Raw genomic sequence first — 60,948 nt, 5'->3', positions numbered from 1 at the left:
AATTCCGGGCCCCAGCGCCCCCCGCCCGGCACCTGTCCACGTAGCCCCACCCCTGTCGTCTCCTGATTGGCCGTGTAGGCAGCGCCCCCTAGCGGCACCGGGCTCTGATTGGCGGGAAGTTCGCAGCCCGCGACTGGGGGATTGTGGAGAAAATGAGTCGGCCTCCGGCGGGGGCGGGAGGCGGGGCAGCGCCGAGCCGGACCCGCTGGACAGACCGGCCGCCTGGAGCGCGACTCCACGCCGGACACGATGCGGCTGCCTGGCCCCAGCGGCCGCCGCCCCCTCCTGCTGGTGCTGCTGCTGCCGCTCCTTGCAGCCGCCGCCACCGCCGCCTCCGCCGCCGGCCCCAGCCCCAGCCAGGCCGTCGAGGTCGCGGCGATCCCGGGCCGTCCGGCCGGGTAAGCCCCGCTGCGGCCCCTTCGTCCTTGTGCCCCCTCCACCCAATAAGTCTGGCGGTCCAGGAAGACCAGGACTTTCGGATTTAGGGGAACATGTACCCACTGCTTCGTGATAGGGATGAAGAACCAGAGTTCTTGGATTTGTTAGGGGCCTCTGTTTTGTAGGGGTTAGAATCCGAGGTGTATTGAGGTTCTGAGCGGAGGGACTCCCCTCCGGTGCGGTAGAGACGGATGTGGCTTCAGGGAATTCTAGAGTTTATTTGGAGCAGGGTCCCAGTTTGTATGGGGATGGGGCTTTGGGTTCTCCTAGGATGATAGATGGGTGGGGCAGAGCTGGGATGGGGTCCCCAGGTTTCTGGGATGCTTAAGGAGGAAGAGTATGGGAGGTTATCTTGGCGCTTTAAGCAGGAGTTGAGACGTCCTGGTTTTCTGGGGTTTGGGAATGCTTGAATTAATTAATAGAGACCTTTTCCTATAAGACTTGGAGTTTGGTGTTGATGGCGGAGGGGCTTGTGGGAAATTGTGCGGAGGTGTGGTGGTGGTGGGGTGCTCAGATTTCACGAGGGTTAAGGATGCTTTAGTTGCCTAGAATTAGAGGATTCCGGGCTTGAATGAGGTACTTGATTTCGGGCTTGATTTCGCGGCAAGAGATCCAGAATTTCGTATAGATTTGGAGTTATAGCCACTCTTCCTGTCTACGGGTGACGAGATCGGAGGAAACAGTCTGCCCAGTACCCCCACCCCCCGCCCTGCGGCCCAGCGCTCCGTTACAAAGGCCCCGGGCTCCGCTCCCGCCTCGGTCTCTGCGAATACGTTTAGTAACCCGAGCCGCGCCGGGGGCGGGGCTGGGAAGGGGTTAACCCGGAGAAAAGGCGGGAGGGAATGACGGCAGGATCGGGGGTCAGGGAGGCTCCCACCCGGGCCGCCCCCTTCTCTACCGGGCCCCACCCGTCTAAAAAGAGTCCATACGGCCGACGTCCCCTTCGCAGCATCCCCCGCTCCTCCTCTCTCCTGCCCTGCGCGCGCGCCCATGGCCCTCGTCCCCCTTAGCCTGGGAATAATGGATTTGTCTGGGGGGCCCCTGGGTTGCGACGCACTTGCGCCCAAGCTGAGGACTCCGCCGGCCAGAATCGGAGACTCTCCCGGCGCGGAGATTCCTCCGAAGAACGACTCCTTCCTCGTGGTCAGGCGGGAAACTGAGGCCCAGGGACCAGGAGACTCTGGCTCCAGGACACAGAGCGTTGAAGGGCAGGAACGGGCTAGAACTCAGACCTCGGGATTCTCAGTGCTGGGCTGTGGCTCCTGTATCCCTGTCCACCTCTGCACCCCGCTGGACCCACAGTCAAAAGAGGACTTCCCTCCCCAGCCGTTGAGGCCTGTGGACGTGGCGCCATCTGCCGGCAAACTGCGGGATGACAGCTGAGTCCAGGACAGGGACGTGCGGGGAGGGCGGGGTTCTAGATTCCCAGAGCCGGCTTGGAAGTGCGCTTAGAAATCTTCTCTGAGTCTCTCTCTTTTTTAAAAAAATAATTTTTAAAAAAGACTTTAAAATGTCTTTTCCAATAATTCCTTACCCACAAACACTTCAGAAGAAAAATAAACGTGAGGTTGCTGTGACCTTTATCTAAACCAATTTGCCTCCCATTGTACAGATGGGGAAACTGAGGCATCGAGCGACGTGCCTCAAATTGGTCACATAACAACCCCAAGCACCCTCCAGCCTTATCTTGGCTTCCCCTCCCCTATCCCTCACCACTGTCCTTTGGGGAGTTCTATAGTGCTAGGGGCTGAATGACTTCCATCCCTCTATTTACAGTGTTCTTTCTTGTCGCTGCTGCCCAAGCCGATCGCCCAGAAGGAGCCGCTGCTTTAGAGGTGGGTTCTTGTAGGCAGGGTATAGGTTGGAGGGGAAAGATGGTAGAAGCAGAGGAGCTAGGGGGGGTCCCTTCCTCATCCCTCACCCCAGCTGGAGAGCTGGATGAAAGAAGAACTCGGTTGCCTCCTTTTCCACTTAGTCCCTGGCTGTCTCTGAAGCCTCCTGCAGGATCCGGAGCTGCCGGCCCGAAAAGTGTGCAGGCCCTCAGCGGTGCCTGGCTCCAGGGCCCCCAGAGCTGCCGAGCCCCAGCCCCAGCGTGAGGAAGAGACAGGTGTCCCTTAACTGGCAGCCACTGACGTGAGTGTGTGACCCTCTCCTGCTAGACGCTCCCAACCCCGCCATTTCCAGCACATATCCCTCTGCTCCCTGGGTCTCCTTTTCCTTGCTCTCTCTTTCTACCAACTTACGTCTCTGTTTCTATTTCTCCTTTTCTTGCCTATTGCTGTCTCTAGGCCTTCCGTTTCTCTCTCTCTGTCTCTGTCTCCGTGTCCTTATTGGTTCCTTGCATCTGTCTCTCTCTATTGGTTCTTTGCGTCTGTCTCTTTCTCTCATAGTTACCTGCCTCTTTCTTCTGTCTTCTCTCTCTCTCCCTCCCTCATCCCTGTTTATCCCACTGACTTTGTTCTTCCTAGCCTCTAAAGAATGTTCCAGGCCTGATCCCCAGAAAGAGATGGAAGGGGGATGCAGAGCCTCCAGTGGAAGACCTCCTGATGTAGGAGGTCCCTTCCAGCTGCGGGAGCTGGGGGGAGGGGGTCAGCCTAACCGCGGTGACAACTCCTTCTCTGCCCCCTCCCACCCAGGCTGCAGGAGGCCCGAGCCCTGCTGAGGCGACGGCGGCCCCGCGGGCCGGGGGCCCGGGCATTGCTGAGAAGGAGGCCCCCACAGCGCGCCCCTGCCGGCCAGTCCCGGGGTAAGAACGTCCGCCCTTCCTCCGCCGGGTTGGGGGGGGCGGTGAGGGGGGATGGGGGGGTTCCGGGCCAGATAAAGCCGTCTGGTTCCCACGGTGCAGCCGCCGCCTAGCCGCCCCCCACTGTAGCTCAGCACCCCTCCCCAGGACTCAGCCTCCTCTAGGGACCCCGGCGTCCGGCTTCGAGAGGTGAGTCCGGGACAGGACAAGACGCGGGCCAGAGGCGCTGACCCGCGGGGGTGGGGCCAGGAAGCCAAGCGTCCGGGCTCCCCGCGGCCGAAGAGGGGGGCTCTGTCCCGGCCGAGAGCGCCCGAACTAGCCCAGACAACAAAAGCGATTGTGCGGGTTGGCGCCTGCCAGGTCACCGAATGCCCCAAATTGCGGGGCGGCTAGGGGCCAAAGGCCTCCCACTGCTCTTCCGACCCTCCTCCCGCCCTCCTCCTGCTCCAGCTCTCAGCCCCTGGGCTAGCACACCCCCTAGTCTCCTCTACCCTCAAAAGTCTCCCTCCTGCTGTGGCCTTCAGCCCAGATGTGTCCCCTCCTCCCTAAAGTCTTCCAGATGTGGGCCTTCCGCCAGATGTGAGGACCCCCGCCCACCATCTCCCTCCACCGTTTCCCCTAATCCATTCTGACTTCTCCTCCCAGGTGTGAGGGTCCCGGTCAGATGTGACTGCATCCTCAACTGGGCCCCTCCAGCGTCCTGCCCACCAGGCAGACCCCCAGTCCCTTCGTGTGCCCAGGTGCGCCGACCCTTCTCCTCCCCCCCAAGATGTGCCACCTGGCTGCCCAGATGTGCCATGACAATCGCCTACCCAGATGAAGCCCCTGTCTCTGTGACTGAGGCGGAGACAGCCTTTAGTTTTCTCCCCAAATGCGGCCCCCACTCCTCTTTCCTCCTTAAGGACTCAGCCTGGTCTGGGGTGGGGTGTTGGGGGGACCGGCCCGCCCCCACCTGTTCCCTTCCCCGCCGCTCCCCTGCGGGCCCCATTCACTTGTTGGTGCGGGGCGGGAGCAGAGGGGGCGCCCCCCTCCCCGCTCCGAGTCTAGCGCCCAGCCTGCGCGCCTCTGGCTGCGCGCCCAGCCCCACGCGCCCCCGCGCGGCCGCCGGGGAGGGAGTGGTGGGGAGGGGGGGCCTGAGCGGGGGCGCGGCCGCCCTCCCCCGCGGGCGGGCGGGCGCGGCCGGGCCCCTCGGGCGGGCTGGGGCGGCGGCGCGGCGGAGCGCGGCGCTGCAGCCATGGCGGGCGGCGCGCGGCTGCTCTGGGTGTCGCTATTGGTGCTGCTGGCGCTGCTCCGGCCGCAGCCCGGGCTAGGTCGACCCCGAGAGCGCCTCCGCGTGCGCTTCACCCCGGCCGTGTGCGGCCTGAGCTGCGTCCATGGGCCCACCGGCCCCCGCTGCACCCCGACCTGCGCGCCCCGCAACACCACCAGCGTGGACAGCGGCGCGCCCGGAGGGGCGGCCCCGGGGGGACCCGGCTTCCGCGCCTGTGAGTGCGGGGTGGTGGTCCCGAGGGAGGGGTTCCCGGGGGGGAGGAGGAGGATCCCTGGGGATGAGGGAGACAGTCCCCAGGAAGAGGGATCCCAGATTCCTTGTGCCAGAGTGCTGGGGGATCCCCGGCTTATTTAAGGAAGAGAACCTCAAATTCCTGACTTTTGGGGTTGGATCCTGAGAGTCCTGATTCTGCAAGCAGTGAAGGTTCTCAGGGACCTGCGGTGTCCCATGTGAGGCGACTGGGGCTGACTTTCCTGCCTTTGAGTCAAAGTGGGGAATCTCAGAATTGAGGGGCTCTGGAGCTTGGGGGAAAGGGGTTTGAATCCTGTGACTGTGAGCAGGGGTCCCCAGAGTCCAAGGGAGAGTTCCAGGGCCTTGAGAAGCGGTTTCCCGTTTCTGCTTCTTTGGGTGGGAGGCATTAGGAAAGTCTAGGATGGGAGTGCCTGTGAGGAGGGGGATTGGGGTGTGAAAAGTCGATCCTGAGAGCTGAGAGGAAAGGTGTTCATAGGAGGGTCTCTGCCAGACCCGGAGTTGCAAGGGTCGCACGTGGACGAGCAATCCAATAGGCGGTCTGGGGGGAAAGGCGCCCCCTGGGGGCAGAGGGGACAGGAGGGTCTGCGCACCAGGCTCCTCTAGAGATGGAGAGCCCTGGCGGGGGCGGGGGGAGTCAGGTGAGGTAGGGGTGGTGGGCCACCTGTTGGCTCCAGGGCGTGGTGGTGGGTGGGCTCTCAGGGGCTGGGCCTACCTGCCCCCAGTCCCGGAGGCCCTCTGGAGTGGGGAGTGGGGGCCCCTGGCGCCGAGAACTCGCCCAGCCTGGCCCCCGGCCAACCCAGCCCCGGCCGGCGTGAGCTCATCTCTCGCAGGAGCCCCCGCCCGCTGCCACTCCCTCTCTCCACCCCTTCCTCCCCCTTTCCCTCACTCCCTCCCGGCCCAGCCTCAACGGGCCTGTGCCAGGCGCCGTGCCCAGGCGGGTGCCAAGCCCCTGGAGGCGCAAGGAGGGGACTGCGAGGGGTGGGGGGAGGGCTGACCTCGGGAGGACCTCGATGTCCTCAGCTCCTCACCCCTCCAGGGGTGTGGGACATGGAGTTGCCTGTGCCCATCTAGCGGCCCGCCCTGCCCTCAGGGAGCTGGGCCGGGGGGCCTACATTCAGGACAAGAGAAGACAAAGCAGTGTCTTTGATGGCTCGGAAATGCCCCCTCCCGCGACAGCTGCCCCCCAACAGAGACTCTTCCTATTTTGGAATCTTGATTCCTAGTTAAGCCTCTCCTAAGCCTGCCACTTAGTTAAGGACCCCTCTTAGAGCACCCTAGAGTCCTGGCCTGAGCCCCCTAACTAGGGGAGCTAAGAATCCTCTGCCCTCAGTCCCCATGCCCCTCCGCACTGCTATCAACAGACTCCAGAGACCAGCCCCTTCAGTGAAGTTCCCGCCCACTCTTCTGATGTAATCGCCCCAAACTGCACCCCTCACCAGAGAAATCTAGTTTTGTCCCTCAGCTACTCCTCCCCACTTCCAGGGGAAACCCCAGATTACAAAGGCTGTACAGTGATAACTCTACTCTCTAGCCGAATTCCCTTCCTGAAAAAGTTTCCCATTTTCTTCTATCTCCAGCTGAATCCCGTCAGAGATCCCCGATTGCTGGGTATCCAAATCCTTCTCTCCCAGCTGACACCCTCCCCCAGAAACTTCTGATCCCTCTATTTTCAGAGAAACCCAAAGGTGGTCTTGATCAGCTGATTCTCCCAAGAGGACTCCAGATACGGTGCTCCCCTCCACCAGCCATTAATCTAAAGACGTGGGTACCTTATCCCTTAGCTGAGAGGGAAGGGGGTATTCCACAATATCTTAGAACTTTCCCAGACAGCTGAGGCCGGGGACTCCCAAGAATCCCACTACTCCATCTCCACCTTGCTCTCAGCACCCTCAAATTGGCCGTTCCTTCGAAGTCACTAGAGTTCCGTTAGTAGGTAACTCTCCCCAAAAGGACTAAAGAGGTTCCTTCTGCCTCCGTTTCCTCTGGGATCGGCTCTGTTTCTGTTCCAGAAACCTCCTGAGGTCTTCAAACAGCGGAGGGCTGCCTTCTAACTGATCTCCTCCCAGGAGTCCAGTCTCCGTACCCGTATAAGTTGAGGGGGCTCCCTCTATGTTTTCCTGTCTCCAGTGTGTGGCTCAGAATCCCACACACGCCTTTCTGGACGGCCCCGGCCGCCTGCCCCATCCTCCCCTCCGCACAGCTGTCTCCAGCTGTTCTCGGCAGCCCCAGGGGAGAAAGGGAGGGGGTGCCCTCGCAGGATGTGTCCGGCCTTCTTTGGCTCAGCGGGCCCGGGGCTCCCCCAAGGGTCCAGAACGAGGAGCCGCCGCCCTGCCCCCGCCGCACCCCTCTCTTTGTTTACCCCGCCGCACAGCTGGCAGCGCCCCGCCCCAAGGTGGCCCGAGGCCCAGCGAGGACGCGCACAGGGGAGAGCAGGCGCGTTCCCGCTGGCCCCGCCCCGGGGCTACCGGAGGCGGGAAGTCAGAGCTGGAACCCGGGAGCCGGAGCCAGAGGGGAGGTGGGCGGAGACAAAGCGCGGGGATGTGGGGCTAGGACGCGCAGATAGCGGGGAGGTGGGATGAGAGGAGCGCGGGCGAGCGAGCCAGGGCAAACTAACGTGAGGAAGGGAAGGTGGGTGGGGCTAAACGCAGCAGGTTAGACGCTTCGATGGGAGGGGTTTGCAATCCCCAGGGGAGAAGAACGCGATGTGGGCGGGGCGCATAGAAGCGGGGGGCGGGGATAAACGCACAGCCTGTGGGCGGAGCTTGAACCGGCCTCAAGGGGTGCGAACGTGCCTAGAACGGTAAGAAGACAGAGTTGCGAGCACGGGATGGTGCCAAGGAGTGACTGAAGTGTAGGTTTAGTCAATGGAAGTGACAAGCGCTGGGTCTGACGGGGCTGGACCAGCAAAATATGGGCAGGACTAAACGCGAAGGCACGAGTTAGAGCGGGCGTGACTGAGCCTATAGGCGGGGCCAACGCCATCTGGGCGGGGCTAGTAAGCCTTGGACTCCGCCGGAAAGTGGGACTTGAGAGGGAGGGCGGGGCGATATGAAAGTGAAGGAGGAGCTTGGGGGCGTGGCAAGTGGACTCAGGGGGCGGAGCTACACCTCCAGGGGCTGGACCCAGCCAATGCCAGTGGCCAGGGTTAGTGGGGAGATGACACAAGACGGCTCAAGGCTGAATGACTTAGAACTGAGTGATGCCTTTGAGGCTGTAGTTATAACGTTACGGGTTGAGCTACTGAGGGGTTGTAGTTATAACGTTAGCGGCTGAGCTAAGTGAGGGTGCTCTTGTCCCAAGGGAGGATGCAAGGAGGGTTGCCGACCCTGAGTGTCCTCGCTGTCTCCCCAGTCCTGTGTCCCTTGATCTGTCACAATGGAGGAGTGTGCGTGAAGCCTGATCGCTGCCTCTGTCCCCCGGACTTCGCTGGCAAGTTCTGCCAATTGCATTCATCGGGCGCCCGACCCCCGGCCCCGGCCATGCCAGGCTTCACCCGGTCTGTGTACACCATGCCGCTGGCCAACCACCGCGATGATGAACATGGTGAGGAGCGTGCGGCCGGAGTTCCCTCCGTACCCTCCACCACCTCGTCGTCCCTCTGACTCCCGTGTGTCCTTCCTTCTCCTGAGTACCCTTCTCCACCGCGCCCTTTCCCCGCATTCCTACTCGTGCTTTGCCCCGCGGTGCCTCTCTGCAGGCGTGGCGTCTATGGTGAGCGTCCACGTGGAGCACCCGCAGGAGGCGTCGGTGGTGGTGCACCAGGTGGAGCGTGTGTCCGGCCCTTGGGAGGAGGCGGACGCCGAGGCAGTGGCGCGAGCGGAGGCGGCGGCACGATCGGAGGCGGCAGCGCCCTACACAGTGTTGGCACAGAGCGCGCCGCGCGAGGACGGCTACTCGGACGCTTCGGGCTTCGGTTACTGCTTTCGGGAGCTGCGCGGAGGCGAAGTGAGAAGAGGCGGGTGGGGAGGGGCCCGGAGCGTGCCACCGCGCGGGGGCGCGCTCACCCTACACTTCCCCACAGTGTGCGTCCCCGCTGCCCGGGCTCCGGACGCAGGAGGTGTGCTGCCGAGGGGCCGGCTTGGCCTGGGGCGTTCACGACTGTCAGTCTTGCTCGGAGCTCCTGGGTAAGCCCCAGGATGTCCCCAGGGTGCTCGGAGCTGGGGAGGACTGAGAACCCTGCCGCTCCCTGTACTCTGCCCGTAGATGTACCCTTACACGAATTCTAGCCACGCCTATCCCATTGTGGGGATCGTTTCCAGTCTAGACCCACCCATACCAGCTGGGACCATCCATCCCACTTTCTGACTTTGGCTAGCTACGCTGTTCTTACCCGACCTTCACGCCATTCGCCAACCTAAGGCTGACCTTGCGCTCAAACCACACTCAACACCTTTTAGTTCCTGCCACCCCATTTTCGCCCCCGCCCACTCCATTCTCGCTCCTGCCGCCCCTGGCCCACCCTTCTCCTCTCTCCACAGGTAACACCCGCCAGGGGGGCGCCCCAGATGGGCCGTGTCCAGCTGGTTTTGAAAGGGTTAATGGGTCCTGCGAAGGTGAGCTGGGGCAGGGGTGGGAAGAGCTCGGGTCCAGGGAAGGGGCTGGCGGGGAGCTGGCCCTGATGCCTCTGGAGTCACCCCCTTCCTCGTAGATGTGGATGAGTGCGCGACTGCGGGGCGCTGCCAGCACGGACAGTGTGCGAACACGCATGGCGGGTACACTTGCGTTTGCCCCGACGGCTTTCTGCTTGACTCGTCCCGCAGCAGCTGCATCTGTGAGCCGCCGGGGTCTGAGGCTGGTCCCGTGTCCACCCTATCCTCATGGCTGAGCATCCCTGGGTCTAATTCCCTTAGACCACACCCTCCCAGATCCTCCCAGATTCCCTGGTCCCGCCCCACCCCCCACCCCCCCAGTCACTGGTACCTCCCCTTCCGCACATCTCAGACGACTCTCTGGAGCCTCTTCGGCTCCTCTAAGAACCCCTCAAACCTTTTGAACTCAGATCTCCAGACTTTCATCAGCTCCTCTCAAGCCCCGATATTTCCTCATCTCTCGCGATACTTCAGATGCTGAGATCCTTCCCAGACCCCCTTTCACCCCCTCAGACTCTCCCCAAGCCCAGAACCCTTCTCAGACCTCCAGGCCCCCCGCCCCAGCTCTTCTTCAGACTCTCTCAGAGATTTCCCAGATGCCCTTCACACCCACCGAGCCCTCCTTGGGACCATTCCCCTACCTTCCAGATCCCCTAGTCCACTACACTGCTAACCCTTCCCTGAAGAATTTCCTCCCCGACCTCCCCAGCCCAACACGTGATCTCAGAGGCTAAGGGGCCGTGCTTCCGCGTGCTTCGAGACGGCGGCTGCTCTCTGCCCATTCTACGCAACATCACCAAACAGATCTGCTGCTGCAGCCGTGTAGGCAAAGCCTGGGGCCGGGGTTGCCAGCTCTGCCCACCCTTCGGCTCAGGTAAGTGCCTCCTAACTACCTTTCTCTAGCTTTTTTTTTTTTTTTGCGTGCGTGCTCTCTGTTCGACTCTTTGCATCCCCTTGGATTGTAGCCCTCCAGGCTTCCCTGTCCGTGGAATTTCCCAGGCAAGAATGCTGGAGTGGATTGCCATTTCCTACTCCAGGGGCTCTTCCTGACCCATGGATGAGCCCGCGTCTCTTGCATCTCCTTCATTGGTAAAGTGGATTCTTTACCACTTGGGCCACCTTGGAAGCCCACCTTTCTTTCAGTTCAGTTCAGTTCAGTCGCTCAGTCGTGTCCGACTCTTTGCGACCCCATGGACTGCAGCACACCAGGCCTCCCTGTCCATCACCAACTCTGGAGTTTACTCAAACTCATGTCCATTGAGTCGGTGATGCCATCCAACCATCTCATCCTCTGTCGTCCCCTTCTCCTCCCGCCTTCAATCTTTCCCGCCTTTCTTCAGAGTTGACGCTAACGGGCCTTCTAGGCTCCACCCCCAGACTCTCCAATCAGGTTGGACCCTACTCTTAGCCACACCCCCAGCCTTTGAGACAACCTATCATCAGAGTGGACTCCGTCTGGGACCCCACCCCATCTTGGGCCACACCCACACCTGTGGCCCAGGACCTTTAAGTTAGGCTGTGTCCCAGGAGCGTCACCCCCAGTCTCAACCTCTCATAGCCCTTGAGATATACTGCTTACCCAACCTTGTCTCGAGGCTTGGTCAAGTCCCCAGCTCCTGAGACACTGACTCCTATCGAAGTTCAGTTTTGGGCCCCGCCCAAGACACCCCTCTCCGAGACACCTCCCAGGCAATCTTTTTCTGCATAAAACCAGACCCCACAATGGACCTGATTGTTTCCTGGCCTTCAACCCTGTCCCTGTATACCCCAAACTAGACCCCGCCTTCAACTCCTGTCCCTGCCATCATCCCAAAGAGGGAAAAACATCCTTGGTCCCCCCACCCTTAGCCTCTGAGATGTCCCATTCTTTGGCCAGGGTACCACCCCATCACAGCATCCAAACCAAACCCCTAACACACCCCCAGGCCAAGCCTTCCCCACGATCAAGTCCAGACCCTCAACTCCCTCTTCTCTTTCTCCTTCACCGCCCTTCCGTCTTATTACCCCCACTCTCTTGCCCTTTCTCTGCCCATCTTTCTCCCTTTCCTGTTACCAGAGGGTTTTCGGGAGATCTGCCCAGCCGGCCCTGGCTACCATTACTCGGCCTCCGACCTCCGCTACAACACCAGACCCCTGGGCCAGGAACCACCCCGAGTGTCCCTCAGCCAACCCCGTGCCCCACCCTCCACCTCTCGACCACTCTCAGGTGAGCTGGTTTCTGGAGGAGGGGGTGTTGTCTCCAAGGGGCTGCCTCAGGCTCACCAAGAAAAGGGGGAATGATCAGGGACACCCAAATCCAGGTCTCCACTGCTGACACCGCTTCTTTACCAGGCTTTCTGCCCACTCATCGCCCAGAACCTCGGCCTGAGCCCCGTCCAGGCCCTGAGCTTCCTCTGCCCAGCATCCCTGCCTGGACTGGTCCTGAGATCCCTGAATCAGGTGTGGTAGAGGAAAGTGAGGGCAGTGATGGGGGGTATTACGGGCAAGAGTTCCAGGGAGGGAGGCTCCACTGTGAAGATTCTAGAACAGAAAAAAGAGGAATGTGACAGCCAGAGGAGTTAAGAAATGGGTGGGAAAAGATCAAGGTTTGCTGGGTGGGGTGGTGTTTACATCAGGGGCTGGAGTCAGACAGGCCTGGGTGCAAGTTCTCTGTCATTACTGTGAGGATTAAACAACCTGTCTGTGAAGTATGTAGGAGATAGTAAGTGCTCAGTTAATGTGAGACAGATAAGTGATTTTCGTGGAGGACACTAAGAACATATTTCAGGCAGAGGACTGGAGAGTGAAATATTTAAAAAATGGAGACTTTGGGGGTGGCAGTATGGGAGGATTCAGGGAGAAGATCTGATGAGAACATCGCATCCAGAGAGAAGACTGGTTTGAGGAGGGACACCCAGGAGGGTGTTTTAGGTAGAGGATCTGAGGGAATTGTACTGGGATGAAAGGGACGGGATTCGTACATGGGGGAACGCTGGCTCACTGGACCCCCGCAGGTCCCTCTGCAGGCGAGTGTCAGCGCAATCCCCAGGTCTGCGGCCGCGGACGGTGCATCCCCCGGCCCAGTGGCTACACCTGCGTGTGCGACTCCGGTTTCCGACTCAGTCCGCAGGGCACACACTGCATCGGTGAGCCAGGCTGAGGGGGGAGGATGGAGGCGGGGCGGGAGGCTGTACGCTGTCACCTCCTGACCAGGCCCTTCTGTACCCTCAGACGTGGACGAATGTCGCCGCGTTCCCACGCCTTGTGCTCCCGGGCGCTGCGAAAACACGCCAGGCAGCTTCCGTTGCGTATGCGGGCCGGGCTTCCGAGCCGGCCCGCGGGGTACGGAGTGTTTGGGTGAGAAATCCAGGCCCCACCCCAGCCGGGGTCTCGCTCCAGCTCTCCCTCTGGTGCAGTCCCCGCCCTCGCACGCTTTCCCACGTCCCTTCAGCCCAACTACTGCCTTGGCCTGGCCCCCGGCCCCGTCTCCAATCTCCAGACGGATTCCGGCCCCATCACTGCCTCTTTCGCAACCGGCCCGCCCTTCCGGTCGGGGCGGGTCCCTGCCTTCTATAGCCTGGCCCTCTCTATGGAGCTGGGTCCTGGCCCCGCCCTTTCATTGGCCCCGCCCTCATATAGCCCCGCCCCTTCTATGTTCCAGACTAGTGCCTTCCTTCTCCAAGGCCCCTCCCCTGACCCTCAACTGCTGTAATCCACCTCCTCACCATGACTCCTGATTTCCGCCCTGTCATACCATTGCCCCATCCCCAATTCACCCCTTGCCCCGCTCCTGCCTTCCCTTTTCTGGGTCTGCAAAGCTGCCCTTCCCGCCCTTCCCCAGTCCTTACCCTCCCCCAAATTGTCCCCCTCACGATTCCCCTCTCTGCCTCTGCCCAAGTTGGGTTCCCAACTCAGGTCCTGTCCTCCCCGCTGAAGCTCCGCTGCAGCCTTAAACCGACGCACTCCGAGCCCCTCTACCGCCCCTGGCTCCCGCTTCAGCCTGGCCCCTGCCCCAGCTTGACTCCGCCCCTGCCGTCCCCACATCCCCCCCACACACACCAAGCCGTCTGGGGGAGGGGAGGAGGCTGAGTGTCTGCCCCAGCCCCGGCCACCCTGTTTGTGCCCGCAGACGTGGACGAGTGCCACCGCGTGCCGCCACCGTGTGACCGTGGGCGCTGCGAGAACACGCCTGGCAGCTTCCTGTGCGTGTGCCCCGCGGGGTACCAGGCTGCGCCCCACGGAGCCAGCTGCCAGGGTGAGGGACTGGGCATGTAGGGGGGAAGGGAAGAGCAGCAGCGGTGCAGGATGCTGAGACCGAGCCAGGAGGCTGAATCGAGACAGAGGCCAGGCTCTGAGAACCAGACAGGCAGCTTGGTTGGGGACGAAGAGGCCAAGTGATGGAAAACAGAAAGGCTGAGTCATGGAGGTTGGAGAAACAGAGGGAGGTGGGTGGAGATGAAAGGGTAGAGTTATGAAGGACAGAGTTTAAGGAGGCCGGCTGATATGGACTAGAAAGAGTTCTAGGAAGCAGACAAACAGCTTCATAGGGATTGAAAAAATAGAGGGATAGAAGATGGAGGTAGGATGATGGATAGGATGGCAGAGTGATGAGGATAGAGAGCAGGGGCATTAGGACAGGGTGGCAGGATGGTGCAGGGTGAAAGGTCAGAGCAATGGAGGTCAGGGAGGCAGAATAGAGTATGGGGGGAGGGGCATAAAGGAGGTATGACCTGGGTCCCTTGTTCTGAGCAGATGTAGATGAATGTATCCAGAGCCCGGGCCTGTGTGGCCGAGGGGTCTGTGAGAACCTGCCTGGCTCTTTCCGGTGTGTGTGCCCTGCTGGCTTCCGAGGCTCGGCATGTGAAGAAGACGTGGATGAGTGTGCCCAGGAGCCACCGCCCTGTGGGCCGGGCCGCTGTGACAACACAGTGGGCTCTTTTCACTGTGCCTGCCCTGCTGGCTTCCGCTCCCGAGGGCCTGGGGCCCCCTGCCAAGGTGAGGGGGCCAGGTTTAAAGTCACTCCGTCTCCCCCCTTTGCTGTGGGGGCTGGAGAGAGACAGGTTTGAGAGGGGGTGGCAGAGAGGCAAAGGGATGAGACTCAGTGGAGGAGGACAGGGACAGAGGCCTGGGGAAAATGAGGGGGTGGGGAGGGTCTGGCTCCAGAGTCTTACCCCCTTTCTCCAAATATGAGGGTGCTCTCCACCCCTCCCCCCTTTTCTGGATGATGCTGGCTCAGCAGTAAAGCATCCATCTGCAATGCAGAAGATCATGTACAATGCAGAAAATACGGGTTAGATCCTGGGGTCAGGAAGATCCCCTGGAGAAGGAAATGGCAATCCAGTCCCAAGTATTCTTGCTACCCCATGAAAAGGAGTCCGGCGGGTTACAGCACCACCTTGTGCTTGTGGGAACTCTGAGGAAGGGACAGGGTTGAGGCACAGAAGGCATCATGCAGGAGGTGGTATCCTGGCTACTTCATGGCAGTTGGAGAGACCATTAACGGGGAAGCAATGCAAGGATCGGTCCTTCTGGCAGGAGGGGGCAGCCTGAGCAAGATCCAGGACACTGCCTCCAGAATGGGATGTTGGGGTGGGTGGTGATGGTAGGGGGTCCAGGCCCCTTCTTTAGCCCCACTGGCCTCCTCTGCCCCAGATGTGGACGAGTGTGCCCGTAGTCCCCCGCCCTGCGCCTATGGCCGATGTGAGAACACGGAAGGTGGCTTCCAGTGCGTCTGCCCCACAGGCTTCCAACCCAATGCTGCCGGCTCCGAGTGCGAGGGTGAGGCCGGGGAGGGAGGGAGGAATATGGATGGATGAGGGGGGCATTGGGCCACTCCTTCAAAGCCGCACTCTTGTCTGCTCCCCAGATGTGGACGAGTGTGAGAACCACCTGGCGTGTCCTGGGCAGGAGTGTGTGAACTCACCAGGATCCTTCCAGTGCAGGGCCTGTCCTGCTGGTCACCAACTGCACCATGGCCGATGTACTGGTAAGATCAGGTCCTGGGTGTGACCTTGGACCTGCCTCATGACTCCTGACTGAGACTGTGACCTCTGACCTGACCTGCAGCCTTCTAACCTCGATCTCAGTCCCCTTACCTGGACCACAACACCCAGAGCATGACTGTGATTCTTGACCTAGACTTGACCCCTGATCAGAGTGCAGTTTCTGATCTGGACAATGACCCTTGGCCCTGAATGTGATTTCTGCCTCTGTGATCAATGACCTTCAACTTGACTGTGACATTTGACCTTAGCCATGAACCCTGCTGATAACCCTGGGACCCCAGCCCTGGTAGCAGTTGTGCTGCTCCTGTCCTCTGGCCCTGTTTTCGACCTGTGACCCCTAAACTTGACTGTGACATCCGATCTAACCATAACTACCAACCGTAACCCTGACCATAACCCCTGACTCTGTGTGATGCTTGACCCTGTCTTTTTCACTTCCCCTGCCCTTCCTCAGGGTCCCTTCTCTGGAACCTGATTGGGTTCATGATCCTGGATCCCAACCCCTGACCAGAGACTCGGACCCCTGACTCATCAGAATGGCATCCAATTATCCTGCTTTATAATACCTGACCCCTTACCCTAACTAATGTCTGACCCCTGTCCCAGTCCCTTCACCTGCCCCTGGGATCCTGGCACAGGGAGTTCCCAGAAACCCAGACACAGGATCCCCCGATGATGGTCCCCAGGATTAGGGAGCCCTGGTCTCCCTTACCCAGTTCTGCTGTTGACTCTTCACCTCACATCCAACCAAAGACACTTCCCATCATTTCTTTCTGACCCTCATCCATCTGTCCCTAAGCAGAACCTCTTCTGAAGTCTCCATTCCCGCAGATGTGGACGAATGCAGTTCGGGTGCCTCCTGCGGCCCCCATGGACATTGCACTAACACCGAAGGCTCCTTCCACTGCAGCTGCGAGCCAGGCTACCGGGCGCCAGCTGGTCGGCCCGGGCCCTGCGCAGGTGGGCTGGGTGGGGAAAGGACTGGACAGCCTTGGGGTGGGCCCTGGCTTCCTGGGCAAAGCCTGGTGGGGAGGTGGGAGTTGGACTCAGGGACTGTATAGGTGGAATTTAGAGATTGGCCGTCTGGGGCGTGCCTTGCGAGCAGAGTTGCGGCTTTGTAGGCGGGGCTTGGGTACCGGGGGCGGGTCTGGTGACCCAGTCTGAACTCTGGGTACCCTAGACGTGAACGAGTGCCTGGAGGGCGACTTTTGCTTCCCCCACGGTGAATGCCTCAACACCGACGGCTCCTTCGCTTGTACTTGTGCCCCCGGCTACCGGCCCGGACCCCGCGGAGCCTCTTGCCTCGGTCGGTACCCAGGCTGGGCCTGGACCGGGAAAGGGTGGGGAAAGGGAGGGGCGGAGTTGGAGAGGAAAGGGGGAAAGGGCGGAGTCTGGATAAATTGGGCAGTGAATGGAAAGGCTCGAGCCAAGCTCTTCGGGAAGGTGGGGCTTGCAGGAAAGGGAGGAGCCTAAGGCAGGTGGGGGAAGGCGTTAGAGTCTCGGAGCCATAGGGGCGGGGAAAAGGCGGTGGAGGGGCGTGGTCTGGAATGTCAGGCAGGCAAGGAGAGTGGCTTGCGGTTGCCGACACTGTCCTGCAGACGTGGACGAATGCAGCGAGGAGGACCTCTGCCAGAGCGGCATCTGTACCAACACCGACGGCTCTTTCGAGTGCATCTGTCCTCCGGGACACCGCGCCGGCCCAGACCTCGCCTCCTGTCTCGGTGCGAGACCCCCCCCCCCCACCCCCGGCCAGATCCCTCTCCCCTATTTGTCTCCCTATCTGCCTCCCCTCTGCTGCTTCCTCCTTTCCCCTTTCCTGCGTCTCCCGCCTCCCCCTTCTGACTCTCCTCTGCCCTCCTTGACTCCCCCACCCGCTCTCCTTTCCCTCCTTGCCACCCCTCTTCCCCCGCGCCGCTTCACCCATCTGACTGCCCCCCCTCCTCCCTCAGATATTGACGAATGTCGGGAGCGCGGCCCGGCCTTGTGCGGGTCCCAGCGTTGTGAAAATTCCCCGGGCTCCTACCGCTGTGTCCGAGACTGCGACCCCGGCTACCACGCAGGCCCCGAGGGTACCTGTGACGGTGAGACCATTGCCCCCGCCCCCACGAAGAGCTTTCTTGATGACTAAGGAGTGGCTCCAGGCTTCACTTACCTCTCTCCCCATCGGTGCAAACAAGCTACTAGTGTGTCCTTACATTGTCTGTAGTGGGGAGACAGGAGGCTGAGGGAAGACGCTTCTATCAGGAAACAGGCCAAACCTCGCTTCCAGAAGCAGCACAGATTTGGGGGTGGGGGGAATGGTGTGCAGGTCAACATTTTGTGGAATAGATGAAATGACTGTGGACTGCCTTGGGTTCTTGGGTTGCCAGACCCCTGATTCATGGAAACCTAGTTTCATGGACCTCATTCACTAATTTCACAAGAATTCACTAAGCCCTACTGTGTGGGACACTGGCGGCAGAACAGGCAATAAGTCCAACAATAAATCCCTGTCCATGGGACTTCCCTGGTGGTCCAGTGGGTTAGACTCTGTGGTCCCAATGCAGGAGGCCCAGGTTCTATCTGTGGTCAGGGAACTAGATCCCACATGCTGAAACTTAAGATCCCACATACCACAATGAAGACCCAGCGCAGCCAAAAGAAAACAAACAAACAAATCTCTGTCCTCATGGAGCTGATGTTTTAGGGGGTAGAGACAGACAATAAATATGTAAATAACTCTGATTCATTCAGCAAATGATTTAGGGGCACCTACACCTGAGGATACAGTGAGGAACAGGACAGACACAAACCCCTGCCAACGTGGAGCTTGGATTCTAGGGAGGTGACAATTAGCATGCTAATAAATACATGGATATAAGTTTAAGAAGGGAAGTAAGGCAGGATAAATGGACACAGAGGACAGGTTAGATAAGTGTGGGGGGGGCTGGTTTAGGGGGGCTTGACTTAGACTGTGGAGTGAAGCAAGAGTGGGAGCCATGCAGATAGCTGAGGGGAGAGTGTTCCTGACAGGGAACAGCAAGTGCAAAGGTCCTGAGGTGGGGCCACGTTTAGGCTATTTGAGAAATGGTAATGAGGCCTTGCCTGCCTTAAGAGGTATCAATGCTTGTTGGTCAGACTTGTAGAATACCAGATTCAGAGACCTCTCAGGCACAGGAACTGGAAGCAGCACCAAGAGCCTGTGACTCCAGGCCTGTGACCCCCCTCTCTTTCCCCTCTGCCCTTCCCATGCTTTTGCAGACATAGATGAGTGCCAGGAATACGGCCCAGCGATTTGTGGAGCCCAGCGCTGTGAGAATACCCCTGGCTCCTACCGCTGCACGCCCGCCTGTGACCCTGGCTACCAGCCCACGCCAGGGGGCGGATGCCAGGGTGCGTGTCCCTGGGGCCATGGGTGAGATGCGGAGGGGATAGAAGTTCCAGCCGCGGCCTGACTGTCTGGTGGTTGCAGATGTGGACGAATGCCGGAACCGGTCCTTCTGTGGGGCCCACGCCGTGTGCCAGAACCTGCCTGGCTCCTTCCAGTGCCTCTGTGACCAGGGCTACGAGGGGGCGCGGGACGGGCGTCACTGCGTGGGTACGGGGCTCCTGGGGGAGGGCGGGGCCAGAGGGTGGGGAAGAGGCTGGTCAAGCCCTGCTCCTCTCCATAGATCTGAGTGCATGTAACCTTTAGGGGTATGGAATTTAGACCTTGGAATATAAGATCATCTTCATGTCAGTCAGGAGCCCCTATTAACTCAGACTTTATTTGGGGTATGCTTAAAAAATTCATGCATAAGGGAGTAGAAGTGCAGTAACCTTAAGTGTATGTAAACATTTTTTTCCTCCAACATTTACAAAAAAAAGTTTGGCAGCACATGGGACCTTAGTTCCCCAACCAGGGATTGAAACCCTGTCCCCCGCATTGGAAGGCAGAGTCTTAACCACTGGACCCCAGGGAAGTCTGCCAACATTTTATGAGAAAATTTTCCAAACATATGGCAAGTTAAAAGGCCTGTAGAGTGAATCTCTGCACAGCCATGACCTGCATTCTGTTATCATTATACTTGCTTCCTCACATGTCTCTCCATTCATCCACCTAATTTTTTGGAGAGATTTAAAATTAAATTGCAGGCATCACTATATCCCTCCCCCAAATGTTTCGTGCATAATGCATGTCATTAACCAGAGATCAATATGTGTTCACAGATATTTTTGAGGTTCAACTTACGTACAGTGCAATGCATGAGTCTTAATTATACATTCGCTTACTTTTGACAAATATGAACACATCAGGCTTCATTTCTTTAAAGGGAATCAAAACCGTGAAGTTCAGGGAAATATTTGAACTTCGGAGATATGTGAATATAGGAGTTAACGAGGCTTGCTGTCTCCCAGCTCTGCTATCCTCTATTGCATTTATCTTCAGGCAGATTCTCTTTTCACAATAACGAAAGGGGCCCTCGCACCTCTGGCTGACATCCTCAGCTTGCCATCCCTAGCTACAGAGGGAGGCTCTGTGTATTTATAGAACAAGTTCCAAGACTGGCTTTGATTTGCCCAGCTGGGTCACTGCCTGTCTCGGAACCAGAGAAATGCATCAAGCTGCTTGACCTGCTCAAAACACATGGGTTGAAAAATGGAGGAGCAGAGGGCTCCCGTGGGGAAATCAGGGTTTGTCACTGGAACATAAGTAGAGGATGGCATCTGAGCCATTAAAATACTTGAAAGCAAAAAAAAAAAAAAAATACTTGAAAGCTCAGACTTTTATGGAATTCCAGAATTTTACCATCCTTGACTCCCTCTTCCCTGTTGTCTCCTGCTCACAGATGTGAATGAATGTGAGACACTACAGGGCGTGTGTGGAGCTGCCCTGTGTGAGAATGTGGAAGGCTCCTTCCTCTGTGTCTGCCCCAACAGCCCTGAGGAGTTTGACCCTATGACTGGGCGCTGTGTTCCCCCTCGGACCTCTGCTGGTGAGACTGAGATCAAAGTCTACTTAACTGATGGCTGTTGGCCCTGCAGAAAAGTCCTGAGCTCTAACCATTCCTGATGTGGACAGCTGCCATCAGTTAGATGCTGTTGTTTTAAACAAGAAAAAATTTGCAAAACACAGGAGTTAACCTAGGTGTGGGACTCAGTGTCAGGAGAAGTAGATCATGGTTCTGACTTGACCAGATTCCTCCATTCAACAAATGTTCACTGTGTTTAGGCCCTTTTCTGGTCACTGAGAACACAATAGTGACCAGAAAAGACCACCCTGTCTCCAAGGAGCTCACAATCCAGTGGGGACAGATAGCAATATAGCCTGACAGTAATCATCTAGAGAAATCAGGACTGTGATGGAGGCAAGAGCCATGGGGTAGGTGGGGAGGAGAGGGCAGGTGAGAGAGGGGCTCTAGCAGCTCCAAGTGGACAGGTTGTGGGGCTGCCTAGGTCGGGGAGCAGCGTCTAGGCCTAGGTCTGGGTTTGAGTATGAAGATTCCCAGGCCGGTTTGGGATGTGTTGATTAGGAGGCCTCAGGGAGGCCTCTAGGAGGCCAGGGAAATGCCCTCTTCTCCTACCTGAACTGCAGGTGGGATGAGGGGCCAGATGCTTGGGAGAGGGAGGTAGGGAGGTAAGAGGTAAAGAAATGAGAGGAGGCAAGAATGGAAGAGACCATGGCCGATGGTGAGGGGTGTGGAGCCAGGCTCTGCCACACGGGGGCCTCAGTTTCCCCATCCTTAATGGGCTAAAGCCCCTTGTCTCCCCAGGTACGTTCCCAGGCGCACAGCCCCATGCACCTGCCAGCCCCAGTCTGCCGGCCAGGCCCCCACCCCCGCCCCCGCCTCGCCGGCCCAGCCCACCTAGGCCGGGCCCTGTGAGCAGCGGGCGCAGGGAGTGCTACTTTGACACGGCGGCTCCGGATGCCTGTGACAACATCCTGGCTCGGAACGTGACGTGGCAGGAGTGCTGCTGCACTGTGGGTGAGGGCTGGGGCAACGGCTGCCGCATCCAGCAGTGCCCGAGCCCCGAGACAGGTGGGCATGGGCCTCGGGGTGCACGCAGGGCTGAGGGTTTGGGTAGAAATAGGTGGACATGGGACGGGGACAAGGGGACACACTTGGACAGGGGGCAGAGGTGCTGGTATCGCATGGGCAAGGGTGACTTGCCAGCCAGGTGGGCATCAGGCTGAGAGGTGGATACAAATAGGCGCAGGGGCTGAAGTCTTGGGCGGTGAAGGGCAGGCATGGGGCAAGAGTGAGCACTGAGGCAAGTGGGCACAAGCAGGCCCAAGGCAGGGGCCAGGGCCAGGGTGTGGGGGCTCAGCCCTGTCTCTGTGTGCAGCTGAGTACCAGTCATTGTGCCCCCATGGCCGGGGCTACCTGGCGCCCAGCGGAGATCTGAGCCTCAGGAGAGGTAAGGCTCACCCGCCCTGTCTCCAGCCCAGCTCTGTCTCACCCTGTCTGTTTTCTTCATCTCTCTCTCTCCTGTCTCCTGTCTTTCCCCTTCCCACCCCTATCTTCTCTCTGTCTCTGGGTTTTTGTCACCATCTCTTCCTCCTTCTCTTTCATGATCCTGCCCTGAAGCCACACACTCCCCTCCCCCGATCCAGCCCATCCCACCACCTGGCCCTCCCCCATCTCTGGTGAGGCGCGTGCCTCTGATCATCTTTCCCGCAGACGTGGACGAGTGCCAGCTCTTCCGAGATCAGGTGTGCAAGAGCGGCGTGTGCGTGAACACAGCCCCAGGCTACTCGTGTTATTGCAGCAATGGCTACTACTATCACGCCCAGCGACTGGAGTGCATCGGTAAGAGCCCCCCCCCCCACCTTCACCATCACCCCCACCCTCGCCTGGGACTCTTTCCAACCCTTGGTCACGCCAGCGCCTCTCTGGAATGTGACCACCACCAGCAGGAAGTCGTTGCTGAAGTCTAGACTCCATTTATCAGATTGTCAATGCACTGGGGAAAGGGCAAAGGGGAGGAGGCTACTTCTTAATCACTCCCTCCATGCCTCCCTAGATAATGACGAGTGCGCGGACGAGGAGCCAGCTTGTGAGGGCGGCCGCTGCGTCAACACTATCGGCTCTTATCACTGCACGTGCGAACCCCCACTTGTGCTGGACGGCTCGCGGCGCCGCTGCGTCTCCAACGAGAGCCAGAACCTCGGTAGTCTTCCCGCGCCCCGCCCCGTCAATTACCACGCCCCAGTCCCGCCCACGCCGTCCAGCCCCTCTTAACCTCCGCTCAGCCTCATGCCTACACCCGGGCCACGCCCCTCGCGCGTGGCTCGGTCACGCCCCTTAACGCCCCATTTAGCCTCTGGTCTTGGCATTTGCCTCTCAGAACCAGAGGCCAGCTGGCGTGGTTAAAGACGAAGGTTTCAGAGGAACCTCCCTGCCACTTGCTGGTCCCGTGTACACAAGCACGTTTGCTTATTCCCTCTTGGACCCCCAGCACATTGGGTAGATTGGCAGTAGCCCCTACCTTAAGAGGGTGGTTCTAAAGAATTCTGTTTTCAAGAACAGAAGGAGGACCTGGTCTCACTAAGTGCTAAAAGCATGCTTTCTGTTATTTCCCTGTGTGTCTCTGTCTCTTTGCACCTCTCTCTGAGTTTCTGTCTTTAGGCTTTTCTCTAAATTTCTGACCCTCTCTGCATCTGTCTTCGCTTTTAGGTCTTTCTCTCTGAACCTTTGCTTTCCTGTGTTTCACTGAATCTCTTTTGATGTGTTTGTCTTTATTTCTTTGGGTCCTTTCTCTCTTTTTGCCCATTGACCCAAACTCTCTTCTTTTGCTTCCTCTTCCTGCAACATCCTCCCACACTCTTATCTAAGACGTCATTCAAACAACAATGCTCAGAGAGGAAAAGCAACTGCCCTGGGGTCACAGAGCCTCCCAGAGGCCAGGCTTGGATAGATTCCTCCTCTCCAGACCCTATCTCCCTCCTATTTGATGACTCCGTGCCAGGCCAAGCCCTGTACTCACCTGGAGCTACTTCAGAGGACTTCCGGAAGCCACATCACAGCTTGATGAGACAGCATGAGAAGGACTGAATGATAGGGAGGGGCTGGCTGGGCTGAAGGAGATTGAGCAACTTGGGAAGACTTGAGTGTCTTCTTCCTGCCTTGATGCATGCTGTCTCTGCCCTCAGATGACAATCTGGGAGTGTGCTGGCAGGAAGTGGGGGCTGACCTCGTGTGCAGTCGCCCTCGGCTGGACCGCCAGGCCACCTACACAGAATGCTGCTGCCTCTATGGCGAAGCCTGGGGCATGGACTGTGCCCTCTGCCCGGCCCAGGACTCAGGTACCGCCACCGGCCTGGGCTGCACGCAGAGACTCTGCCCCTCAGGCTCCAAATCCAGTCCCAGACTCCCAGTGTCAGACTCCAAGACACCCCCAAACTCAGCCCCTCAGACCCCTATGTCCCAGCCCATTCCTAAATCTTGGTTTCTTAGGCCCCAGGTCACAACTGTGACCAAGCCTCAACCACAGAAAACCCAAGGCCTGACTCAGCAGGTGTCATAGTTCTAGTCCCATAGGACCCTGAGGTCTGGGCTTTCAGACCCTCAACCCTCTCTGGAACACCAAGACAACCCATGAGAACCCTCCCCCAAAGCCTGGACCTTTAGAACTCAAATGCCAGTTGCTCAGATCCTGCCATCCTGGCCCCCAGACTCTGGTCATAGCTCACAAACCTCCAAGTTCCACTGGCTTGGATATTCACATCCAAGTGCCTAAGAGGCCAGCCCACAGCAACAGAGATCCCGCTTGCCTTGTCTCTTAAAAGCCCAGAGTCCCCCATTTCTCAGCCCTTGGGAAACCAGTGCCAGCCCCAGGTCCTTGGTCCTCTGACTTCCAGGTCCCATGGCTCAGATCCACTCCCATGCATCCTGACCCCTCAGGTCCCTGATACTTACCAGTCCTAAAACACCTCCATCCCACCTTCATAGGCCCCTAGCCCCAGATCTCATGGGTCCCCAAATTCCATCACTTGGATCCTGACTTCTAGCTGTAGTCCTCAGTACTCCTGACCTCAGTGCCTTGGAATCCCAGTCTCAGTCCTCAGACCTTCGGTCCTGGCTCCAGAACCCCTGATCCCAACCCTGCAACCCCAACCTGCTCCTTTGACACCCATCTAATGTCTCAGCCCAAGCCCCTCCCACCCTCTCCTCCAGGCTCCTCTTCCCTGAGGGGGGACATAAATAGCCGGTGCCGGGGAAGCCCGAGCTGATTGTTAGGCTTGGCTCCTATTTGCAGATGACTTTGAGGCCCTGTGCAACGTGCTGCGCCCCCCTGCATATGGACCCCCGGGGCCAGGTGGCTTTGGACTCCCCTACGAGTATGGCCCAGACCTAGGTCCACCTTACCAGGGCCTTCCCTATGGGCCTGAGTTGTACCCACCACCCGTCCTACCCTATGACCCCTACCCACCGCCACCTGGGCCCTTCGCCCGACGGGAGGCCCCTTACGGGACGCCACCCTTCGACATGCCGGACTTTGAGGACGATGGTGGCCCCTACGGTGAATCCGAGGCTCCTGCTCCATCCGGCCCGGGCACCCGCTGGCGCTACCGGTCCCGTGACACCCGTGGCTCCTTCCCAGAGCCCGAGGAGTCGCCTGAAGGTGGAAGCTATGCTGGTGAGTACTGAGGCCCGAGTGATGAACGCCAAGTGTACAGAGATGGCGATAGGAGAAGGGAAGGAGGGAGGGCCGGGGAGAGACAGAGATAGAAACAAAGAGAAGTCGGGGCAGACACAGGCTCAGAGAGACAGGGAAACAGAGATATTGTTGGAGAGAGCGACAGAGAGCAGAGATGAAGAGGAACAGAGCCGTCTCAGTAGATGAACCGAGAAAACGATGAGGACAGAGGGAAAAGCTAGAGAGAACAGAGCCAAGTAAACATCCCAGCCCCACAGCGCCGCCCACAGCCCTGGAGCGGGATGGACAGTTTAGAAGGGGACCCCGGGAATCAGGGGCAGGGCCCCACTTGAACCCCGGAATCCCCACACTCTCCGCAGGCGCCCAGGCTGGGCGCTACGAGGGCCTGGAGGCAGAGGAGTGCGGGATCCTGGATGGCTGCGCCCACGGCCGCTGCGTGCGCGTCCCCGAGGGCTTCACCTGCGACTGCTTCGACGGCTACCGCCTGGACATGACTCGCATGTCCTGCGTTGGTGAGGGCGTGGGCCAGGGCCAGCATCGAGGGTTTGGAGATAGGGTGGAAAACCTTTACTAGCAGCGGTGGGTAATCAGGGTCGTCAGGAAGACCGGCCAAACGGCTAAGCAAGGGAACAGGGATGGGGCATGCCTGAAGATCAGGTTGGGAGGAAAGCCAGGCTGTGACCACAGGACCAGGGCTGGGCTTGAAGCTGGATGGAGAGAATAGAATCCTGCAGGCGTGATTGCTAAGGACTCCCAGGGCTACTTTGAACAATTTGCTTGACTTCTTTGAAGAACCTTCAGTCTTCCCATCTGTAAAATGGGAATATGAATTATGTCTGCCTAGTTTAGACAGCAGGAAAGCGGAGTGGTTACAAGCCAGGACTCTGGGCAGTTGCATAGACCTCAGGCTCTGTCCAGCAGCGTGATATGTGATCCCAGACAGGTCACTGTCCCTTGCTCAGTTTTTCTCATCTGAAAAATGAGCATATCTTACATAAGCCATTTCACAGAGCCGAGAACATAGATTTGCAATGACAGTGTAAACCAAAGCTCAGCGAAGGGAACTGACTTTCCCAAAGAGCTAAGAAACAGCAGGGGGCTGGGCACTCGAGAGTCGTTTCGAGCTGGTCTGAGAATTTCCTGGGCTTTTTGTGTGACACGGGGCGAGAGGCTTCCCCATGCTGAGCCTCAGTTTGCCCAGTACCTACCTCATAGGGTTATTAGGAGGGATAGTTAATACAGGTAATATGCTCAAAACAGTGTCTGGCACAACAAGCGTTTGTGGTTGTTGATATCATCATCAGTACTGATTTCCTAACAAAACCCCAGTGTCCTAGGATCTACCATACCCATCTCACAGAACACACAGCTGAAGCGCAGAGAGGTTAAGTCACCTGTCCAGACTCACACAGCCAACAGTCTCCACTCCAACAGGAGACTCAGCATCACAACCCTCAGGGGCCAGCGAGGCGGGCTCCTGGGTCCCCAGCCCTGAATAGCACTCCTGGTATCCCCTCTCCCCAGACATCAACGAATGTGACGAGGCCCAGGCGGCCGCCCCGCGCTGTGTCAACGCGCGCTGCGTCAACACCGATGGCTCGTTCCGCTGTATCTGCCGCCCAGGATTCGCACCCTCACACGAGCCGCATCACTGCACGCCCGCCAGACCCCGGGCCTGAGTCCCCAGCAGCCCCGGGCCGCAAACTCCGCGCTTGCGCACGCGGGGTCCCTGCTGCGCAACCCTGCCACCCGCCCGCTTGCGCGCATGCGCACAGGGATGCCGGACCCGGCGGAGAGGCGGGTCGGTGGGACAGATGGACAGAAGGAGCAGCCTTCCTACCGACGCCACGGGCCCAGGCTTAGCCCACGGTCCCCTTCACATTCCTGCTCCTTTTTATAAAAATGTTCAATTAAAAAACACCTATTTTGTACCTTCCGCCTCTGTCTGCCTGATGTTTCTCAAAGTTTGGCTCCAGTTTGTTCTTTGAGCCACTAAATTACATCCTCTCCCCTTTGCTGCGCCTCTGTCGCTTGCTCTATCTCTGCCTCCTTTGGTCCCTGCTTTTCTCCTGTGTCTGTTTCTTTGTCTCTGCCTTCGGGCTCTTGTCTTTCTGCTTCTTTGCCTAATTCTCTGTGTCTGTTTCTGTGTTTTTTTGTTTCCCTCTCTGTTTCATTCTCTCTCTAATCTCGAGGTCATACCTCTGGATTTTTAACACTCCTGCCCTTCCCGATAATCCTGTCCATAGCCTCAACTTCCCCCTGGCTTAGGCCTCAAGAAGGGGTGGGATAGGGTAGCCTAACCCCTGATCAAAGGGGTCCCTCTTTACTCAGCTAGAGGGAACCCAGATTTCCTCTACTTCCCAAAGAAGTTTCCAGCTTCTCTGGTGCAAGTGGGCCATGGGGGAGGAGGTGGGAGCAGGAGTCTCTGGAGGGGGACGTCCAGACCCAGGCCTTCAGCTGGAATTTGGCTGTGGTAGGCAGGGAGTGGCACTCTTGGTGGGTGGCCTGTGCAAGGACATGTGGAAGCCGGGATGAACTCTGTGTGTGGTGGTGAAGAGCCTAGCATAGACACCCCCTCCCCGTTGGTCCCTGCCTGCTTCCTGGACATGTGGAATCCAAAGTTCTCCTCTCTGAAAGAACAAAAAACGGTCTGAATGGGAGTAAGTTCAGTGGATTGGGGACAGTTGGGAATGGGGTAGCTCTTTGACACTGAAAAAAAAAAAAAAAGATGTATCTGGACTTCCCTGGTGGTACAGTGAATAAGAATTCCCCTGCCAGTGCAGGAAACACAGATTCAGTCCCTGGTCCAGGAAGATCCCACATGCCACAGAGCAACAAAAGCCCTGGGCCACAACGACTGAGCCCGTGCTCTAGAGCCTGGGAGCTGCAACTACTGAAGCCCCCACACATCCTAGAGCCCACGCTTCACACCAAGAGAAGCACCCTAATGAGAACCCCATGCACAAATGCACCACAACTAGAGAGAGCCCACGAAGCAACGAAGGCCCAGCACAATCAGAATAAATACATAGATTCAAAAGAAAAAAAGATCATACCTGAGTCATTCTTCACCCATTCTTCACCCTCACCTGTTAGTGCGAGGGTCTCTAATGCTTCAGGGACCAGGTGAAATGGAAGCTGGTGCAGGATAATAAAGTCAAAGTACAAGGGTAAGGACACACAACCGGGGACACTCTACTTAAGGGCTGGATGGAACAGAGAGGGAAATCTCCCCATTAAAAAAAAAATTTTGGGGGGGGCCATTCTCTGCAGCTTGCCAGATCTTAGTTCCCCGACTAAGGATTGAACCTGGGCCCTCAGCAGTGAAAGCACAGAGTTCTACCCACTGGACCACCAAGGAATTCCCTCCTTATTTTAAATTAAAATATTTGTTATAACCACTCTGTGGATCTGCTCCATGAGAGACCAGTTTCGATCTTTCAGGTTCAGCTCAAGTTGTGTAAATGGGGAGCAGGGGCACCTTCTTGACCTGACCCCGCATGAGCTTCAGGAAGGGTCGCTTTCTCCCTGGTGCCACGTACAGGATCATACAGATAGCGCCTGATCCACAGGAGTGCTGGCGGCAGTCACATGAGCCATCTGTCAGGTGCTTACAACCGCACCTGGCACCTGGCAAGTGCTCAGTGATTGTTATAATAACCCCGATCAGATGGTGAGCGCAGGTGGCCAGATCTTGTTCTTCACTCAGTCTCCCTCACCTGAGGCCAGACTCTTTCCCCTCCAGGGGGACAGTGAAAAACACCTGGGACAGTGAGAAGCCTAGTAGGGGGACCTTAGCTGGGAGGGGCTCAAAGCTCCAACAAAGGCAGTGATGGCCGCACAATTTTGTACTGAAACCCACTGAACTGTACACTTTATTTCTTTTATAATTTTATTTATTTTTGGCTGTGCTGAGTCTTCACCATTGTGCGGGTTTTTCTCTAGTGGCCGTGAGTGGAGGCTACTCTTCCTTGCGGTGTGCAGGCTTCTCATTGCAGCAGCTTTTCTTGTTGCCAAGCATGGGCTCTAGGCAAGAGGGCTTCAGGGCTCAGTAACTGTGGCACATGGGCTTAGTTGCTCTGAGGCATGTGGGATCTTCCCAGACCAGGGATTGAACCGGTGTCTCCTGCATTGGCACACAGATTCTTTACCACTGAGCCCCCAGGGAAGCCCTGAATTGTACACTTTAAATGGGTGAGTTGCATGGGATGCAGTTCAATAAAGCAGTTAAAAAGAAAACTCCACAGAGGGAGTCAAGAAGTGACCTGTTAGTTGACACAGGGAACCTAGCCCAGACACTGACCTGTCATTAATTCATTCATTCAACAAATATGTTCTATATAATACCTACTTTGTAAAAAGCGAGTGTTGAGAACACAAACTTTAGCCTAGCCCTAGGAGGTAGGAGCTAGGGAGGTTCCTTGGAGAAGTCGTCTGAGCTAAGACCTGAACAATATCGGGAAATGAGCCAGACCAAGCAGTGCAGGGGGGTGTTCCAGGTGGAGGGAACAGCTTCTGCAAAGGCCTAAAGGTCACGAAGGCAATGTCTTTTAAATGTCCTCTCCTTTCTTTAAAAAAAAAAAAAATTAAATATTTATTTATTTATTGGCTGTGTTGGGTCTTCGCTGCTGCTCGCAGGCCTTCTTTAGTTGCAGCGAGAGTGGGCTTCTCACTGCGGTGGCTTCTCTTGTTTCAGAGCACAGGCTGTAGGCACTGGGCTTCAGTAGCTGTGGCCTACGGGCTTAGTTGCCCTGAGACAGGTGGGATCTTCCTGGACCAGAGATCAAACCAGTGTCCCCTGCATTGCACAGCAGATTCTAAACCACTGGAGCACCAGAGAAGTCCCTCCCCTTTCTTCTGTATGTCCCTCCTTGTGTTGGACACTGCTGGTTTGGACGATGCTGGTGACAATTTCAGTGCCCAAGCAATCCCTGGTCTCTGCCTTCACTGAGCTCCAGTCGGAGACAAAGACAGTGCATCGTCAGACGTGACCATTTGTGCTGGGATGGGAGAGTCACAGGAGAGGGGTCAGGGCTGGGATAAGGAAGATTAGAGGCTGTAGGTTCGCAGGGGAGATGGCACCTGACCTGGTCTGAGAGGACATCAGGGAAGGCTTCCTGGAGGAAGAGATAGAGTTCTGAACAGTCTCTGTTCAAAGATCCCTTTGAGAATCTGTTGAACACTCTGGACATTCACAGAAGAAAAAACACACAAACGCTGTGGGCAATTCCCAAATACTATCATTCCCTCAAGCGCCTGTGCCTAGGCAGCCCATAATTATCCGATGACCCCCTCACGACCGCCTTGCTATCTAAATGTCCCAAGAATGGGTCTAGGGGATGGCCAATAGTGCTGGAAAACTTGAGATGAAATTTCAGCATCCTGGGTGTGGGGTGGGGTTTTGAGAGACCCAAATATCCCTCTCATCCACCGCCGAGACGGGAGAGTGTGCCGAACATCTATTTTTTTTCCTGCCTACATTCTCCACAGTAACCTCTAGCTCCGGCGCTGGGGGGCCCTTGGCACGTGCAGAGACCAGCGCGTTCTCCTCTGGAATGTCCCGAGGGAAATGGTCCAGACTGTCCCCACTCTCGCCAGACAAGCGCCGCAGCGCCCCCTGACGGTCACCGAGCAAGCGCGTCCCAAACTGCCCTCGCCCCCTAGTGGCCAATGCTTATTCAGAATGTACACAGTCATCAGCTAGCGTCGACCTCTCCTTTTCAACCTTTGGTCTGCTGGCTAGAGTCATCCTCGTCGCCGTCGTCAATGTCGTTTCCTTCTTCATCACCACCATCACCACCATCATCATAGCTAATACATAAATAGTGCATCCTATGTACCTGGCGCTATATCACCTCATTTAATCCTCACATCAGCCCTGTGAAATGGGTTCTGTTACCATCTTCGTTTTCCTCATTTGAAGCACAGAGAGATAAGGAAACTACTTACCCAAGATCACACAGCTACTAAGTGGCTGAGTCTGGGTTGAACCTAGGCAGCTTGTCTCCGAAGGCCACTTTTCAGAACTGCTCAAAAATAATCCTGAAGTAATAGGATGGTTGGGGATTGCTTCACATTAATTCCACAGAACAGCTGTGTGTCAGAGTGGAAAGAGCCTGGGTCCCGGAATCACCATGTTGCTAGCTTGGATTATTTAATCTGTGGCTATTCAGTGAGAATAAACTTCTTAGCTATGGTTTTCCCGGTAGTCATTACGAATGTGAGAGTTGGACCATAAAGAAGGCTGAGTGCCAAAGAATTGATGCTTTCGAACTGTGGTGCTGAAGAAGACTCTTTAGAGTCCCTTGGACTGCAAGGAGATCAAACCAGTCAATCCTAAAGGCAATCAACCCCGAATATGCATTGGAAAGACTGATGGTGAAGCTGAAACTCCAATACATTGGCCACCTGATGCAAAGAGCTGACTTAGTGAAAAAGACCCTGATGCTGGAAAGATTGAGGGCAGGAGAAGAAGGGGATGACAGAGGATGAGATGGTTGGATGGCATAACCGACTCAATGGACATGAGTTTGAGCAAACTCAGGGAGATAGTGAAGGACAGGGAAGCTTGGCGTGCTACAGTTCATGGGGTCACAAAGAATCGGACACAACTTAGCAACTGAAGAATAACTTTTGTTGTTGTTTGAACAACAATTTTGAAGTCTCTTTGTTGTAGCAACTTCGCTTTGATCCTAAAACCAGGGCACCAGAATCACCTGAAGGGCTTGTTAAAAGGCAGAATCCTGGGTTCCACTCCCAGTAATTCTGGAATAGGGACCTAGAATTTGGATTTCAAATAAGTTCCCAGGGGCTGCTGCTGATCTGGGGACCAGACTCCGAGAAGCACTGCCCTCAGGAATACAGGTCCTTACCAGGTGTTGTTTTGTATGCCTATTGCTCGTTCTCTCTCTTTGGGAGAATTACCTTTTTCACTCTGAGTCCATGAGGCTGACCCCACTGGAAGACTCCCGGCCTGGCCAATAAGTGAATCCCTCCCCTTAGCCTTTGCAATTGGTTCAGAAGTGGGCGTGGCCCTGAAGTCGGACCAATGAGAGTCAGTCCTCGGAGTATCGCGGGATTGTCGGGGAGGGGCCTCCTAGACTTGCTGTGCCGGAAGGGCACTGGCGTGGAGCGTTGGGGGCTTCCCTGAGGGAAAGCTAGTCTGGAAGTGAAGCCAACACAGGCGAAAGCAGGGCTGGGAGATGAATAGAGACACTGTTCCTGACACATGTGCCTCTGGGTCCAGTGAATCCCCAGAATGTTTCAGGAATTGGACATTTTCCTTCATATCCTACATCAAATCTATAAGCAAATTCTGTCAGGTCTACCCCTAAAAGATATTCCATCCTGTATTTTTTAACTGAAGTATGTGCATGCTTGCTAAGTCGCGTCAGTCGTGTCTGACTCTGCGACCCTATAGACTGTAGCCCTCCAGGTTCCTCTGTCCGTGGGATTTTCCCAGGCAAGACCACTGGAGTGGGTTTCCATGCCCTTCTCCAGGGAATCTTCCCCACCCAGGGATTGAACCGGTTTCTCCTGCGTTTCCTGCGTTCCAGGCAGATTCTTTACCACTGAGCCACCCGGGAAGCCCCTAATTGAAATATAGTTATGCATACAGTATTATATGTTACAGGTGTACAATAGTGATTCAAAATTTTTAAAGGTTATACTTCATTTATCATTATTATAAAATATTGACTGTATTCCCTGTGTCGTACAATATATCTTCCTGTCCTGTACTGGATGAAAAGTTAGGTTCTTGATATAAATTAGAACATTATTGGGTCAATAACAAAATTGGAATACAAATAGTAGAGTAGGAAACTTTTGCATATTAATGTTAAATTTATGAAAGTTAGTCATTGTACTGTGGTTATGTAAGAGAATATTGATATTCTTAGGAAATGTACACTGAATTATTTAGGAGTGAAAGGCCATGGTGTATCTTAACTTCAAATTATACAACTCCCCCCCCCCCACACACACATAGAGCAAATGTTAAAGAGGGTAAAAATGGGGTTTCCCTGGTGGTTTAGTGGTAAAGAATCCGCCTGCCAATGCAGGAGACCCAGTTCCAACGATCCCTGGTTGGAGAAGATTGCATATTCCCTGGAGCAACTAAGCCCGTGCACCACAGCTACTGACCCTGTGGTCTAGAGCAAGGGGACTGAAACTACTGAGCTCATATGCCACAAGTACTCAAGCCTGCTGCCCCAGACCCGGTGCTCTGCACCAAGAGAAGCCACACAATGCAACGAAGAGCAGCCTCTGCTCACTACAACTAGAGAAAAGCCCATGCAGCAACGAAGACCCAGTGCAGCTGAAAAATACATAAATACAATTATTTTTAAAAGAGTAAAAATATTAACAAGAGGTGAACCTGAGTAAAAAGTATATGAATGTTCTTTATACTATTCTTAGTCTGGCAACTTTTTTTTTGTAAATGTGAATTTATCTCAAAAAAAAAAAAGTTAAAAACATGTTTTGAGAAATGAGAGATCTAAAATTCTGGGCAACAATATCAGTATAAGTAGAACTGGGGAGATTAAAGATAAAATGCTCTACATTCCAGGTAGTATTTGGTCTGAAGATTAAACTTTTAATTAAACTTCAGATCTGATTTTCTTTACAGTGTGTATGGTAAAGTTTCAAGGATTACTGCTAAAAGGATAGAAGTGGTACCTAGATTCCAAATTAGTAGAGGGAAAAGGAAGAGTAAGAAAATATGACATAGCAAACAAAAAGCACAGTCACTTCAAAGAAGTCTTAATAAGAGCAAGGGTGGCAGGAAGCATAGAAAAAAAAATGAGGACAGTAAAATCACAAAGTAATGGGATGTCCCTGGTGATCCAGTGGTTGAGACTCTGAGCTCCCAATGCAAGGGGCTCCGGTTTAATCCCTGGTTAGGGAACTAGATCCAACTAAGACCTGACTTGGGCTTCCCAGGTGGTGCTAGTGGTAACGAATCTGCCTGCCATTGCAGGAGATTCAGAAGATGCGGTTTCAGTCCCTGGGTCTGGAAGATCCCCTAGAGTAGGAAATAGCAACCCATTCCAGTATTCTTGCCTGGAAAATTCCATGGACAGAGGAGTGTGGTGGGCTACAGCCCAAGGGGTTGTGAAGAGTTGGACACGACTGAGCGACTGAGCGCGCGCGCGCGCACACACACACACACACACACACACACACACACACACACGACCTGGCACAGCTAAATAAATAAATATTTTAAAAAAACCACAAAGATGGTAGGAGTGAATGAAATACATCACTAATCACACAGAGAAAAAGTGTATTCTGGGTCTAAACACTTCTGGTTTACTTCACTGCTTCCACCTGTGTCCCACCCTCCTACCCAGACTTCCTGCTCCCACCCCTGCCCCTGAGTCCCTTTCTCAAGCAGCTAGAGCAGGGGTCCCCAACCTCTAGGATCTAATGCCTGATGATCTGATGTGGAGCTGATGTAATAATAATAGAAATAAAGTGCACAATGTAAGGTGCGCAATGTAAAATGTGATGTGCTTGAATCATCCTGAAACCATCCCCACCCCATCCATGGAAAAAATCGTCTTCCATGAAACCGGTCCCTGGTGCCAAAAAGGTTGGGGACCGCTGAGCTAGAAGGACTCTATAAACACTCAAGTCAGATCCAGTCCCTCCCCTGCTCTATCTCACTCGTAAAAGCTGGGGCCCCCACTGTAGCCCACAGGACGCTGCTTCTGGTTTTAGAAGGACCATAGGACCATCTGCTTATGGTTTCATTCCACACCTCCTTCCCCTCCCTGCTTATTCTTCTCCAGGCACATGGATCTCCTTGTTTCTGTCTCTAAGAAACCAGGTGTGTTCTCACCTCAGGACCTTTGCACTGGCTGTTCCTTCTGCCTCGAGGACTCTTTCCACTTGGCTCACTCCCTCACCAACAGAGACCAGATAAATGAACTGGGTACAGCCACACAGCAGGATCCACCAGAATAACCTATAACTACACATGATTACAAGAATGAGTCCCACATTGTGTTGAGTGGGAAAAGCCAGACATTTGAGATAATACATTTTCTGATTCCATTTACATCAACTTCAACACAGGAAAAACCAGTCCACGTTGTGAAGTCAGAATGAGGGTGACTCTGATGGGAGGGCAGATGGGCTGAAAAGAGCCCACCTTGGTTGGAGAGCTGGTGACAGTAGTGTGTTCAGTTGGTGAAAATTCACTCTACTGAGCACTGATGGTCTGTCCGGCGTTGCATGTGCGACGACTTCAATAAACAACTTCAAGAAACGAAACAAAAGAACACAAAATGCAATGAACCCTCCATGTTCCCACCACTCGGCTTAAGAAACATTTCCAGCCCTCAGGGCCCGGCTCTCCCTACACAATACGCTTTTATAGCCACACACCCAGCCCCTCCTCCCCAGTTACTTTCCCCAGTTTACTAAGCACATCTCCCCACTCTGGCAGCTAGCGGGGAGGGAGTGTATTGGGGAGGTCTTGGGGGTGGGGGAAGGGAAGAGGGATGGGATTTCCGGGTCCCATCCAGGCGGCCGGAAGTTAATGCTCCTGAGATGCCCTTGCCCTGAGTACTGATAGGGGGACACTTTGCAGGGGGCCCCCCAAGTGCTCAGGGCCAGTGTCTGGGAGGTGGGACTCAGCACTGACCTTTCCTGCTAAATAGTCACTGGAAATGCAACCTCCTTGTTTGCACACTCTCTCTCGATCTCTTTCTGTGTCTCTTTCTCTCTCTGTCTCCCTCCCTGTCTCCCTTCCTCCTTCACAATTTCTCTCTCCTCAAGAAGAAAAAAACTCACAACTATTTACACAAACTTTTATTACATCAGACTGTAACCAAAGGAACCACGTTCCAACTCTAAATCTTTCAATAAACTTTGAATAAATAGCAGGGCTTTTTATTTTCTTTTTTGTACTGTAAAGTTTATTTTTAAATTCTTTTTTACTGGCACGATTTTATATAGATGAGATTCAAGAATAGTTCAGCCTTCATATTTCTTTTCTGGCCATTAATATTATTCATTTCATTTCCCAATTATTATGGGAAATTATCTTGTATAGTGAATGGAAGTGCTTGGCCGGTCTCTGTGATAGCCAAGCAGCATGCCAGAGGGTGTGGTGACATTTAGGAAGCGGGGGGCTGGGAGTGGGGTGCTGAGGGGGCCCAGATGACTTAAGGGAAGACAGGAGGTCAGGCAGGGACCCCAGGTGGGACACGCCTTGGGGACTCTGGGCTGGAGGAGGCGATGAATCCCAGTCCCATTGAAAGTAGAAACCACAGAACACAATGTCATGTCGGTTGCAATGGGGGAGAGAGTAAAAGGAGGGCATGGCCGCTCTGTGCCAACCGGGTCCCCACACCAGGAGATGGCTCAACCTTCGGGGCTGTGAATAAAGAAGGAAGGGCAGGTCAGACTAACTGCTGCCATCATTGAGTGCTTCCTTATAATTGTAAGGAAGGGCGCCCTTCCTTACAACCTGGGTCCGCACAGTGCCCATCTTACAGATGAGAAAACTGAGGCTCCAAGAGAGGAAGACCCCAAGCTGCGGAGCAGGACTTGAGCTCTGGTCTCCTACTTAATCTTGTGCTTTGAAATCTTAACTTCAGGGCTTCAACCACCTCCGATTACTGCTTTTTCTCCATTAGGGGAAAAAAAAAATACAGAAACATAAAAAGCAAACATGTTTGATTACAAAGCCTGAGGGAATTTTTGGAGTGACAGAAGTGCCACGAATCCTGCTTGCGGTGGTGGTTATACAATTCTATGCATTTGTCAAAATGGAATACACACAGATACCTAGCCATTGATGACTTATATTGTTTGTAAACAAGAATATTTTTAAAAGTGAATGTACTTTGTCTGGATCCCAATTCAAACAGAACAACTGTAAAACGATGTTTTGGGAACAGTGGGGGAAAACTTGAATAAGGAATAATTAGGAGATGACAGGTCCTTCTCAGTTGCCTCTGTGGTAAAGAATTCACCTGTGATGCAGGAGCCGCAGGAGAAGCAGGTTTGATCCCTGGGTGAGGAAGATCCCCTAGAGGAGGGCATGGCAACCTATTCCAGTATTCTTGCCTGGAGAATCCTATGGACAGAAAAACCTGGAGGGCTACAGTCCATAGGGTCACAAAGAGTCGGACACAGCTAAAGCGACTTAGCACGCACAAGGGGTGATATTTTAAATTTTGTTAGCTCTGATAAGGCATTGTAGTTATATAAAAATATGCACCCCTTCTTTATTTTGAGGTTTATTGTTGTATTTAAGAATGAGCATGTCCCATCACTTGTATTTCTTTTTTTAATGGTCCCAAATAGAGGGGAAAGAAGATGAAATGGCAAAATGTTGATATTTCTTGAAGTTGGTTGATGGGCCTATGTGGCTTTATTGTCTCTCTGCTTTTGGTATCTGTTTGGAAATGTTCACGACCTAAGTTAAAATTTTTGAAAATTAAATTAAAAAGAAGAGTTCATTGTTGGTTAAGCACAATTTGGAAAATAGAGAAAACTAGAAAAAGACACTACTTCCCTAATCCCACATCACTATTGTAATTAAGATTTTGATGTATTTCCTTTCAGCGTTTTCTATTTTATTCAGGCTTTAAAAGTGGTGTGTGAGTGTTTTACATAACAGTGTCAGCAAACTGTTTATACAGTCCTGCTTTTTCCCTTCTTAAAACGTAAGCTGTTCCCTTGTTAAAACATCTTTGTGTAAACACAATCTCTAATGTTTGTATGGTGTTTACTCAACGGGGCAGTGTTGCCAGACATTGAAGCTGTTTCCAATTTCCTCCCATTATAAATAATGCCTCGATGCACATCCTTGTGCGTCCCAGAGGTGGAATTGCTGGGCCAAAGGGTGCGGATCCCTTGGCAAAATCTCCATAGTGTTTCTGCCTGACCCGAAGCTGAAATGACCTCATACGGTTAAAGTGAGATTTCACTGCTATTTGTTATTTCCTAAAAGTTTGATTCATGACTCGAGTTCATAAGAGGGTGTATTATTTTTTCCCCCAGTTGCAGGAAACAGAAATCCATTCACACCAGCTCATGTCAGAAGAGGGTTGTGTCAGCCAGCAAGTAAAGCTAATATTCAGTTTTGTTGGCCTGAAACAATAAGCCAGGTATTTTACCAGCAAAATTGGGTTTGCTTGGGAACAGGAAATTATAATTTGGGAAACGCAGTCCACAGCAACGAACAAGCAAGTGGAGAGAACAAAGGAGAAGAGCATTCTTTTATAGAGGGGCGGAGCTCTTGGAGGAAGTCCATTGGAGGAAACTTGGGAGCTTGAAGTTTAGCGGCTTTTCATTGGCTGAGTTGTAACTTTCTCTCACTGGCCACGGAGTTGCCAGGCAAGAAGAAACTCTTCCTTCCTCCTACTGGGTAGTAAAGCAGTAACCTTCTTCCTGTTGGAAGTAGAAAGTTACATCTCTTCCTGTTCAGTCTATAATTGCCCCAGAGAGGTGGAGCATAACAGCTCCCCCTTCTGGCCTCTCCACTTCATACTTTTAATTAATAAATATTATTTTTGGCAGCACAGGATCTTTGTTGCTTTTTGCAGGCTTTCTGTAGTTGCGGCAAGTGGAGGGCTACTCTTCCTTGCCCAACACCGTCTCTCAGGCTTCAGTAGGTGTGGCTCACGGGGCTTAGCTGTTCTGCAGCATGTGGAGGCTTCTCAGACCAGGGATGGAACCCTGTCTTCATTTTTAGTGAGGCTTCTGTTTATTAATTTTCACAGCTTGGACAAGCTATCCTGCTATGTTGACTGTTGAGATGCTAGATTATTTCTGTATTGGTTGGTAAGTCGTGCTGCCTCAAGACCTGCACATTTCCCCTACTATGACCACTCCAACTTCCCCCACTTCCCAGACCTCCCACAATGCAGGGGGGAAAAAGAACCTTACGATGAGGCACAACATTGAGGCATTCTGATCGCTCAGTGCCCAAATTACTGGTTGTTAAATATTTTGATTAATCTTGGATACTAGAACAGAAAAGCTGACTCAGATGGCTTAAAGGGTACAGGAAATTTGTAAGTCGAAATTCCACACTTGCCTGACTTGAGCTAAAATTGACACATGTGTTCAGCAGTGTCACCAAGGACCCTATATCTTTTCACCCCTCTACCCCACCTTTTCCAGGGGCATCTCCCAAGAGAGCCCCCAGCAGCCTCTGGGCCACAGGGACCCTCATTCATATCCGCCAGCTAAAGGGAAGCACCTTTATCTCAGGTTCCCCCACACGCAAAGTAATAAGACTGACTCTGATTGGCCAGCTGAGGTCACATGCTGTGCCAGAGCCAATCACTGTGGCCTGGGGTGGACCCAAATGCCCAGATTGGCTGAGCCAAGTCACCTGTTCCTCAAAGGTAACACCCTTCATTTGAAGCCACAACAGAGGTTCAAATTCCATCTGTATCCATCTTTATCCGATTCCCCACTGTCCTCTCTGCTCAGTTTCCGGTAAAACAGAGATAATAATGACACTCACTTTCTAGGATTGCTGTAAGTATTAAATGAGTTCATTAATGCTGAGCACTTAGAATGGTGCTCATAGACAGAAAGCGCTTAAATGCTAGCTGCTATTACTGTCATTACGTGATTATTTTCAGCGTTCCAGGCTGCCATTCTCTGCAAGTTTCTTATTGTACTCCACCCTCTTTCTTGTTACTATTGCTGGGTAACAGATCCCTCCAAAACATGGTTGGCTTAAAGCAACAATCAGCCTTTTATCTCTCACCATGTCTGTGATCAGATTTTTGGGAAGGGTCCAGCCGGGCAGTTCTGCCGTGGGATCCCATATGGATGTAAATAGTTAGTGGCTGAAGTTGGGACGGTGACAAAGCCGGAGGTGGGTGGGCAGCTCTCTCTTTCGTTGTAGTCTCAGGGCTTCTCCAAGTGGTCTCTCCACGTGGGCTGGTTTGGGCTTCCTCAAATCATGAATGGCCTCCAGCAGTCAGACTTCCTGCATGGCAGCTCCGGTCTTCAGTGTCAGTGTCTCACCCAGGAGGCCGAAACAGCCTCACCTCTTCCGATCTAGCTTCGGAGACCAAGCGGCATCACTTCCAGCACGTGCTTGTGGTTACAAGCAACTCACAAACCTCAGGTTCAAACAGAGGGCAGGCAAACCCCACTTCTCAATGGGAGGAGTGTCAAGGTTCTAGAAAAATCTGCGGGATGGGAAACGTCATTGCAGCCCTCTTTGGAAATTACAGTCTGGCTTCCTTTAGTACTAATTTAAGTCCCACCTTGGTACAATCAGTGCCCAAGGTGGGTCACATTCTCCCAACCCCAATTCTAAATGGAAATAGTTTATTGAGAAGTCTCAATTCCTCGGCATCAAAAACACTATCATTTCCTTTTGTTTTTTAGTGACTGCCTCCACCTTTGCTCTGTTAATTTACTTTTTCCTGCCAGAGAAAGGCTAAGGGTGGCTCAGATGGTAAAGAATTTGCCCATAATACAGGAGACCTGGATAAATCCTTGGACTGGGAAGATCTCCTGGAGAAGAAAATGGCAGCCCACTCCAGTATTCTTGCCTGGGAGAATTCCATGGACAGAGGAGCCTGGTGGGCTACAGAACATGGGGTCACAAAGAGTCGGACATGACTTAGTGACTAACTCAAAGGCTATAGGGAACCTTAATGACAATGTCACCAGATTCTCTAATGTTTCCCATATTTTCTTTCTGCTTTTGGCTGGGCTGGGTCCTTGCTGTGGCATGTGGCTTCTTCATTGCAGCGTGAAGGGTGCCTCTGGTTCGGTGTGTGGGCTTCCCTTGTTGAGGGAGTGCGGGCTTCAGGAGTTTCAGGGCTCAGACTCTGTAGGTCTGGCCCCTGGGTTAAGTTTCCCTGGGTCATGTGGGATCTTAGTTCACTGACCAGGGATCAAACCCATGTCCTCTCCATTGGAAAGCAGATTCTTAACCACTGGACCACCAGGGAAGTCCCTGTTTCTCTCATTTTCATTCATTTTAAAGCACAGTCTTGAACACTAGATTATTTTATGAAATGATTGCTCCCATTTTTTAGGTGTAATAGTAGCATGGTTCTATCAACCTTTACTTTCACTCTCTAAGAGAATGGCCTCATTCTTAGAGGATACGGGCTGAAGTATTTAGCAGCCAAGCCTCGGTGTGGTTCAGCAAATGTTCACATATGTGTGAGCACGTGTGGCTATACAGAGAAAGAAGGGGAACAGCATGAAATGTTAACAACTGCTTATTCTTGGGTTTCCCAGGTGGAGCTAGTGGTAAAGAACCTGCCTGCTGATGCAGGAGATGTAAGAGATGGGAGTTCCATCCCTGGGTTGGGGAGATCCCCTGGAGAAGGAAATGGCAACCCACACCAGTACTCTTGCCTGGAGAATCCCACGGACAGAGGAGCCTGGTGCGCTACAGTCCATCCGGTCACCAAGAGTCAGACCAGCTGAATCAGCACGCGTACCTGCTAAGGCAGAGGGTATGCTGGAGTTTGTTGTGCCGTTCTCTCAACTCTTCCATAGACTTTGTTTTTCCTAACAAGTATTTGAGGGGAAGAAAACTTCAGCTGAAACCAGATTCAAATTTCATGGGTGAGGGAAGTTCCAGCTTCTCCCGAGGACTCTACCCTTTCATCTCCCTCCAAAGAGGATGACACTTCTTTCCCTCTTCCATCGTTTTCTGGGGGAGATGACAGAGGTTAGGCTAGCCCTGTGTCGAGTTTTCAGGGTAGGTGGCTGGTTCCTGTTGTGGTGATCTTGAACTGAGGCAGTGGGGTAGTTGGCTGCTTTTGTTCCCATCTTTGGACCTAGTACCAATTCTGGAGGTCCTGGGAAAAGTTCAATTTAACATCCTCTGACAGAAGCCTAAAGGCAGAGACTCGACGTGGCTTTCAACAACTGATGGCTGTGATTCTCACTCAGGGGCAGTTCCTGGGGGCCTTTTCAAAATGTGTGGGATATTTGGTGATTGTCACAATGACTTGGGAAAGAGTTGCTAAGGGCAGCTGTTCTGGATTTTGTAAAAAACTTTTTATTTTGTATTGGGTCAATTAGGGGCTTCCCTGGTAGCTCAGTGGTAAAGAATCTGCCTGCATTGCAGGGGCCACTGGAGACATGGATTTGATTCCTGGGTAGGGAAGATCCCCTGGAGGAGGGCATGGCAACCCACTCCAGTATTCTTGCCTGGAGAATCCCGTGGGCAGAGGAGCCTGGTGGGCTACAGTCCATAGGGTTGCAAAGAGTTGGACATGACTGAAGCGACTTATTCCAAAGGACTGGTTCCAAAAAGGAAAAGGAGTATGTCAAGGCTGTATATTGTCACCCTGCTTATTAACTTATATGCAGAGTACATCATGAGAAACGCTGGGCTGGAAGAAGCACATGCTGGAATCAAGACTGCTGGGAGAAATATCAATAACCTCAGATATGCGGATGACACCACCCTTATGGCAGAAAGTGAAGAAGAACTAAAGAGCCTCTTGATGAAAGTGAAAGAGGAGAGTGAAAAAGTTGGCTTAAAGCTCAACAGTCAGAAAACTAAGATCATGGCATCTGGTCCCATCACTTCATGGCAAATAGATGGGGAAACGGTGGAAACAATGGCTGACTTTATTTTTTGGGGTTCCAAAATCACTGCAGATGGTGACTGCAACCATGAAATTAAAGGACACTTACTCCTTGGAAGGAAAGTTATGACCAACCTAGACAGCATATTAAAAAGCAGAGACATTACTTTGTCCGTCTAGTTAAGGCTATGGTTTTTCCAGTAGTCATGTATGGATGTGAGAGTTGGACTATAAAGAAAGCTGAGCGCCAAAGAATTGGTGCTTTTGAACTGTAGTGTTGGAGAAGACTCTTGAGAGTCCCTTGGACTGCAAGGAGATCCAGCCAGTCCATCCTAAAGGAGATTAGTCCTGGGTGTTCATTGGAAAGACTGATGTTGAAGCTGAAACTCCAATACTTTGGCCACCTGATGTGAAGAGCTGACTCATTTGAAAAGACCCTGATGCTGGGAAAGATTGAGCGCAGGAGGTGAAGGGGACGACAGAGGATGAGATGGTTGGATGGCATCACTGATTCAGTGGACATGAGTTTGGGTAAACTCCGGAGTTGGTGATGGACAGGGAAGCCTGGCGTGCTGTGGTTCATGGGGTCACAGAGAGTTGGACACAACTGAGCGACTGAACTGAACTCAAAGTGACTTAGTATGCACGCATGCATAGCCAATTAACAATGTTGTGAGTTTCAGGTGAACAGAGAAGAGACTCAACCATACTTATACATGTATCCATTCTCCCCCAAACTCCCCTCCCATCCAGGCAGCCATGTAACATTGAGCAGAGTTCCATGTGCTATACAATAGGTCTTTATTGGTTATCCATTTTAAATGAAGCATCGTATACATGTCCATTCCAAACTCCCTAACTATTCCTTCCTCCCATCTTTCCCTGTTCTGGAATTTTGATGTCAAAGCCCCTTTTACACTCTTAAAAGTGTTGAGGACCCCAAAGAGCTTTTATTTATATGGGCTAGGATGTCCCTGACAGTCCAGTGGTTAAGAGTCTGTGCTTACAATGCAAGGGGCGAGAGTTTTGATCCCTGGTCAGAGAATCAAGATCCCACATGCCACATGGCTCTGCCAAAAGAGTTATAACTGTTGATATTTACTATTGTGAATGTCAAGTCACTGTATTTGAACTTAGAACTGATACTTTGAATATATAGGAATCCACAAGCACATATTCCGTTAGTTGGCAGAGCAATGACATCATCACATGTCCCGGAGCTTCTGAAAAACTCCACTGTACACTCAAGAGAAAAAAGACAGTGGGCTGGCCAAAAAACATCCTGGCATTATTACCAAAATAATGTTAACTTTGTGGACAAAAGGTCTGGGGAGCTCCCAGGGTACCCTGGACCAAACTTTGAGACCTATTCTAAAGGCATTTATAAACCTGGGATGGTTAGGTATGCCAAATGGACTGCAAAGTACAGGACAATTCAGCCCCAAATGTCCAAAGCACCCCTTTGGATGGATTGCTATCCCTTTCATCCAGTTATCTGTGACTTGGAGGGGGTCTCTTGCATATAAACAGTGTTGGTGGAGTGTTTATACATTGTTCCCTCAGATACAGGCTTGACTCCTTCATTTCAGTCAGGTCCCTGATCAAATGTTTTCTTCTTAGAGAGGTGCTCCCTGATCACTCTTAAAACTGAACCCCTGGGGGAACTTTTCTGGTGCTCCAGTGGTTAAGACTCCATGCTTCCAATGCAGGGGGTTCTGGTTCAATCCCTGGTCAGGGAACTAGATCCCACATGTCATGCAGAGGGGCCAATAAATAAGTAAAACTGAACCACTGGAAATTCCGTGGCAATCAGTCCAGTGTTTAGGACTCTGTACTTCCACTGCATGGGACCCAGGTTCTATCCCTGGTCAGGGAACTAAGATCCCACAAGCCTTGTGGTGGGTCAAAAAAAAAAAAAAATCGCTACGTCCTCCCCTGGTTTATTGTCTTCACAATACTTTTCATCACCAGCCATTATATCACATATATACTTATTTTTAAAATCCTCTCATTAGAATATCAGCTCCAGCAAAACAAGGTTTTTCCTTCCCCCCCCTCCCACGCCCAGTGCTATATCCCCAGGGTCTAGAACAGTAGCTGGCACAAGTGTTCAATTCATATTTTTGAAGGAAGAAATGAGGGACCAGACCTATTTTCCCATTAGCCGTGGGACCCAACAAGACTCTGAGGTCCCTGAGGGCAGGGCCTGTGTGTGTCATTAAGTATCCTCAACACTCAATACCTAATAGAAGCAAGCATTTCGAAAATGCTTGTAAAATGAAGAGAAGAATACATAATGATGGGAAGTAATCAGTGGTTGCCTGGGCCTGAGGCTGGGAACCAGAATGGGAATGGACTGAAAGAGGGCACGAGAGGAGAGATCCTTTTTGGCTGACAGAAATGTTCTAAAATTGGATTGTGGCGATGGCTGTATAACTCTGTAGAAACAATCACCACCCACTTAAAACAGGTGGATTTTATGATCTGTAGATTACACATCACCAAAACTAAGCACCGTCTGTGTGAGGGAGCAAATGAATGGGCACCCTAGGAGGTGCAGGGCGTCTGAGCCTTTCGCTGTACTGCCCTGGACGATGCCGGGGACACGGTGCTGACCAAGACCACCCACCGGGAGGTGGGAGACATAGGCACAGGGGTCAGGGCAGGGATGGGGGAAGCCTAAGAGACTGCAGGAGATTCAGATGAGAATTCAGAGACGACTTCCTGGCGGAATGAACGACTGAGCCAGACCCTAAAGGATCATGTTGTCCGTGACCGTGACACTAGTTTTTTGGGTTTTGCTGTTTTCCTTAAACACTTTTCCTGTTAAAACCTTAGCACAGGTCGGGCGGGTCTCTCCACTAATCCGGCCCTTCCGCGAGTTCCGCAGGACAGGGCCACAAGGGGGCGCTGTTCTACTGCGCTCTGGGAGAATCTACCGTGATCGCCTTGGCCTTGCAGGAGCCGGAGACCGGAGCGGCGGGTTCAGGGCGGAGCGGGGAGATGGGGGTTGTGTGTCGGGGGAAAGGTTTCCGAAGGGCGACGCGTGTCCCCTTCGTAGGGTGGCGGAAGCAGCCCCGGGGAGCCGCTGATCGTCAGCGGAGCGGAGGGCCGCTCTCGGTCCTGCGCCGGAGCCCGCGGCGCAGCGAGCGGCTTTCGGAGGCGCTCCGAGAAGGGGGCGGCCCAGCGCTAAGCGCAGTCTGGCGTGGAATTTCCCAAAATAGCCCTGGCCGCCGCCGACGGTTCCTGGAGAGGAGGCGCCGGGGCGGGGGTTTGGGTTTGGGGGGGCGGAGCTTTCCAAAGAGAACAGGGAAGGGGGCGCTCAAGCAGCCTGAGCTGCACGTCTCCCCAAAGATGACCTCGATGTGGGCGTGGGGTGGGGGGGATGTATCACGTGGTGTTAGGTGGGACGAGGTCACTGGGGAGGGCGGTGGCGCTAATTCCGCGTCCCTGGGTCTATTCTGAGAGAGTCTTCCTTGGGGAAACTGGCAAAGAGGAGGCCGTGGGAGGTCTTTGGGAGATAACGGGTCCGTGGAACTCCACATCTGCTTCAACGGGGATTGGGGGGAGGGGGTTCGTGTGTGTGCGCGTGTGTGTGAGCGCGAGCGCGCGCGTGCAGAGGGAGGGCGTCTGAGAAAGACTGCTTTGGGCACAGCGAAGAATGGTTTTCTGTAAAGATCGGCCTCTGGCACGGGAGACGACAGTCTTGACTCTGTCCTTGATTTTCTGTGTGCTGAGTGGCCTGTTTCCCCATCATAACAATAATTCGAATCACCTCCTAGTCCTAGGCTCTTTCTGCCCCTCTCACTCGCCCGTGGTTTGTAGAGGTGAATTGCTGAAATGGCCTCTTCTGGGCCTGGCCTTATGCCCGGACATCAAAATGACCAAAGCAGCCCCAGACCCATCCCTCACCCATAGTCCAGTGGGAGATCAGATAGTGACAGCGTAGAGAGGGTCGGGCCTGGTCTGGGAGAAACAGAGAGGAGTTAGGGCCAGGAGGGGAGACGCTCAGGGCCCCGGAGGACCCAACTGGAGACTGAGGCTCCAGACTTGCCCTGGAGGGTGATGGAGTTTCGAAAGGATTGGATGGGGGCGGGGCCTTGAAGAGGCTCCACCTCTACAAAAAAGGAGATCTTTGAACTGAGGCCTGAAGAATGAGTAGCATCCTGTGAACTGTTTGTTAACCGAGAGCTGACACGGATCTATATCTGATTCATCAATATGAAATGGCATATCCAGGACATTTTATTATTAGGGGAAAATAAAGCAACTGTTAGTCACTCAGTCGTGTCCGACTCTTTGTGACCCCATGGACTGTAGCCCGCCAGGCTCCTCTGTCCGTGGGATTTCCCAGGCAAGGATACTGGAGTGGGTGGCCATTCCCTTCTCCAGGAAGTCTTCCAGACCCAAGGGTTGAACCCAGGTTTCTTGTATTACAGGCATATTCTTTACTGTCTGATCCACCAGGGAAGCCCCAAAATAAAGCAAACTGCAGTACAAAAAAGTTTTTAAAAGGAATGAGTAGCATTCTTCCTGGAGAAGGTGCAGTGTCAGGAAAGGGTATTGTAGGCAGAAGAAATGGCATTTGCAAAGGCTTGAAGAACAGCTCCTTCCAAGCAGAGTCCTTTGCTTGCTCCCTAGGAACCCTCTTTGGTGCCCAGGAAGACCATCTGTCACAGGTCCCCTAGTCCAGGATCCAGCTGGTTGATGGGCTGTAATGTAAACCCTTGAGGGCAGATCCTAGGCTTCTCCCCTCACAGCCTGGTGGTTGAATGACTGGCCTTGAGGTCAACCAGAAGCTGGACTTGAATCCCAGCTCCCCCACTAGTCAGATGTGTGACCTTGGGTAAGTGACTCAATTTCCTGATTTATCAAATGAGGATATGGGTTTGGGTTTCTTGAGACCAGCCTCCTCATTTTAAAGAGCTATAAAGGATTAAACATGTCATCTATATAGTATGTATTTTTAAATATATGACTTTGTAGATTGTTATCAAGGAACCCAGGAAACAACAGAGAAACTTAAAAACGTGCTGCCATGTCAAATGACACTTTGGCCTATGTTACGGAAAATGTAATTGGTGGAACATGAAGTCAGCTCAAAGCTGTGCTATTCCAAACCTAATTATTTAAAATATTAATACTAAACTTATTAGCAGCAGATTGTATACATACACACACACACACATATATATATATATATATACATAATTCCTTGGTTCAAAATCTGTAAGAATTAGAAATGGGGTGATTAATTTGGGGTGCCCACTAATATCCACTTCCTGAGTCCTAGGTTACCTGCTACCATGCTATGACTTGGAGGTTAGTACACAGGGAGAACCTTTTTACTCCCTTTGGTTTTAGATAACTGGGAGGAAAGGCTCGGTCTCCACACCGTCTCCCCTGGATACACACCCTGCTTTCTCGAGGGGCACCATTATATTCTTCCTTTATTGGTTGTCCTTGTATAATACAAATCTGCAAGTTTAGATACAAAAAAATCTGGAAATAAAAGATAGAAAAGTACCCGCCAGGCACCCCTTCCTTCTTCCTGGAACCCCTCCCCAGCGGGCACCGACGTGAGGTAACTGAGCTTCTTCTTCTTCCCTTTCCCCTTCCCCCTACTCCACCTCCTGGCCCCCCGACTTGGCCCCCTATCCCCTTGAGATCTTGGTCCAAAGAAGAGGTGGGCCCCTGAGGGGAGGGGAGGGGTGGGAGGGGTGAGCACAGCATTGGCAGTGAACGCAGCAGGTGGGCAGAAGGGAGCCCTTCGCTTGTGCTGTGTACGGGGGTGGGATGATCAGACCTGGGCGTGGGCACTCGTGTGGGGCCCACGAGGGCCCCGAGGTGGGTATCCCACCTCCATCCCACCCAACACTGGAAGGTAGAGAAGGTCAACAACAGAAACAGGGAAATGTAGCTCGAACCAAGGCGCTCAGTGGGACTGTGGCCATCCCCCTGTGTCTGGAGTGAGGGGAGAGGAGGTTGTATCAGCCTAAGTCTGGCAGAGAAATGGGTCCCTTAGCCAGGCTGGGTCCGTCCCTGAATTCCATCCCGTTGCAACCTGGGCGTCACAATGTCAGTTCCGTAGTGGTTGTGGGAGGTGGTCGAGAGAAGGCGTTAGAGGGGCCATGGGAGGGAGCAGGACTAGGGGAGAGTTTGGGCCTCCACTCCGAGGAGTGGGACACCCGGAGATGACGGGGTGGGCAGGGCGGCTCGGGCTACAGTTCAATCTCGAAGGTCTTCTGCAGGTCGCCCGAGAAGGGGTTGGAAGGCTTCTCCACAGCAGGTTTGCCTTCTAACGCTGCCCACTGGGCCTCAAAGGGGTCCAACTCAGGGGCCGGGGCTGGGGCCGGCTCCGGGGGCCAGGGCGCCCCATTGGGGCGTGGACGGGCCTGGCCCCCAGGGGCGCTGGGGGTGGCAGGGGGTGGGAAGGCCCCAGCTTTCCCGAGCAGGGTGGCGGGCTGGGGCTGGAGCTGAGCGGCTGAGCAGAAGGCGTTGGCCACCATCTGTGAGGGGGTGATGCCCACCACGGGCACGCGGGGCATGGGCGGGTAGCCCAAGCCTGGGTAGGCGGGCACAAAAGGGGGCTGCATGTGCGGGGCCGGCAGGAACACGGCCACCTGGGCAGGTGTGGCGTCGAAGGGCCCCACGGGGGCAGGGAAGGGCTGCAGGCCGGGGTGCACAGTGGGCACAGGGGCCGCCTGCTGCTGCTGCTGCTGCTGCGCCTTTGCCACTTGGGACACTTCCTCCAGCCACCTCTCGGCCTCCGAAGGGGTCCGCTTGTGCCCAGGCTGGAAGGCAGCTGCAGGGGGCACGGAGGGCTCACCCCAGGCAGAAGTCCCTGGAGAGAGAAGAGGGGCAGTTAGGGGGCGTGGGCTGCAGCAGAGAGAACCCCAGGTTGGCGACCAGACTCTGCACCAGGCTGCCTGCCTTGCCTCTAGCCTGGCTCCTCATTAACTTCACGGACTTTGGACAAATGACTTGACCCCTCCTGAACCACATAAGGTCATACAGCGCTCAGAAAATTCAGTTCTGAGATTCTAAGGTCCTGAGATGGAAAAATATAGGCAAGGGTGACAATCACACAGACTGGCTTCCCTTCTGGTTGGTCAGTAACAAATCTGTTATTAAATACTTTCCAATATTACCCTTGGCTCTAATATTTTGACAGTATTGTTTTAGAAGGCTAAGATTCTAAGATCGCATGGCTCTTTCTCAGAATGTACTATTCTAACATGGTGGGTAAGTTTCAGTAGTTTTAACTTTGTGTTTTCGAAGATTCTAGAGATTTACATTGTTTGGAATTCCAAGGTGCTTCCCCAGTTCTGGAATAAGCATGTGGCTCGAGGGGGATTGCGTGGCATTATTTTCTCAGAGAGCTGGCTTTCAAGGCTGTGAGATTCCAAGGTTTTGTGGCTCCAAATCTATTAGGCTCTAATATCTTGTGATTCAAAGACTGTAGGTGTCTAGATTTTACAGTTCTAAGACAGGAAGGTTTAAACATTGATCCCATGCTTCTAAAGTTCTAATCCCATAATTCTTATGTTATTTCATGATTCTAGGATGAATTCATGTCCCTGAGATGACCTTGTGGTTCTAAGATGGTGCATGGTTCTAAAGTGGTAGATTCCATGATTCTATGATGATTCATAGCTCTTAAATGATCCATGGTTCTAAGATGATTCCATGGTTCTACAGTGATTGATTCCATGATTTTAGGATGATATTGAATGATCCATGTTTCTGTGGTAATCTCATAGCTCTTAGATGACCCAGAGTTCCACCCAAGCTTGTGGGATTCCAAGATTCCCAGAGTCTCTGCCGTGGGCCTGAAAGGAGCAGGGGGATGCAGGATCAGCACTGCAGGGCATCTGCCTCAGGAGAAGGGCAGAGTTTACCTGTCGAGGCTGGCGGTGGCCCTGATGCTGGGGCTCCAGCACTGGCGAACGATGAGCTGATCTGCGTGCACAGGGCACTGATGCTGTCGCTGTCGCCGGCACCAGGCGGCTCCATCTCAGGCACTGGGAAGTCAGGAAAGGGTGGAGGTCAGTGAACAGGCCCAGGCTCTGCCCTTGACCCCAGCCCTGTGGGTGGCCCTCAGAAGGTGTGGGTGTCGGTGGATTCACTCTGCTGTAACTAAGTGGCCATGGCCACAGAAATAACTGCATGCATGTGTGTGTCACACCTGCGTGGTGCAAGAGCCAGGAGTATGTGACAGCAAAGTGATTCAGTTATACATACATCTGTACATATATATGTGTGTGTGTGTATTCGCTTTCATATTCTTTTCCATTATGGTTTATTACCGGATATTGAATATATTAATAGTTCCCTGTGCTATGCAGTAGGGCCTTGGTTACCTATTTTATATATAATAGTTTGTATTGGGTATGTGTTTTCTAAGTGTGTGCAATGGTCACACCTGGTTCTGCAACTTCTGTGTGTGTATGTGATTTTCGGTTGCTCCTCTCTCTCACTGTGTGACTTCCGACCGTGACACCCACAGCAGACTGGGACATCTGTGTGAGTCTATGAAATTTCTGGGTGGCAAGTCACATCCAAGCAAGTGTCTACAGGCTTGCGAGGCCTCCATATAAAGTCTGGGGTGTCTGCCCCCTCAGAGAGCAGATGTGAGAGCCCTGGGGGTGTGCTTACTGGCAGGCTGCTTAATGAGGACAGCAAATGCGAGGGTGTGTGCAGGACACGGGAGTGAGCTGCAGGATATGGAGTGAGCATGTGTCATTCCCAACAAGCGTTGGCACCTGCTCTGCAGTCACCTTTTGGACTAGCCCAGCCTCCTGGATACAGATCAACACCTCCCACAACAATCCCCGGGGCCATAAGGGGGAGGTGTCACAGATCTGGCATTTGGGAACAGGAGAGCGAGCCAGACCGCATGACTTCACTGACAGCTGGGAGGAAAGGCAGCCCTCCTGCCTGTCTCCCTCGGGCAAAACATAGTTCCACGCCACCTCTCTTCTCTCTTCCCCACGGCAGACGTTGTTTTTAAATCATGACATATGCCATGTCTCTCCCCTTCCTGGTTCACGGCAGACATTAGTAATCAAACACGATGCTTTTCTCCCGTGAAACTCTTTGCTCACTTTACCCCTCACCCGGCCCAGACCTCGTGGCTCTACTGGCCAAATGCTGGAAGAAAGAACTGGTAATGCCATCTTTCCTCCAACATAAAAGGGCATTTTTACTGGCTCTTTCCTATCACCAGCGTGGCAGACATTGCTATTCAATGATGACATACTTCCTTTTGCCTTGTCACTCTCCTAGGAAGGCATGTCTAATCAATACATGGGTGCTGCCTCCCACAGTCCTTTATCCACAAGCAACGTGACGAATCCGTCACTGTGCTCCCTGATTCCATGATCCCCAGACTACTTGTGCCCTTCGTCTCCTGCTTCCATAAGCCAAATTCTGGGAGTCATCTCTTGAGCAAAATGTAATACTCCTGCTCTCCCTTCTTGCTTGCCCACAGCAAATTTTGGTAATTAATCACGTGGTGTGCCACCTTACTCTCTTTTCTTGTTCATACCAGACACTGTAAGGAGACCGTAATGTCCGTCATCACTCAGTTCTCCCTGCCCTAAACAGACATTGCTCTGAACCTGTATCCTTCACCTCTATCTCATGGCTCTACTGGTCAAAAGCTTGGAAGGGAGCATTAGCCTATGGTGCTTCAGTCTCCTCCTGAGCAACAGCATGGCATCCGGGCCCAGCTACTCTCCTCTGCCCTGCCCACGGAAGTTTTGCTCGTCAATCATGATGTTCGCCACCTCTCTCCTGTCCCTAACTACAGCAGACAGTACTAATTGATCATGACTTGAGCCACCTTTGTGCGATCCCTTACCCGGAGCAGACATTGCTAATGGATCACAGCTTACACTACCTCTCTCCTCGCCCAGACTGATGGCAGACATTGCTAATTGATCATGATGCGTTCCACCTTTCCTTTGCCTGTGGCAGACTGTGCTAATCAATCATGATGTGTACCACCTCTTCCCTATCTCTTGCTCAGAACAGTCAGGGGCATTGATCCCAATGTTCCTTCTTGCAGAGTCCTGGGCTCACCTGTGCCCTTCACCTGGAAGTCAGTGCGGCGCTGCAGCGTGGATGGCAGCTCATTCAGCCGTAGGCTCAGCTGCCGTTTGAAAGGCGAGTTCTTCTGGCTGAGTGCTGGGAACCCACGGAAGGAACCCTGGCGAACCAGCTGCTCCAGGGGGGCATGGCGCCGGGGGATGGCAGCTGCAGTGGTGCCTGCAGCCACTGGGGTGCCTGCTTCACCCTTCTCACCAGGGGATGTGGTGGCCGGTGTTGGGGACACGTGCCCAGGCTGGGCAGGGCCAGGAGCAGCAGTTGGGGCAGCTGCTGCTTCTGCTAGAGACATGGGGGAGAGAGAGATGGTTAGATACTTCCCCTTGGCATGGGGGCCTCTCCTCAGTCCCCTTGATTGTTATCCAATGCTGCCTTCCTCACCACATGTGCTCTGGCCTTAAGACAAGCTTGTCAGAGCCCTGAAATGTCCCTCATCCCCAATCAAGCCAAGACCACTTTCCCCAGGAGGCCCATGGGGAGTCATCATCCACCCTGACCCTCTGTGTGTCTCAAGCTTTCTGTCCTCCATCCATCTTCCTCTGCTGCTTCTGCTATTTCTCCCTCTGAGATCTCCTGTCTCCCTTTCTAATCAACTTAACAAACACTTCTTTGGTGCATGACCAATGTATCAGGCACTGTTCCAAGTGCCTTGAAAGGATGAACTCATTCAATCCTCACCACCACCCAATGAGGTTGAAACTATTTTACCCCATTTACATACGTGGTAACTGAGGCCCAGCAATGGCAAGAGACTTGCCTGAGCCACACTGAGAAGGAAGGGGCAGGCTGATTCCACAATCTGAGCTCCAAACGACTGAGCTAACCTGCTTCTTCCTCTGGCCTGCTCTCTCCATGTGATGCTGTCATCCTCCGTCATTCCATCTGCTCTGTTCTTTGTCTGCCTCCCACCATTCTTCCCGCCTCAAGTACCTCCTCCATTCCTTCAGTTGCTACCCATTGTTCTAGACCCAGCTTGGCACACTTCCTCTGAGGAGTTTTCCAGACTGTTTCAATCCCTCAGCTTGGGATCGCTCCCCTCTGGGGCTGCTCTTTGTCCTCTGTGGGTACCCGGTCTCCCCACTCAGCACAAAATGGCTGCCTATACACAAACACACAACCATCCTCCCACGTGGCCTCACCTGAGCCACAGCCTGAGTGCTGTGTGTGTGTGCTTAGACACTGTTATGTCTGACTCTTTGTGACCCCATGGACTGTAGCTTGCCAGGCTCCTCTGTCTATGGAGATTCTCCAGGTAAGAACACTGGAGTGGGTTGCCATGCCCTCCTCCAGGGGATCTTCCCGACCCAGGAATTGAACCTAGGTCTCCCGCATTGTAGGCAGATTCTTTACTCTCTGAGCACCAGGGAAGATGAGTGCTAGTGAGGTTAAACTCAGGGGCTAGTGGTAAAAAACCTGCCTGCCAATGCAGGAGAGATGAGTCGTGGGTTTGATCCCTAGGTTGGAAGATCCCCTGGGAGAGGGCATGACAACCCACTCCAGTATTCTTACCTGGAGAATCCCACAGACAGAGGAGCCCCATGCTGGCTACAAACCTTAAGTTTACATTTGTCGAGTTTTGACAACTGTATACACTGTGTAACGAAACTGTGTAACATCAAGATCTAGAACATTGCCACCAACCCAGACCATCCCCTCATGCTCAGTCAGTCCCCACTCCCTAAGAAACAACCACCGTTCTGGTATTTTTTTCATCACAGGCTACTTCTGCCCATTCTGTAAGTTCCCATAGAGTATACAGTTCAACAGAGCCATAGAGTAGTATGCTCTTGTCTGTGGGTTTTATCCCTCATCGTGCAGTTGTGCACGGAGGCCCAAGTCACACACTGCTTGGCTCTTGTACCACTCGGGTGTGACACACACACACACACAGTTATTTTTGCAGCCATGGCCATTTCGTTACTGCAGAGTGACCCACACACCTTGTGAGGGCCACCTGCAGAACGGGGGTCAAGGGCAGAGCCTGGGCCTGTTCCCTGACTTCCCAGGGTCTGAGATGGAGCCACCTGCTGCCAGCGACAGCGACAGCATCAGTGCCCTGTGCGCGCAGATCAGCTCGTTGTTCGCCAGCGCTAGAGCCCCAGCTTTAGGGCTACCGTCCATGGGGTCGCAAAGAGTTAACACAACTGAAACGACTAAGCACAAGGCAGGCAGGGAGGCCGCCCAGCGCTTCTCCCATCGTCCACGAGGGGGCGATGAGGCCCTCCCCCAGGTCAGACTTGGGGCAGTGGAACCAGGCTGGGATGCGTTAAGAATCACTAAACCACTTCTGCCCCCACCACCTGGGGCCTCAGAAAGTCTCCTCCTATCTCTGGGCTGCAGGTTCCCCAACTGAACCTGGAATAAACATCTCCCTGCTGCCTCCCCAGGCCTCCTGAGAGCCTCAGTTGAGACAGTGAATGTTCAATTGCTCTGGAATCCCACAAAAGCTTGGTAAACAACTTTGTGGAAAGGGCACTGTTCCCTATCTCCTAAACTGAAGAGAGCTCTTTTGTAGACGTGCGGTGCCTCCAGACTGCGAATCAGTGCATCACTGGGCAAAACATGGTGATGTGTTCAGCAAGTCATATTACCACACTTCGTAAACTCTCATTTTTGCGGTGCAAACTCTAAAATGCTTTCTACCTGGAAATTACAGTATCCTTTGGATGGAAACAGCAAAATCCATTGCAAACTCTAAAGCCCATAACATTCTTGGTAAATTCTAATATCCTATATAAGTAGTAAACTTACCCACCCAGTGTGTTCTTTTGCAAACAGTAAAATATCTATATTCAGGCCCTCTGTTAACTATACTTTGTAATCTGCTTTGTCACTGATAAAGTTCTTTACAAATTCTGATAGATGATGTAAACAGAAAATATTTTGTAAGCTATGAAGAAATCTTTAAATTTGTCAAGAGGTTTGTAAACGGTCCCATAATTTACCAAGAAGAACAGACGTTGTAAACCTGAATATTATAGCAAGTGATAAAAACTTGTTTTCCTAACTTTTTCTAACCTTTTTAGCTAGAAATGTTTTAAGCTTACAGAAAAGATGTAAAAATGGAACACAGAGAACACAGGTTCTCTTAACCAATGTTCCCCAGCATTAACTTGTTACGGTATTTGATCTGTCTCTCCTTCCATAATTGTCTTTCTGTGACATTTAAGTTGCACACAACAGCCAAGACATGGAAACAACCATCTGTCCATTGATGGATGAATGGATAAAGAATATGTGTGTGTGTGTGTGTGTGTGTGTGTAATGGAATATTACTCGGCCATAAAAAAGAATGAAATAATGCCATTTACAGCAACATGAATGGCCTTAGAGATGATCATATTAAGTGAGGCAAGTCAGACAGAGAAAGACAAATATCAAAGATGTCACTTATATGTGGGATCTAAAAAAATGATACAAATGAACTTATTTATAAAACAGAAATAGGACTTCCCCTGTGGCTCAGTGAATCTGCCTGCCAACGCGGGAGACAGAGTTTCCATCCCTGATCTGGGAAGATCCCATATGCCACAGAGCAGCTAAGTCCATGTGCCACAACTGTTGAGCCTATGCTCTAGAGCCCAGGAGCAGAAACTACTGAGCCCTCTTGCTTCAAATACAGAAGCCCTCAAGCTTTAGAGCCTGCACTCTGCAACAAGAGAAGCCACCACAATGAGAAGCCCCCGCTTGCTGCAACTAGAGAAAAGCCCAGGTAACAAAGACAGCACAGCCAAATATAAATAAATAAGTAAAATTAGGAAAAAACCAAACAAACAGACATCGAAATAGACTCACAGACATAGAAAACAAGTCTATAGTTACCAAAGGGGAAGTGGGAGGAGGGATAAATTAGGAGTTTGAGACTAATAGATACACACTACTATATGTAAAATAGATAATTTGTAAAGAATTTTATCACAGTATAATTTCTCAGTTAGGGAATTAAACATGGATATGATACCATTAGGTAACCTAGAGTCCATATTCCAAGTTCTTTCTACTCATATTCTTTATGGATATTAATATATATTTCAACATATATATATATTCAAAATATATATATTGAATTGAACATTGAATACATATATTTATATAATATCCAGGATCCAATACACGATCAAACATTGCATTTTTTATTAATAATATCTGTCAAATCTCTTCAGTCTCCTTTATCCTGAATCCCAATGGTAAATTCTTTGTAATTCTAAGCAGTGCTTTCTAAAAATTTAAAAACTAAAATCCACAGTAAAAAAAAATAAAAAATTATGTTTTGACCCAACACATAATACACTCAAATATTTAAAAAACACAGTTTGAGAACTTACAAACTGTTTGCCTTTGACCTAGAATGTCAGAGCCTGCCAGGTACTTTTCCAGCTTTCATGACAGCAATCCACAGTAAGAAAAATACTTTTTACCTGGCAACCCGCCCCTCTCCCCCACCACGCACATAGACCCACTGACATAAAAGTACATAACTACACTTACCCTCACTACATTCCCCTACGCTGATATTTTTCTGTCGTTTTCCATTTTATTTCTTAAAATGCCAACCACAACCCAGCAATTTGACTTCGACAACCCATTAACAGGGTGGATACACAGTTTGAAAAGCCTGAGAACCTCCTTGGGTTAGCAGATAATAAAGCGCTCGGTGAGCTTTGCCAGGGTTTGTGGCCGGTAGAATATTGCCCAAAGGACTCCTTAAACCCAAGAACGCTGCAGAAACTGTAACCAGACTTCGTGGTCGGTGCCTTGCTTTGTTTTTATTTTTTCTTTTTGGGGGTGGCTTGTTTTGGGGTTTGTTTTGTGTGTGTTTTCTCCTCTGCTTTGTAAACTGTAGCGCCCCTGCACCCCTGCTCTCCTCACCCAAACCGGATCCCTTAGCCACACCCCCGGCCCATCCGACGCCCCGCCCCGCCACGCCCCGCCACGCCCCGCCAGGCCCCGCCCCGCCACGCCCCGCCCGCCGGGCAGCACCCACCTTTCTTTTTGTCCTGGGCCTCTCGCTCCGCAGGCCGCCCTCCCCCAGACAGGCGGAAGGAGCCCTCGCGGGCGAAGCTGGTGCGGCTGGCGTCGAAGGCAGCCGTGACCCCGCATTCCTTCTCCCGCCGCTGTTTCCGCTCCAGGCAGGCCGCAAAAGCACAGCCCACCGCGTGGCTCAGCCTCTCGCCCTGAGGGAAGAGGTGGAGTTGGGCTTAGCGACTCTGTGTGGTGCAGACTGGACGCCGGGATCCCCGGGTTCCAGCAGCTGGGTGACCCCGAGTCCCTTCACCTCTCTTGGGCCCCGGGCACAACTGCACGAGGAGGGACAAAAGCCGCAGACAAGAGCGTAATGACTGTATGGCTCTGTTGAGCTGTATTACTCTCTGTGAACTTACAGAATGGGCAAAACTAGCCTGTGATGAAAAACCGTCAGAACAGTGGTTGTTTCTTACAGAGTGCGGATGGGTACTGATGGAGCACCAGGGGGCCAGTCTGGGTTGGTGGCGATGTTCTAGATCTTGATGTTACACAGTTTCGTTATACAGTGTACACAGTTGTCAAAACCCTACAAAAGTATACTTAAGGTTTGTTGGCAGCATGAATTTCACTTCAAAAGAAGACGAGCTGGAGGGACTTCCCTGGTGGTCCAGTGGTTAGGACTCCGTGCTTCCACTGCAGCGGACATAAGTTCAAACCCTGGCCAGGGAACTAAGATCCCACGTGCCTCAACTTGAAGTCAAAAAAGAAAGCTGGAAACAAATACGACTTCTGCTTACTGGTATGCAAGCTGAAGTGTTTGGGGGAAGTATTCTGATGTCTGCAACTTTGAAATGCATCAAAAAATAAGATGTGTAGGTAAGTGATATCAGTTCAGTCGCTCAGTCGTGTTGGACTCTTTGCAATCCCATGAACCACAGCACGCCAGGCCTCCCTGTCCATCACCAACTCCCAGAGTCCACCCAAACCCATGTCCATTGAGTGGATGATGCCATCCAACCATCTCATCCTCTGTCGTCCCCTTCTCCTGTCCTCAATCTTTCCCAGCATCAGGGTCTTTTCCAGTGAGTCAGCTCTTGACATCAGGTGGCCAAAGTATTGGAGTTTCAGCTTCAACATCAGTCCTTCCAATGAACACCCAGGACTGATCTCCAGGTAAGTGATACAAGTCCAGACAAATGTTAATTGCCGGATCTGGGTAGAGGGGTGTACAAGTGACTGGTGACTGTACAAGTCTTTCAAGTTTGCCTACTTGAGAGGCTCCAAAGTCAGAGACAGCGTCACTGACTCAAATGGACATGAGTTTGAGCAAACTCCAGGAGATAGTGAAGGACAGGGAAGCCTGGTGTGCTGCAGTTGATGGGGTTGCAAAGAATTGGACATGAAAAAAAAAAAAAAAGAATTGGACATGACTAAGCAACTGAACAACAACAACAAAGGCCAGAGAGCCTGAGATTGATGCTGGCTTCCCATTTCTCAGCTGTGTGACCTCAGGAAAATCACTTCCAGTATCCAAGCCTCCGCATCTGTAAAATGAGGGCTGTAATAGCACCCGCTTCATCGGGTTGTTGCAAGAAAGGTGAATGAATCTATGCAGGGCATGTGGCACAAAGCCAGGCAGAGGGAAACCCACATATATGTCAGCAAAAATCTTGTGTAGCCCTGGGTTGAGCCCTGGTTTGCATCCTTTTACAGAATCCTCACAAGAGTGCCAGGAGGTGGAAAACCTTGTGAACCTATTGTACAGATGAAGAAACTAAGGTTCGGTCAACCTGCCCATTATAACAAGTGAATGGCAGAGTTTGGATTCTGATGAGGTATGTCTGACTTCTGTTCCCTAAACAAGATGCTCTGCTGCAGCTGCTGCTAAGTCGCTTCAGACGTGTCCGACTCTGTGCGACCCCACGGACAGCAGCCCACCAGGCTCCTCTGTCCACAGGATTCTCCAGGCAAGAATACTGGAGTGGGTTGCCATTTCCTTCTCCCAGAAACAAGATGCTCAGTTGCCTCTTAAAGTTAAATTTGAGGACAAACATCCTCAACACAATGCCAGCAATCTGAATCCAACAGCACATTAAAAGGGTTATGCACCATGATCAAGTGAGATTTATTCCAGAATGCAAGGTTGGTTTAACATATGAAAATCAATCAACCACATTAATAGAATGAAAGAAAAAAAAAAACCCACATGACTCTTGATTCTCACAGGAAAAGCATATGACAAAAGTTGGAATAGAAGGGAATTTCTTCAACCTTATAAAGGACATTTATGAAAAACTCACACTTAACATTATCCTCAGTGGTAAAAGACAAAGCTTTCCCCTAGATCAGAAACAAGATGAGGATGCCATTTTCATCATTTCTATTCAATACTGTATTGGAAGTTCTATCTAGAGTAACTAGACAAGGAAAAGAAATAAAAGGCAACCCAAGTTGGAAAGAGAGAAGTAAAATTACTTCTGTCTGCAGAAAGCATGATCATATACTTAGAATATCATAAAGGAGCCACAATTAGTGCAAATAAATTCAGCACAGTTGTAGGATACAAAATCAACACATGAAAAAATTAGTTATATCTGTATACATAGGCAGTAAACAATTCAAAAATGAAATTAAGACTTCCATTTACAGTACCATTAGAATAATAAAATAGTTAAGAATAAATTTAACCAAGGAAATAAAAGATGTAAACATTGAAAACTACACAACATTGTTGAAAGAAATTTAAGAAGATTTAAATAAATGGAAATACATCCTTGTGTTTGTGGATTGGAAGACTAATGTTGTTAAAAGGGCAATATTTTCCAAAGCATTCCGCAGATTGAATGCAATCCCTTTTAAAATCTCAATGTGCTCTTCCACAGATGGAAAAGCTGATCCTGAAATTCTTATGGAATTGCAAGGGACTCATGACAGCCAAAACAATTTGGAAAAAGAATAAAGTAGAAGAACTCACACTTTCCAGTTTAAAAACTTACCCAAAGCTAAAGTAGTCACTGCAAAACAGTGTGATACTAGCGTAAGGACAGACATATAGACCAGAAAACTGAGAGCTCAGATCCTGGAACAACTAGATATTCACATGAAAAATAAATGAAGGCTGACTCCTACCTCACATCATTTATAAAAATTAACTCAAAATGGATCAAAGACCTAAACATCAGAGCTAAGGCTATAAATGGTTGGATGGTTGGATGGCATCACCAACTCAATGGACATGAGTTTGAGCCAGCTCCAGGAGATGAAGGACAGGGAAGTCTGGCGTGCTGCAGTCCATGGGGTCGCAAAGAGTCGGATGTGACTGAGTGACTGAACAAGAAGACTATAAAACTCTTAGAATAAGACATTTGGTAAATCTCTATGACCTTGGATTTGGCAATGAATTCTTAGATATGATAGATGA

General features: G+C 52.6%; 2 protein-coding genes across 12 annotated transcripts in view; one reads left to right on the top strand and one right to left on the bottom strand.

Moving 5' to 3' along the window:
* Positions 1–234: 234 nt before the first annotated feature.
* LTBP4 (latent transforming growth factor beta binding protein 4) lies at positions 235–26,833 on the top strand. 6 transcript variants are annotated; one of them, XM_043435774.1, is made up of 33 exons: positions 235–398; positions 2,215–2,273; positions 2,433–2,571; positions 3,075–3,184; positions 8,055–8,246; positions 8,401–8,648; positions 8,725–8,827; positions 9,182–9,256; positions 9,352–9,474; positions 10,002–10,166; positions 11,349–11,498; positions 11,624–11,731; positions 12,286–12,417; positions 12,503–12,628; positions 13,401–13,526; positions 14,024–14,266; positions 14,924–15,049; positions 15,138–15,257; positions 16,108–16,236; positions 16,457–16,582; positions 16,875–16,997; positions 17,226–17,357; positions 18,517–18,648; positions 18,728–18,853; positions 20,085–20,231; positions 21,009–21,275; positions 21,583–21,654; positions 21,918–22,046; positions 22,261–22,407; positions 23,390–23,542; positions 24,496–24,876; positions 25,257–25,409; positions 26,422–26,833. In XM_043435774.1, exons 1-33 carry the CDS (start codon positions 250–252, stop codon positions 26,574–26,576), a joined length of 4,866 nt encoding a protein of 1,621 aa, XP_043291709.1. In that variant the 5' UTR covers positions 235–249; the 3' UTR covers positions 26,577–26,833. The 6 variants fall into 6 exon arrangements, with proteins under 6 accessions (XP_043291709.1, XP_043291713.1, XP_043291712.1 ...); XM_043435777.1 differs by lacking the exon at positions 235–398 and adding an exon at positions 1,490–1,816 and having other exon boundaries at positions 2,414–2,571; XM_043435776.1 differs by lacking the exon at positions 235–398 and adding an exon at positions 1,796–1,832 and having other exon boundaries at positions 2,414–2,571.
* A 21,051-nt stretch (positions 26,834–47,884) lies between these two features.
* NUMBL (NUMB like endocytic adaptor protein) overlaps positions 47,885–60,948 on the bottom strand; it is a 24,526-nt gene continuing 11,462 nt past the window's right edge. For 4 of the 6 annotated variants that reach the window (XM_043435797.1, XM_043435796.1, XM_043435792.1 and 1 more), the window contains exons 7-10: positions 57,547–57,736; positions 52,539–52,844; positions 50,354–50,476; positions 47,885–49,296 (exon numbers count right to left, since the gene is read on the bottom strand). In XM_043435797.1, coding sequence (XP_043291732.1) covers positions 48,674–49,296; positions 50,354–50,476; positions 52,539–52,844; positions 57,547–57,736 — 1,242 coding nt within the window. In that variant the 3' untranslated portion in view covers positions 47,885–48,673. The remainder of the gene's footprint in view (positions 49,297–50,353; positions 50,477–52,538; positions 52,845–57,546; positions 57,737–60,948) is intronic. The other 2 variants (XM_043435794.1, XM_043435795.1) reach the window with 1 other exon arrangement.

This window comes from Cervus canadensis, chromosome 18 (assembly GCF_019320065.1).
Source record: "Cervus canadensis isolate Bull #8, Minnesota chromosome 18, ASM1932006v1, whole genome shotgun sequence".
NCBI classification, from domain to species: Eukaryota; Metazoa; Chordata; class Mammalia; order Artiodactyla; family Cervidae; genus Cervus; species Cervus canadensis.
The sequence above is the reverse complement of the archived record's forward strand: the minus strand, read 5'-3'. Positions and strand labels throughout refer to the sequence as shown.

Bases quoted from the DNA above. Each gene is read 5' to 3' on its own strand.
- LTBP4 (XM_043435774.1), top strand. From the start codon at position 250: ATGCGGCTGCCTGGCCCCAGCGGCCGCCGCCCCCTCCTGCTGGTGCTG. The intron at 13,527-14,023 runs GTGAGGGACTGG...TGTTCTGAGCAG, and splicing joins CCACGGAGCCAGCTGCCAGG to ATGTAGATGAATGTATCCAG. The intron at 15,050-15,137 runs GTGAGGCCGGGG...TCTGCTCCCCAG, and splicing joins TGCCGGCTCCGAGTGCGAGG to ATGTGGACGAGTGTGAGAAC.